This window comes from Cavia porcellus, unplaced genomic scaffold (assembly GCF_034190915.1).
Source record: "Cavia porcellus strain 051 isolate PalLab524CR breed Dunkin Hartley unplaced genomic scaffold, mCavPor4.1 scaffold_6, whole genome shotgun sequence".
Classification (NCBI taxonomy): Eukaryota; Metazoa; Chordata; class Mammalia; order Rodentia; family Caviidae; genus Cavia; species Cavia porcellus.
This window is the reverse complement of record NW_026947489.1, coordinates 41,672,097-41,731,526: the sequence shown is the minus strand read 5'-3', so window position 1 is coordinate 41,731,526 and position 59,430 is coordinate 41,672,097. Positions and strand designations below refer to the sequence as shown.

Here is a 59,430-nt window from a genome sequence, read left to right as displayed (position 1 = left end):
ATAACAAGGAATCAGGAAATAATAATTCAACAACTGCAAAACTAGACTAATAGGTGTCAGTGAAAAAGCAGGAATCAATACCCATGATATTAAAAAACTATATGCAGAAGTAATAGAAAAATATCTAAGCATGGGATAACAATCTGATATACATATAAGATAGGCATATAGAACTCCAATTAAACATGACCAAAATAAATCTATGCCCAGACATATAATAATCAAGATACCACCAGTTGAGCACAAACACACAATATTAAAAGCTGTTAGACACAGCCAGGTCCACCTCTGCAACATCAGAAGGCTTGCTTCCTGTGGGCAGCCAGTGCAGGCAGGAAGATGCAGCATCCTATGCTCCATATGCCCACAGGCCACCATTGGATACCTCTGCTTCCTTTGGGCAGCCAATGCCCACCAGGAGAATCAAAAACACCCCTATGTGCCTGCCACCATTTGGGGAGTCCCAGTGTAGCCACACAGGTTACGAGATGAAACAGCCCTACCACCCCACACTTGGCCAATTTCTTATGCCCACAACATGTACTCTGAATAACTGCTTTGAAGGTGACAATGCATTAACTGTTGGTATTCTCCTAAAGTTTTATTATGAAATTTTGTTGTTTATTCAATAAAATTTTAAAAATTAAAAGAACAGCATACAAGGACTTATAACCATCAAGTGAATAAGATGACCTGTTTTTATCAGCCACCCTGTCATTGCCCAATGGGCTCATGAACAGAGTGGCCGTGGAGGACAGGGATAGAGGTTATGCATGGGCTCAGCAACCCAAACTCCTGCTCATCAAGGCAGCAAGGCTGATCTGCCACACACACTGCTGAATGGTTAATATGCCAGAAACAAAGTTGACACTATGTCTCCAGTATGGCACCATTCCCCAAGGTTGATCAATTTGTGACCTGATGGCACATTGATTATACTGGATCACTTCTGATGTAGACAGGTATTCTGGATATAGATTTGTCTTTCATCTACATTCCGTGGACACAGAATGCCTCATCCTCCATTGTTGAATTCCACACAGCATTGCTTTTGACCAAGTAACAAATTTTATGGCAGTGAAGTATAGCAGTGGACTCATGCTCATGCTCATGGAATTTAGGGGTCTTTACATGTCCCTCATCATCTAGAAGCAACTGGACTGACAGAAAGATGGAATGTTCTTTTGAAGACAAACTTAACAGTACTAGCTAGATGACAATCACTTTTTGGGCTTGGTTCTTCAAAGGCTGTACATAGTTTGAATCAACATCTACTATATGGTACTGTGTCTCCCATAGCCACAATTCACAAGTCCATTACCCCAGTGATCCACTAATATTTTCATTTCCTTTGCCTGTGACCTTATGCTGTACTGGCTTAAAAGTGTTAGTTCTAGAGAGTGGAAAGCTTGTACCAGAAAGCATAATAAAGATTCCATTGAACTGGAAGCTGAGACTTCTCACTGGTCATTTTGATCTCCTCATGCATCTGAGGAAACCAAGTTAAGCGGGAGCCACTGTGTTGGCTTGGGTGAAGGACTGACTCTGTCTCAAAAGGCAATCAATCAATCAATCAAGTCAATGGGAAACTACAACAAACAGATCCAGAAAGAATTACAAATGGTCCAGCAACTTCAGGGATGAAGGTATGGGTCACATTGCTAGGGAAAGAACTAAGATCCGAGGCACTTACTGAATGCCAAGGGAATTCGGAATGGATAGAAGGTAGTTTTAAATACCATCTACAACCCCATGGTCAGCTACAGAAACAAGGATTGAAATTGTAATAGTTTTTTTTCTAATACACTTCCAATGTAATATAATGTTGACAGATTTAATACTGCTCTTTAGTTTTGTTAAACCTGTTATAATGTTCAACTTTGAAATGTTAAGAATAAGCATCATCTAGTATCAAGTTTGGGGGTATAGATAACTACTTTGAAGGCAATAAGATTCACTAAGATGCCCATTCTGGTTTGACTATTGTCTCCTTTGGAAGTCCTGCAATGTTTACAATGTTTTATTGGTCTTGTTCTCTATTGTTTTGTTCAACTCTATAATACCTAATGAGATAGGCAATTCTTTTTAAGGAAACAAGAGACATTATGGTAACCACTGTTGATAACCTTGTACTCTGTTCTTACATCATGTACTATGTCTATCCTTGGTTTTGACTGACAGCTTTGTTTTGCCATATTTAACTTTATTCTCTTCCAAAAAAAAAAAAGTAATAAGAACTAAGGAATAATAAAACCCAAAATGTGTAAATTTTGTTGTAAAAAGGAGAGGGAAAGAAAGTGCTCTAAGGGATACAACTGCAAGTGTGTTTAGGGGTGTTAAATAGCTGACCATATTAATGTTTTTGGTTGGATCATTGAATACAACTGTTTGCAGTCTGTTTGAATGTTCACTTTGTATGCTTTGATACTGTGCCTTGAGCAACTATCTCTAAGATGATAATGTGTAATCTATTAACTGGTGATTTCCTACTTTTTTTTTTTGTAGTTCTGTATTACTTGTACCCTTACACCGCTTTGTTTTGTTTTTTCTTTTTCCTTTTAAATAAAATTAAAAAAAAAAAAGAATAAGCATCGTCCAAAGGAAATATGGCTTCTGGGGAGTGTGTTTCCTTTTCTACATGAATAGTAATAATATGTCAGCTGTAATAATGAATTTCTATTTGTATCTGGAGATTATGGCATAAAAGAATTTGTGATTGACAAGAGGTGGAGCATGACAGTTGAAAGATCGTGTTAACTTGAGTAAGAAACGCCCAGTAAACTGGCTCAGCATTGTCCTCAGAGTGCAAAACCCACTCTAGGAAAGATTGTCACCAGAATGTATCAAAGAGAAGTGAAAAGGGAAGGGTTGTTTCTTTTTCTTGGAGGAGCTCCAGTCTTCACCTTCATTTTGAACATTGTCTTCTTGCTTCTATCAGACTCTTCAGCCTCCAGCACTGAGCATGTAGCCTTTCATCAAAGATCCTCTGGTCTTCTGGTACAGACTCAGATAGGACATTATAATGCATTCCATGATTTTTACTTGATCCTTTGGACCCCAGTACTAGATGGACCTTCTGTGATCTTTCACATCTGACTTTGTGATGATGATATTAAGCTAATCTTGTAAAGTGTTGTATTTTGTATATCTTGTATTAAATCTATTTCTTTAGTAAGCACTGATTGATACATTGAACAAGCATTTAATGTACTCAAGATGATGAGCATGATAGCTAAGCCCCTGGTATATTAATATGCTTATCATCTTTATGCTAACTGGTAGTCAAGAAAAATAATCTAACATAGAGCCTGTCTTATAAGAAAATATAAAATATCACATGCTATGTATCAGAGTACACTGAAGAATATTTGCTGTTGACATTTTGTAACCAGTGACTGACAGCAGGGCTCACTGTTGCTCACCAATAGCAAGAGAATTTCTGCTACAAACAGGAGGATGCATGTATCTCTGAAATATGATATCTTTAACTGCTTGGAGAAAATACAAGACAAATAGCTACACTGAATGGAATTCATATGTATAGGTTTTTTAATACTCTCTACACTGAATAGTAACTGAACTATTTTATACTCCCATAATCAACACTAACTGATCTGTTTTTTCCTGTAGCTTCATGAACTTTTTTTTAGTTTTTTTTTAATTTTTTAAAATTTTATTTAAAGAAAGACTAAACAAAACAGAAAATAGGTAGAAATAATACATACGTTCAGAGAAAAAGATAAAAAGTAAGGGGGCTGGGGATTTAGCTCAGCAGCATAAGCGCCTGCCTTACAAGCAGGCAGTCGTGAGTTCGATCCCCAGTACCGATAAAAAGGAAAAAGACAAAAAAAAAAAAAAAAAAAAAGATAAAAAGTAGGAAATCACTAGTTGATGTTTACATATTGTCATTTTACAAACAGTTGTTCAAGATACAAAAATGGAACATGTAAATTGGGAATTCAAACAGCATGACTGCAAACAGTTCTGTTCAACTGTCCAACAAAAACTCAGTAACATGGTTGGCAATCCTATACACTTAAACATACATGCAGTTATCCATATCTTTATTTTATGTTGAGATTAAACAAACTAAAGAAGGTTAAAATCATTCTGATCAAAGTGTAATAATATTGCTGGATTTCACATCATGACACTCTGTGATCAGCACTGGGTACTGTAGTGTCTTTTTTTTAAAAATTTAATTGAAAGAGACTAAACAAAACAGAAAATGGGTAGAAATAATAAATAATTTCAAAGAAAAAATAAACAGAAATCACTAGTTGATGATTACAGATGGTCTTCTTACAAATAGTTATTCAAGATACTAAAGTGGTGCATATAAAGTGGGGATTCAAACAGTGAGATTGCAACCAGTTCTGTTCAACTATCCAACAAAAACTTAGAAATATAGTTATCAATCCTATACACTTAAACATACATGCAGTTATCCATATCTTCAATTATGTTGAGATTGAACAAACCCAACCAGGCTAATATCACTCAGAACAAAGAATAATACTATTGCTGGGTTTCACATTCACTGATTGCTCACTCCACCAATCCCGTTCGGGAAGAAACAATTGACTGAAGTCACTGTTGCCCCTTTTACTTGCCAGTCCAGCCCGGTCCCAGAATGTCATCCACTGAAGCCGCCCTATTTATGGAATGACTCCACTCCCGTCACTCACCGCAGGTCAATGTAGGCATCCTGCCAACTCAGTTCTCCATTCGGCTCGCCAACCCCCAAACTCAATGAAACTGTGCCTCCAGTGAGTCAAAGTGGCGGGACCTCAAACGGCTTGGTAAGTTGAGGCAGGACCTCAGATGGTCGGCAAGTTGCCGGCTGTGGCAGGAAAACGGAACCTTTAGCTGTTCCAATAATAGCACTGGGACTGTACATTTCGTTGGTTCTTCTCACCTTAATTTCTTCTTAGAAGGAAAGAATTCATCTGTTTGGGGCTCCCCACTCTGTATTATGTTGAATTGTAAGTTGACTATCTCAGGGAACCCCTGTAGCCAGTTGTTATCTATCCACCATCTTTGTTCCTCCTCCCTTTTTTTAGTTTCTGATGATAGATGGTCTTTGTGGAATAAGATGCTGCTTAATTTGTCCTTCTGTAATGCCAAAAACATTGAATATTGTTGAGAGTTTTTTTAGGTTCTCATATATTCCAGATATTCATCTTCTAAGGAGTGGCTGGTAAAATTGTTTCACATACTGAATGTCTTTTCTTCATTCTATAGTTTCTGTATTAAATGCGCAGAAGTTTTAACTTTTTATGTGATCCCATTTGCTGTCATCCACATTATTATTCTTTTTACCAAAAATGCCAGTAAAGTATCAGGAAAACTAGTATTTTATGTCTCTATACCAAGAATATAGAACATTGGGCTTGTTCATGTTCATTGTGATTTGGTCTATCATTCAGGCTTATGTACAATATAAGGCTACAATACAGATACTATCATGAAAAGAGTATTTCCTGAGCAACAAAATCGATTTGCAATAGCAATCTTCTATATTTCAACCTATGTAAACTTAAACTTAAATTCATATCATTCCTTAAATTTAAAATGAGAATATAAAAAGAATTATGAAATGTTTTGCTGAGACAACTACTCAAGTCACCCGCTACAGATTTCAAAGACATTTTGTCTTGTCTTAGCCTCTCCTGATGCTGGGACTACAGAAATGCACCAAAACATCTGACTTAAGACTTTTACATGTAAAGTAAGAAAAGGGCAAACATTGACATATAACATTCATATTAAAATAATGTTGACACTCTAAAATAAAATAAAATAGTACTACACCACTGAGCTACATTTCCAGATATGCATGTGTGTTTTGAGATAATGTCTCACTAATTTTCGCACGCTGGGAGAATTTTTTTGCAATAAGATCTAATTTGTGCATGCTGGCAGTCATTTTTATATTGAAGACAATAAAATCAACCAAAATAAAACAGAATAAACCCAATCAAAACAAAACAGTGTAAAGTGATACAGGACTTCAAAACAATACCTACCATAATGCCTCTTGTTGTCTTCAAAATACCTGCCCGTAACTTCAGACACAGTAAAAATTAAACACAACAGAACAGAAAAGAATAAAAACAAAATAATGAATGCAATAAAGAACTTCAAAACAAACAGTAAACCCAAAATGGCTATCATAATGTATCTTGTTATCTTTGAAATAGCTGCCCAAACCACTGAATATAATAACAAAACAAGACAAAACAGAATAAAACCCAAACAATGCAAATGATACTACAGGACTTCAAAACAAGATAGTAAGGAATTAACAATGGCTACTACATTCAAAAGGAGGTCCCCCATAGATGCTACATTGCATATTGTTATCCTCTGAGTAGATGATCAGAATATCAGCTTTAAGACTGCAAAGTCAGTGAATCACTAAACACTGTAAGCATCAAGCTGTATTTTACCTCATTACTATCATCACAGCCTGTGTTTCTATGGACCAACCAGTCACTTACATGGGAGTTGGACACCTTGATTCATCTTGTCTCCCAGCCCTCAAGTTGGAAGGGGCTGACATCTGGTTCTCACCCCAGGAGCCAATATGTGGTGCCAACTTGCAGGGAGGGCTTGGCTTCTGGTTCTCCTCCTCCAAGTCCATGAATGGTACCAACTCTCAGGAAAACGATGGTTTATGGTTCTTCCCCCAGCGGCCAAGCACATGGCCTGCAATTTCATTTTCCTCTCACCTCTACCTCCTGACTGGGTGGAATTGTAGACATGGATAACCAGAAACAGCAAGAGTCTCTGTTCCTCGTAAAATAATGGAAGAGCAAATGTGCTCAGGATAAAATGCCTTGTATTTTCAACATCCCATCACCAGCTATAGTAAGTAACAATAGAGCTATGTATCTTCCTCGTGATTGTGAGAAGCAGAAGTGAGCCACATGGAAGTTAGGTACACATTCTAGGGTAGTGGTGGTGAAACTATGGCATGTGTGTCACAGGGGGCACGCAAACCTCTCTGCCAGCACAAAAGCCAAGCATTCAGGTTTTTTGTTTTGTTTTTTCTTTTTTCTTTTTATCGGTACCAGGGATTGAACTCACGACTGCCTGCTTGCAAGTCAGGCGCTTATGCCGCTGAGCCCGCCAGCCCCCCAAGCATTCAGGTTTAACTGTGGTGTTGGCATCTTGCCATAAACAATGGGTTTTGGATTGCAGTTTAGGCACTAGATATCTAAGAAGTTCTCCATCCCTGTTTAGGTTGTAAAAAGTTAAGACTCTACAGTATGTTACATTCCATAAATTACATAAGATATTTCAGAGATAAAGTAGACATAATTTTAGATACTACTCAATTGGTAATTTATGTCTAAGCATAATTAAAGGTAGAGAAAGCTATATAATATTCGCCGCATTACGCTTTTTAAATTCCTGCACACTTATTAACATAGGTTTATAACATTCTCCGGTCAGAAATGGCATTTTGCTTTTGCCACTGTATAAAACATTTTACAAAATATTTCAGTTTAATTTTTTTTTATTTTGAGACAATCTCACTGTTTTATACGCTGCCTTTGAACACACTATATAGCTCAGCTTAGCCTTGAAATCTCAGCAATCCTCCTCCCTCAGCCTCTTGAGTCCTTGGATTACAGGTGCACACGCTATGCCCAGTTTCAATATTAAAAAGAAAGGCAAAAGTCTTAGTCAAGGAGATCAGCTGGGCCGCATGCTCATTCCCTGTCTAAGGCTATGGATGTGAAAGTATTTTTCACACACTCAGCGATCAGTCAGTGGTATTCACAGATAGTGAATAAATCTATCGTGAAATTGGTGAAACAAGACACAATCTGAATCATGTATTAGTAAACTTCCCCTTTTTACTAAACGGAATGTTTATTTTCCTTCATTTCACCTTCTTAGATAAAAGCAATACTGATTAACTAAAACAATGGCACTCATGATATCAGGGAATAAATGAATTTGCCTCATTACATCCAATAACAATCATTTTCCCGCTCAAACAACTCTACTGCCAACAAAATTCCTTTCAAAATATTGTTACTGGTAAATCATATCACTATTATGCTTTTTGAAGATCTATTACTACAATTTATAATATCCTTTTAGAGACAAGTTGTGATCTTGATTTGTGGCAATAAGAATTTCACAGCAGTATGGTTTATGTTTTGGTTCAAGTAGTGGAAAATTGCCACAAAATTTAAAGTCATCACAATACAATCAAGAAAGAGAAAACATAACAATTTAGGTAAGTGGTAATATTGCCTTAAACATCAATGGTATATAGTCAAAATTAAGTACTTGATATAATATACAATTATGTTGGGATAATGCAGCTATGTTTTGCTTCTCTACTAGTTATATGAAAACAACTGAACTTTATCAGAAACACATGTTCACAAATCTATGTATATATACAGATATAAATATATATATACATTATTACATGTTTTTGTTACAGAAAATATAAAATGTGTGCACCAACAATTTAAACCAAAGCTAGTAGGAAATCGCAACAGATGAACAAAATTTTTTTATTTCCAATTGTGAAGAGTATATAAAAACAAACTCCACACTTGAACATGAAGTGTGTTTTCATTCCCCTTATTTAATTAAAAGACCCTCTATGTTAACCTCAAAGACACTCATTTACAAAAATACATTATTATGTCAACTCAGTTTTTTATAGCAAAGACTACTGACACATAGTTCAGTTACAAGTGATTTACTAAAAAACACAAAATACGCTCCCATCTGGGAATATATTTTCAGGAACATTTTTTGGTTTCTCCCCAGTTTAATTTCATTCATGTATCTGATACTTTGTCAACTACATATTTTCCCAAATTTCTTACATACATAGTGTGTACGGCGTGACTTCTTTTATGCTTCCAAAATGGAGAGCTTGAAGCAAATCGTTTCCCACACTGCCCACATACATAGGGTTTCTCCCCAGTGTGATTTCTTTCATGTACTTTACAATAAGTATGTGTGGTAAACGTTTTCCCACATTGCTTACAAACATAGGATTTCTCCCCAGTATGAATTCTTTCATGTATTTTACAATAACTGTGTGTACTGAAAGTTTTTCCACACTGCTTACATTCATAACGTTTCTTCTCAGTGTGACTTCTTTCATGCATTTTATAATGACTGTGTGTAGTGAAAGCTTTCCCACATTGCTTACATACATACGGTTTCTCACCAGTATGAATTCTTTCATGTATTTTACAATAACTGTGTGTACTGAAGGCTTTCCCGCACTGCTTACATACATAAGGTTTCTCCCCAGTGTGACTTCTTTCATGTATTTTATAATAACTGTGTGTAGTGAATGCTTTCCCACATTGCTTACATGCATAGGGTTTCTCTCCTGTGTGATTTCTTTCATGTAGCTTGTAAGAACCGTGTGAAGTGAATGCTTTCCCACATTGTTTACATACATAGGGTTTCTCACCAGTGTGGATTCTTCTGTGTCTATGAAATGAGGACTTAGTGGCCAATCCTTTTCCACACTGCTTACATACATAGGGTTTTTCACCTGTGTGAGTTTTTTCATGTATCTGACAGTATTTCTGGGTAGTGAAGGCTTTCCCACATTGCCTGCACACATAAGGTTTCTCCCCAGTGTGACGTCTTTCATGAATTCTACACTCTTTATATGTAGTAAATGCTTTCCCACATTGTTTGCACATGTAAGGTTTCACCCCTGTGTGAATTCTTTCATGTACTTTATAATAACTACGTGTACTGAATGCTTTCCCACATTCACTACATGCATAGGGTTTCTCCCCAGTATGAGTCAGTTTGTGTCTACAAAATGAAGACCGATTAGAAAATCCTTTATCACATTGCTTACATACATAGGATTTCTTACCAATATGACTTCTTTTATGACTATACAAAGAGAACCTAGTGGTGAATCCTTTTCCACATAGCTTACATTTGTAGGGTTTCTCACCTGTGTGAGTACTTTCATGTATTTTACAATAACTGTGTGTACTGAAAGCTTTCCCACATTGCTTACATACATAAGGTTTCTCCCCAGTGTGACTTCTTTCATGTATTTTACAATAACTGTGTGTACTGAAAGCTTTCCCACATTGCTTACATACATAAGGTTTCTCCCCAGTGTGACTTCTTTCATGTACTCTGTAATAAGTGTGTGTGGTAAAGGCTTTCCCACATTGCTTACATACATAGGGTTTCTCCCCAGTGTGAATTCTTTCATGCAGTTTATAGCTACTTTGTGTAGTGAATGATTTCCCACATTGCTTACATACATAAGGTTTCTCACCAGTGTGAATTCTTCCATGTATTTTACAATAACTTTGCGTAGAGAATGCTTTCCCACATTGCTTGCATACATAAGGTTTCTCACCTGTGTGATTTCTTTCATGTATTTTACAATACCTCTGTGTAGTGAATGCTTTTCCACATTGATTACATACATAGGGCTTCTCCACAGTGTTACCTGTTTTATGACTATGAAAGGAAAACTGATGAGCTAATGCTTTTGTATGTTCCTTAGATATGTAAGATTGCTGTCCATCATATCTGCTTTTAGGTACTTCAATATAGTATGAAGAAATAAAAGCTTTTCCACATTGTTTGCCTACATGTAGATTACCCTCACTGTAGTTTCCATCATGGATTCGCGTACCACTGGGTGCACTGGAAGATTTCAGACTCTTCTTATCTACAAAGGTCTTCTCTGCAGGGTGAGTCCTTTCACTAATATCAGAGTATGTTCTCCCGTGTTGTTCATATTGATATTGTTTCTCTCCAGTTTTCCCCTTTGAATGCTTCTGAAAGGACTGGAAATCACTGTCTTTTCCATTTTCACCATACTGATACAGCTTCTCTCCAAATCCCAAATACTCATATGGTTTCAGTCCAGTGTGAGCTCTGATGGGCACAGTCAGTGACAAATGATCAATCTGGGGCTTTCTACCAGAAAGGCTCTCCGCTGGTTTGAAAGCAGCTTGCTGCATGTTCACATTGGCATCTGGAGTCCAAAGGACTATTTCTTCTTGCTGATTCCAAGTTTCATACTGATAGCATTGCCCTACTTCTTCACATCTGTAAAGAAAAAACTATCAATCACAATAAAAAGGGTCTCCATACTAATAATTTACCAGGACAAGTTTAGGGTTTGCCTGCTAAGAAATTCTGACAGTGAATTGACTGAATGCCCTGGAGGGTCCCTTCAAAACATGCATTCCCAGAAGGAAAGTACTCATTTGGGAACTTTTCTTACTGCTATACATTTTCAGTACATGAGTTCGACTTTCATTCTGGGAGACTGGTACATATGTATATCACAGTGATCATTTTTGATACCTTTTTCCTATTGTTCTCCCTCTTCTTTCCACAATCGCATTTCCCACATCACGTTGCCAACTCCAGATAGTCAGCCCTTGTATTTTGTCCCATTTCTCTTTTATTTTACTCCCTAATTTATATTTTAATGGATCACAGAAGAAAAAACGTAATTTGCTTTCTGTCTCTGACTGAAATTCAGACATTACAAAATGCAGTCTCACACTGTAGTTTTTGGCAAATTATATGAGACCATTTTTTATGGCCAAATATTTAGCAATTTTTTTCAAAATGAAATGCAGGTCTGAGCATGAAATTGTATCTCCAGCTTTTCTTTTAATTCCTTATTTTGAGAGAGATTCTCATTGACTATTAATTTGCTCAGGCTGAATGTCAAGTAGTCATCCTGCTGACTCAGCTTTCCAGAAAGCTGGGATTACAAAAACGCATCATCATGTTCAGCAGCATATCACACATTTTTTTTTTTTTAAGACTAGTCAAGTGCAGTAGTGAGAAGGGGGGAAAGAGTAGAACAAGGAGTTCAATCTGTACTGACTGTGAACAATCAATTGAGATAACTCACTACCTTCGGAACAGCCCACACATTTTCTTGATCCATGCATTCAGTGATGTGCATCGAGGCTGTTTCCAAAGCTTCGCAATTGTGAATAATCACACATGACCTGCTTTGAGCATGGGTATTCATGAATCACCAAAATATGATAATTTTTACTTCTTTCAGTATATACCACAGGGCATACACCTGGATCAAATGGATCCTTCTAATTTTAATTTCTGAGAAATTTTTATATTGATTATCATATCATACTGGTACTATTTTACATTCCTACTATATGTAAGGGTGCCTTTTAAGAATTTTAAAGCATGAAAGAACTTAATTATCTGAGGGATGCTTTCAAAATATCTATTAGGGACTGAGGATTTAGCTCAAACGCTTAAGCCCCTCCCAGTCAAGGGCAAGGTCACTGAGTTCAATCCCAGTACCAATAAAAAAAGAAAAAGTGGCAAAACATCATTTATTACACAACTAGCATTCATCTGCATTTTGAATACTGCTTCCAGGTAGGAATTTTTTAGACAATAACTCATACTCGCATATATACATAAATACAGTACATATCCTAATAATGGGTTTCTGTCAAAATTAATTCTTCTCACATATGCCTACATACAATACCTAAATGCAGCTGGGCATGGTGACCCATGCCTATAATCTCATCTTCGACCTGTATGCATCCCTGGAGAGCTTTTGTGGGATTAAGTAAACTTAAACATGGCCTGCTTGTAATATTTCTGCTCACACAATGACTCATCAGGAATTTGCTTTTGTGAGTGCAAATTACCTTAGATTTCTTGAGAAATTTGTGGACTTTTCTTCAATTTTCTGGTTCTCCCGGGTTCTTCCTGAATTATAGACATAAAAATATAAAGAGTCGCTTTATTATTTTATAACACTAGATGTCACTTAGATTCATAGTATAATGCTACCAGGCCCCAGATAGTCTTCAAAATGTTTTTACATTCTATGCAATGAAATTGCACCACTGAATAAGAACCAATGCTCTCTGACTGTATAAATGAGAAAATGATGCCATCCTTACCTATAGCAGTTACATTCATAAATGTTTCCCACATCACATCTCTGTAGAGCTTCTTTTGGGATGAATTCAGCAAAGCCCACTCCTCCATGCTAAAGTTCACAGCCACATCCTCAAAGGCCACTGTTTCCTAAATAATCACATACATGTTTACTGAAGAACACTGAGACTCATAGCCTGAGATACTGCAACTCCTCTCACAAAAAGCTGAACTGAGGTTGAGTCCTTCAAATAGTAACTTCCATGTGTTGCACATATGTATATGTGATACTGTGCAGACATTTCACACAGCAATTCTGACGCTAGATTGCAACTCATTGCTAAAACAACAGCAGAGTAGTAGCACGGATTTGTGTACCATCCCCAAAGCAGCTCAAAGGGAGCTTGTAAATCAACAATCTAAAACAGAGGGGCAGATAAGTATCTAATAGATGGTTTTAATAAATCACACGTAGTATCTCTTTTCAAATCATATTCATTGTGTAATTGAGTCTTGCTTTCTTTGACTGTACTTAAGCATCATTTTGAAACTTGAATCTGGTTACATAGAAAAATATTAAATAAGGTTTATGGAATCCGGGTCACTGAGGGCACACAAGGTGAGTTCCAGCACACCGGCGCGGTCCCAGGGAGAGTTTAAGCTCATCGCTCCCAGTGGATAAGTGCCCACCCAGCTTTCAGCCACACTGGACTAGGCTTGGCAGATTTTGCGGGCCTAACTGAGTCATGTCCAGTGACCTTCTTTCAATCCAGGGACATTGGCCACATGAGGTGAGTTCCAACACACTGGCATGGGCCCAGGGAGATTCTAAGTTCATCACTCGCAGCAGTTAAGGGCCTGTCCAGCTTCCAGACACACTGGACTAGGCTCAGTAGGTCTCATGAGCCTACCTAGACCACCCTCAGTGACCTTCATTCACCCCTTGGAGCTGAGGCTGTGCGAGGTGAGTTCTAGTGCACTGGTACAGCCCAGGGAGCTTAAGACCATCACTCCCAGCGGTTGAGTGCCTCCCCAACTTTCAGACACACTGGACTACGCTCAGGAGGTTTCACGGCCTGACTAGACCACACCTAGCAACCTGCATTCAATCAGGGGACCTGAGAGCACACAAGGTGAGTTCCAGCGTATCAGTAGTTGCCCGGAGAGAGCTTCAGAGCATCATCCATAGTGGTTAGGAGCCCACCCAGCTTCCTGGAATACCAGAGGTGGCACAGGAGGTCCTGTGGGCCTGACTGGATCATGCTCAGCAACCTCGATCTGGTCCCAGGAGCCAAAGGCATAGGAGGCAATTTCCAATATACCCAAAGGAAGCTTTGGAACATCACTCAAAACATGGAAATTAGGAAAATGATAACAAAAAGAAAAACAAAGTGCAATCTCAAACCTCCAGCCTATCCCAAGAAAGCCTAGGAGCCATGTACATAGAAGAAAATATAAACCTTACACCTGAAATACCTAAAGTAATGGCAAGTGAAATAAAGATGCAATTCCAGGATGCTATAAAGGAATTCAAATTAGAAATAATCTCCAAAGTAAAAGAAGAAATGATAAAAGTAATGAAACAGATGCTGAACACATCTAAAGAAGACACAGTCAACAAATTAGAGGGACAAAACAAAAAGATAGAATTCCTGAATGTCAACATAAGAAACATACAGAATACATGCAGTGGATTGAAAGATATATAAAGCAGATCAAAAATTCCATTGAAAGTTGTAAAAACCACTTCAACGAAAGTGAAGATAGAATTTCAGACATCAAAGACAAGATTGCAGCTAGTAAACAGGAAAGAGCTTTTAAAAATAACAAGGAATCAGGAAATAACAATTCAACAGCTGCAAGATGATGCAAAGAAAAACAAACCTAAGACTGATAGAGATAAATGAAAAAGAAGGGGACAACACAAATGATATCAAGAGTCTATTTACAGAAGTAATACCTGAAAATTTCCCAAACATGAGAATGGAAACTGAAATATGGATTAGTGAATCATATAGAACTCCAAATAGACATAACCAGAATAAAACTACACCCAGATATATAACAATCACCATCCCAGAAACATAACATAAAAACAGAATATTAAAAGCTGTTAGAGACAAAAGACAGATCACCTACAAAGCAAAGCCTATGAGAACCACAGCAGACTTCTCAACACAAACAGTGAAGTCAAGAAGACCATGGAGTGAAGTATTGCAGATCCTAAAGGAAAATAACTTCCAACCTAGACTGATGTGCCCTCCAAAACTGTCCTTCAAAATGGATGGAGAAATAAGATACTTCCATGACAAAGAATAGCGGAAGAACTTCATGATCACCAAGCCAACCCTGCAAAGAATACTAAAATACATTTTATATACACATAGGACAAAACCACTAAGCAAGGCAGAAATTAAATACAATAGAAAGGTAAAGATATAACACCAGAAAAACAACATGTCAACAACAAACCAATATATAACTTTAAACCATTAATGTAAATGGTCGTAATTCACCAATTAAAAGAAACAGAGTGGCAGAGTTGATCAAGAAACATCCAAACATATGCCGTCTACAAGAAAACCATCTAATCCAAAAGGATACTCACAGACTGAAAGTCAAAGGATGCAAAACAATTCTTCATGAAATAGGAACCCAAAATAAAGAAGTAGCTATTCTCTTTGCAGGCAATGTGAACTTTTAACCAAGAATGATCTGAGGAGATAAAGAAGGTCACTACACACTAGTTAGGGGAAAACTTCAAGAGGAAGAGATAACAATCTTAAACATATATGCAGCAAATTCCAGACCACCCAGATATACAAAGCAAGTATTAACAGAAAAGAAAAATCAAATAAGCAATAACACAACTATAACAGGAAACTTTAACACAACATTGACACAAAGGGACAGATCAACAAAAAAGAAAATCAGCAAACAAATAACAGAACTGAATCACACCTGTGAACAAACGGACGTGATAGACATATACAGAGTGTTCCATCCAAAAACATCAGAATATACATTCTTCTCAGTAGTGCATGGGACATTCTCTAAAATACACCATATACTAGTCCACAGAATATATTTAAGTAAATGCAAAAGAAATGATTATCCCATGTATGTAATCAGATCATAGACCATGAAACTAGAAATTAATGATAAAAGTAACTGCAAAAACCCCACTAACACATGGAAAGTACATAACACACTCCTGGGCAATCAGTGGGTCACAGAGGATATTAAAGAGGAAATTCTACAATACCTACAAAGCAAAGGAAAATACAAGTATAACTTACCAGAATCTGTGGGTGCAAGTAAGCAGTCCTCAGAGGGAAATTTAGTGCACTGAGTTCCCATATCAGGAAAACAGAACGAACACAAATAAACAACCTGATGATACAGCTCAAACATCTAGAAAAAGAAAAGCAAGTCAAGCCCAAAGCCAAAAGAAGGGAGGACATTATAAAAATCAGAGCAGAAATTAATGCAATAGAGTCTAAGAAAACAATCCAAAGGATCAATGAATCAAAGACTTCTTTCTTTGAAAAGAATAAAAAAATTGATAACCCCTAGCCAACCTTGTTAAAAAAAAAGAAAGAAAAAGCTCAAATTCATGCAATAAGAAATTAAAAAGCTGAAATCACTACAGACTTTGTGAAAATACAGATCATCAACACATATTTCAAAAACCTCTACTCTCAGGTTCAATAACACAGAAGAAATGGACAGATTCCTAGAAACACATGAAGTACCAAAGCTGGGTCAAGAAGATATAAAACTGCTGAATAACCCAATTTCTATTAACCAAATTGAAAATGTAATTAACTCCTTACCTACAAAGAAGAGCCCAGACCCAGACCGATTCACTGTGGAATTCTACAAGAAATACAAAGACTTAATGCCAACACTCCTGAAACTCTTCAATGAAATCAAAAGCAAAATAATTTTCCTCAATCATTCTTGGAAGCAAATATTACTCTAGTACCAAAACTTGAGAAAGACCCAAATAAAAAAGACAACTACAATTTCCCTAATGAATACAGTTGTAAAAATTCTCAATAATATATTGGCAAACAGGATGCAGGATGCAAGGATGGTTCAACATATGCAAATCAATAAATGTAATCCGCCATATCAATAGGGCTAAAAGTAAGAATCACATGACCATGTCTATAGATGCAGAAAAAGTTTTTGAGAAGGTCCAACACTCATTCGTGATAAGAACCTTACAAAACTTGGAATAGATGGTCTTTACCTCAATATGATCCAGGCCATGTAAAACAAAGCAACAGCCAGCATCATATTAAATGGCCCAAAACTAAAGCCTTTAACTTAATATCGGGCACAAGACAAGAATGTCCCTTATCACTGCTCCTATGCAACACAGTACTGGAAATACTAGCCAGAGCAAGTAGACAAGAGAGAGAATTAAAAGGAGTAAAGACAGGAAAAGAGGAAGTTCAATTATCATTGTTTGCAGATGACATGATACTGTACATAGAAGATCCCAAAACTCCACTGAAAGACTCCTAGATATAAACAATAAATTCAGTAATGCAGCTGGATACAAAGTCAATACTCAAAAATCTATAGTATTCCAATACACTAACAACAAAATCACTGGGAGAGAAATAAGAGAAGCCACATCCTTCACACTAGCATCCAAAAAAAAAGAAATACTTAGGAATTAATCTTACAAAGAAATAAAAGATATATACAGGGAAAATTACTACCCTTAAAAAGAAATTGGAGGAGGATCTCATAAAATGGAAAGACATCCCTTGTTCATGGATAGGAAGAATAAATATTGTGAAAATGGCCATTCTCCCAAAACTGTTATATGGATTCAATGCAATCCCAATGAAAATACCATCAACATACCTCAGAGATCTGGAGAAATCACTCCTAACTTCATCTGGAACAAGAGACCTAGAATATCCAAGGCAATTCTAAGCAGCAAAAGTGAGGCAGGAGGCACTACAATCCCTGACTTGAAGTTATAAAGCTACTGTGATAAAATCAGCATGGTACTGGAATAAAAACAGATCTGAAGATCAATGGAATAGATTAGAAGATACAACTACAAACACACTCAACCACTTTATATCTTTGATAATGGGGCCAAACATGTTCACTGGAAGAACGATAGTCTCTTTAATAAATGGTGCTAGAAAAACTGACTTTCCAAATGCCAAAGGCTAAAACTGGACCCATGTCTCTCACCATGAACAAAACTAAAATCAAAACAGAGCAAAGATCTAAGTATTAAAATAGAAACACTACATCTGTTGGAAGAGAGAATAGGGAGAACTCTTGAAGACTTAGGTTTAGCCAAAGACTTCATGAATAAAACTTCAGTGCATGGGAAATGTAGCCAAAGACTTCATGAATAAAACTTCAGTGCATGGGAAATGTTACAATGAATCAACAATGAGGATCTCATCCTATAAAAAGGCTTTCAGGCAACAAACGAAATCACCAAGAGTAAAGAGATAACAAATAGAGTGGAAAAAAATTTAGCCACCTATTCCTAGGACAAAATACTGATATCTAGGATACATAAAGAACTAGAAAATAAATAAATAAATAAACCTCCCAAATGTAAAGACCCAATCCAAAAATGCGCATCTAAGGATAAAATAGCACTTCTCAGATGAAGAAGAACAAACACCAAAGAAATATATGAAAAAAATGTTCGGCCGACTTCCGGGAGAACATGGCGGACAGATAGCAGATACTACGGAGGCTCTCTGAAAGGCTTGGTTCAGAGGTCAGGGATGGTGCGGACTAAGGAGACATAAGCCGGTAGAGATATGCTCTACTGACTCAGGGACGAACTGGGCTGAGAGAAACCAACTTGGAATGCAGTCCTGGTGCTAAAACAGGAATAGAAAAGCCTCGGTGTGGAGGCTGGACCCCGCGCCATTGGAAGCTGTGATTTGGGTTTCCCGCCGCGGCGCGGCTCGGCAAGGAGAGAGACGCACAGAAGCCCTGAGAACGGGAGTCTGCAAACAGAGTCGAAAACAGGACAGGCAGGGAGGCATACACTGACTTGTGGGGAGGTGAGTGAGAGAAACTGACACTCTACCACGGTCTGACTCCAGCAAAGGACTTTCTGGGCTCGGGCAGTCCTGCGGGAGCAGGGCGCGGTGGCGACTCCAGCCACACATTCCCCTCTCGGACGGCATTGGTGAAAAGTGCCTGGCCTGCGTGACGCTGCTGGCGGACTCGGTAGGCTGGCCCAACCCAGATCCCAGAGCCTGACCGTGGCCCGGAGGGGCGACTCCCGCACAGGCTGCCTAGTCCGTAACTCCCTGGTGCGCTGCGGTGGGCGGGAACACCTAGCCAGCGCAATTCGATCAGGCTGTGGCTGACAGGGAGGGAAGCTGGGCCTCCTATGTAAGCTTGCATATATAAGGAACAAAGAATATGGGAAAAGGCAGCAACAAGAAAGGCTCCTCGGCCTCCAATTCTGAGAAAAAGGCAATAGCGGACACCGCACCAATAGACATAAAGCACCATATAGAGAGCCTCATAGACCAATTCAGGAATGAAGTTATCAACGACCTGAAGCTAGAAGTATGCAGAATAGTTAGAGAAATGCTAAGCACCACCCAGGAAAAAACAGATGGTAGAATGGAAGAACAGAAAAAGAGGGGAGAATTGTTTGATGGAGAAAACAGAGAAAGCATAGAGTACGTGAAGCAGGTTCTAAGGGACTACCAAGAAACTAAGAAGTCTATCTAAGACTGGCATTAACAGCTTGAAAGAAACTAAGGACAGACTATCTGAACTGGAGGGCAGACTTGTAATATGGGAGAATGAAATGAAAAACTTCTTAAAAATAACAAAGAAACAAACAGCAATAATACAAAGACAAGAAGATGATAAGAGGATCCATAACTTAAGGATTAAGAACATAAAAGAAGAAGTAGGGACACAAACAAGTGAACTACAAAAGCTACTCACAGAAATAATCCAGGAGAATTTTCCTAATTTAGCAAAAGGTAAAGATACTCAGATGTATGAGGCATACAGGACCCCAGCTACCTACAACCCAAACAGAGCAACACCCAGGCATATAATAATAAAAATCCCAGTAATTCAATACAAGAACAGAATATTAAAAGCTGTCAGAGACAAGAAACAGACCACTTACAAGGGAACACCCATCAGAATTACAGCAGATTTCTCTGCACAAACCATCAAATCACGAAGAGCGTGGGGGGAAATAATTCAAGCTTTGAAAGATAATAATCTCCAGCCAAGATTGAGATATCCTGCACAACTGTCCCTGGAAATTGATGGAAAAACAAGGTGCTTCCAGGATAAAGAGGAACTGGGGGAATTTGCAACCACCAATTCAACTCTACAGAAAGTATTGCAGGATATTCTAAAAAAAGAAAAATACAAAGAACCCAGAAATAGTGGCGGGGAGGCCACAACGAATGGAGCAGAGAACAAAATGAAGAAGACAAACTGACAGCTACTGACAGAAAAAGAGCTCAACAGAAATGAGACAGAGAAGATTGGATGATAGCAGCAGCTATTTTGGAGAAAATGACATCTTAATAGGTAATACTGATTTAGTATCATCTTGTTTTGAAGTCTCATCTAGCTTTTGTTCTTCTGTTTCCAATGGTCTAAATAGATTGTATCTTACTGGATTTTATTATGTACGATAGTATAAGCAAAAACCTTTTAAAGACAAGGAGATTATACAGAAACCATTGTTCATTTTCTGTTAGTCGATTCTAAATACTCTGTAATGCTGTCATTCTCTTAAACGGTTTTACATTGTTTTGATATAGGACTTCAAGGAAAGAGTCAATATGGTAACTACTTTTGGGTCGGAATTATCTGGTGGTGAAACACTATTCTGCTTAAATGGTTATGTTTTGATCTGCGCTGTTTCACTGTTATGCCCTCTTTTATCTCAATCTCCACTCCATTATTTACTTTTTTATTTTTATCTGTTTAATTAAAGGGAAAAAATAGCAGGATATATTATAGTAACCCACTTTGACTTTCTATTATCTCAATTTGAAGCCCTGTATTACTCTCACCATCTTGTTTTTGACTGATGTTCCCCTATTCTGTTTTGCTGGATAGTATCAGGTTCGAAAGTTTAGGCATCAGCTGAGAAGATAATGAGATTCATTATAACGCCCATTCTCGTTGACTTTTATCTACTTTTGAAGACCTACAATGTCTCCAATGGTTTGGTTTTGTCTGTTTTGTTCTTTACTGTTTTGTTCAATTGTATTATAACTAACGATATAGGCAATTCTATTAGAGATAGCGGGAGGCATTATGGTAACCATTGTTGATCACCTTGTATTATGTTTTTACATTATCTATTATGTCCACCCTTTTGACTTGACCGATTCTGTTCTGTTATGTCACATTTGGTTTTACTCTCTTCCAAAAAAGCAATAAGAACCGTGGGAGCAATGAAACCCAAAATGTGTAATAGTCATTGTACAAAAGAGAGGAAAAGAAAGTGCTCTAAACTATATAACTGCATGTATATTTAAGTGTATAAGATAGAAAATGATATCACAGAGTTTTATTGGATCATTGAACAGAACTGTTTGCAGTATCATTGTTGGAATGTCCACACTACAAGCTTTAATTTTGTGACTTGAACAATTATTTCTAAGATGGCAATATGTAATCCATTAACTAGTGATTTCCTACTGTTCATTTTTTTTCTGTAAATCTGTATAACTTGTACCCTTTCACTGTTTTTTTTTCTTTTCTCCTTAAATAAAATTAAAAAAAAAAAGAAAAAAATGTTCAACATCACTGGACATTTGAGAGATGCAAAGTAAAACACTGAAATTCCATCTCACTCCAGAAAGCACGGCTATCAGGAAAAAATCAACCAATAACAAGTACTGGAGGGCTACGGGGGGAGAAGGGGGACTACTGTTGGTGGGAATGTACACTGGTGCAGCCACTGTACAAATTGTGTGATTTCCATTCGACTCAGTTATCCTGCTTCTTGTAATCTTCCCAAACCATTTAAAAACATTATGCCATAGCACTATTTTTGCACACTCATGTACAGCAGCATAGTTTGTAAAAGGTAAATCTTAGAAACACCTCAAAGGTCCATTAACCTATGAATGGATAAAGAAGTGTGTTTTTTAATACAGTGGTGTACTACTGAGCCACAAATACGGAAAAAGACACATTTTTATAAATGGATGCACCTAGAGACCATACTCTTAAGTGAAATAAATCACACACATGTATGTTAATAACACATTGGTTCTCTGAAAGTGTGAAGGACCAAAATGCGTAAGAGTTACCGTAAAATAGGAAGAAAATATTCAAATGGGAAGAGACATACAGAAGATGGAGAGAAACAGGAAGGAAGGAAAGAAGGAAGGAAAAAGAAAAAAATAAAATGGAAACAAACCTCCTGTAAATAAGAAATGGAAGAGTGATAGAAAGGGAGGGGAATGAAAAATAATATGAATCAAGATACATTATTTACAGGTATAAACTCCTTATGTGAATGTGATCATTATGTGAATCTAAATTGTACCAACAAAATTAATGATAAAAATAAAACAGCATAATGTCCGCAAAAAATAATGAATGGCAGAAAGGCAGGGAAAAGGGAGATATTTGAGAGAGTAAAAATAAAAAGCAGTATGAGAGCTATAAGTGAAAGCAAGGAGGAATGAAAGGATAGAAAAAGAAGGAAAAGAGAACAGACATAGGAAGGAATGACAAAAGGAAATAAAAAAGGAAAGAAACAGTATGAAAGGGAAGGAGAGCAGACAGATGGAGGGGAAACAGGAAGAAACATGGCAACCAGTGTGCTGCTGTTTACAGCATCTCAGGCCCAGCATTCCTAAGTGAACATTTCGGGGGAAAAAGCCTTTTTCCTCTTGCTCTGATGCTCGCCCCTGAGATGAAAATGACAGGATGGTTGACCTTGTATGTCAGGCTATGCAAAGTGTCTCCTTAAGATATTTCAGAAGTTGGGCTGGAATACCTGACAGGAAAGGGCAGAGAAGTTGGGTCAAACACAGTGAGATAGATTACATCCATGGAAGAGGCATTCTGCTGCCCCTCAGCAAGGAGACTCTGAAGATGGGTGCCTCATACAAGAAGACACAGACATGAGGACTAAACAGGTTACGAGACCGCATGCATGTTGTGTAGGATTTCTTCTCTGTAAAGGCCCAAGACGGAAAATACATCAGAGAAAATCATGAACTCAAGGCAATCTAGAAAACTACGGTACTATTGTCACAATAATTATCATAACTGAACACATGCCTGGAGAGAGCCCCAAGATAGACACTTTCAGAGAATAACTCAGAGTCACAGAAATACACAAATAGCTCCAACAATTGGGGAGGAAATAAAAAGAAATAGACAAATAGTGGGCATAGACCATAACCATGACAAGAATTGAATGTAGAAAAAGGTGCAGAACACTGCTGGTCAGGACATACAAGTGACACCCAGATATGGGCACAACAGGTTGACAACCATTGATAATGACAACACAATGTTACAGATAAAGAATGTAAGCCAAAAAAAGTATATGAAAACAAGGAAGAGGTATATATATATATATATATTTGGGGGGGGGTCTTTTTCCTTTTTATTGGTACCAGGGATCGAACTCACGACTGCCTGCTTGCAAGGCAGGCGCTTATGCCGCTGAGCTAAATCCCCAGCAAGAAGAGGTATATAAATGTATAACATCTGCCTTTACTCCAAGCAGTACCCTAGTGAGCAGATTCCCCAGCAGTATGAACAGGTTCACCAGCAGTTAGAGCAGTAAGACAGCTGGCGGGAGCTGCCATGAGAAAGCCAAGAAGCCAGAGAAGATAACCTGTAAAAAGGGTCAATATCTCTCAACAAGCACGGCTAATGATTTAGGTGAGATCTAAAACACAGTGAAGACACAACAGTAAAAAGTTAGGTGTGATACAGATCAAATAGCAACTAATAACCAAACAACTTGCCAGAAGTTACTTTTTTCTCATTCACAGTACAATGGCCCTATAATTCACTGTAGTGCAGAAGAAAAATGAGACCAGTATATTAAGTTCTTAAGCCAGGTTTGTGCAATTCATTTGGTTATATTCATACGGACTACAAGAAAAGACATGGAGCACTGCAAACAGGCATGAATAACCAGATTATAATCCTTCTCACAAAGGGCTAATTCTCGGAAACATATATTTGATTTAAGTGTTTTATAAAATGTATTCTCTGAAACTGTTTCTTTTCACTCATTTCTTAGATGTTGTGATTTCTTTTTAATCTGTATATTGAGCTTTAGTCCAGACATTTTAATTCCTATGAATTAAAAAACAAAGAAGGGAGGTAGGAGGGATCCTACATACCTGGAAATCCAGCTTCTAGGGAGACTAAAGCAAGAGGATCATGATTTGAAGGTCAGAATGGGCAAATGAGCAGGAGTTTACACTGCCATGCAATTAGCATAAAATTGTAAATATATACTTTCTTTGAAAACTCTAGTAAACAGCACATCTTCACTCAGAAATAGACCTACAATCTATCAATATACATATGGTTGCAAATTTGGCATGAGTCAAAAATGTAACTAAAACTTGCTAATTCAGCCAGGCATGGTGGAGCACACCAGTAATCCCAGCACTTGGGAGGCTGAGACAAGAAAATCATTTGCAAGTTTGAGACCAGCCCGGGCTACAAAGTGAGCCCAAGGCCAGCCTGAACCACATAGTGAGACCCTGTCTCAAAAAAACAAAAACGTTTTTAAAACCTTGCTAATTCTAATGGTCCTAGAAATATCCAGACAATTGGTATTAGATTTATTTAGACTATTTAAATATTTTTCCAAAAAATAAACACATGTAAAAATTCTGTTATGACATATGAAATTTCCTTCATTTTATATAGACTGCAATATAGAAGCATTTGAAATCATAGACAAGGGAAAAATTTGTAATTCTCAGTTTGCTTTTTTTTTCCTCACTCAACGGAAAAAATACGGACTTCACTCACATTGAGCACACACTCTACCACATTCTCAGTCCACTCATGCTGTTTTCATTCCAAATACAATTTTTTCATGTTTTTAAAGGGGATCTCACACTATCAATTCAAGCTGGCCTTCAAATCACTATGTAGTCTAGGGTGGCCTCAAACTTGTACTGATCTTCCTGCAATGAAGTCCTAAGTGCTAAGATTTCAAGCATGAGCTCCATGCCCTCTACAAAATACAGTGTTTAAATAGTCTCAATAGTGAGTCATAAAATGTATTCAGAAATAGTTAGAATTAAGTGCCAATATTAGGAAATAAGGTCAAAGTTTTTTGTTTCTTTTTAACAAAAAATAGTAAAAATAATGATACAGAACTTCAAAACAAAACTACAAGTGATTAACACTGCTTAATATATTGCATTTTTTTATCTTCAAAGTAGTTCTTCAGATTATAAGATGCAGGCATTATGACCAGTCAAACAATGAAAACACAAATTGTTCTTTTTGACAAATCAACAGTACTAGTTTAGTAGTTATCACACATATATACGATAACTATACCACTAATCTGAAGGGGTGAAAAGGTTTTATATACATCTATCTTTTCTCCTTTCCCCAATCCCAGTTGTTCTTGCCTTTTGAGCAGTTTCTTTACTTTCCACTTTACCATATATTTTGGATCCTATTTACTCTTTCAATTTTTAGCACTAGGGAAATAATGTAATACTTACACATGCGAATATGATTTCATTTATGAGTATGGTCTCAAGGTGCATCCATTTACCTATAAAAGCCTCAAGTTTATCCTTTTATAGCTGAGTAATACTCCAACATATAAAAATACCACACCTTTTTAATGTATTCTGCAACAGATGGGCATTTGGGTTGTTTCCTAGATTTACCGATTACAAACTGTGCTGCTATAAACACGAGTGCACATATATCACTGTGGTATGATGCTTTCAGTTCTTCAGAGAAAATACCCAGCTGTGGAACAGCTGGATTGAACGGCATTTCCAATCTTAGTATTTTAAGGAATTTCCACACTGATTTCCAAGGGGGTTGTAGCAGAGTACACTCCCAGCTAGAGTGGAAAAGAGTTCCTTTTTCTCCACAGCCCTGCCAGCATTTGTTATGGGTTGAGTTCTTGATAATAACCAATTTTTCCGGAGTGAGACAGAATCTCAGTGCTGTCGTAATTTACATTTCTCGAATGAACAGTGATGCTGAATGTCTTTTCATACATTTATTTGTCATTTATATTTCTTCATCAAAAAAGTGCATATTCATCTCAGATGCCCATTTTTGGATTGGGTCTTTGAATTTGGGGAGGCTAATATTTTTCAGTTCTTAATACATTCTACATAGAATTGTTTTCGTCTGAGAAGCAGTTGGTTAAAGTTTTTCCCACAGTGACATATATGCACCCATGTTTATAGCAGCACAGTTTGTAACAGCTAAATTTTAGAAACAACACAAATGTCTGGTCAACTGTAGAATGGATAAAAAAAGATATGGCATTTTTAATCAGTGGAGTACTTCTCAGATATAAAAAAGGATAAACTTGAGGCTTTCGTAGGCAAATGGATGCCCCTTGAGACCATATTCATAAATAAAACACATCAGACTCATACGTGTAAACACTGTACTGTCTCTCTAATCTAAAAAACTCAAAGTAAATAAGATTCAAAATGTTTAATAGATACTGTGAAAGTGAGGAAACTACGTTGAAGATAACAATACACAACATATTAACCATTGTTAATTGCCTATTTATGAAATTCTGTGTCGTTTTTGTTTTTTATTGTTTATTTATTTTTTTATTTTAAAATTTTAAAAAACCATTTTATTTGCATTCATTCACAAGTCCACAGACCTTAAGTACAGGAATTTACCCATACTTCAGTACTTGTTTTATACAAAGTTCATGTCAATTAGTGTCTCAATTTTTGTTTTTGTTTTTTTTTTTTTTTGGTACCAGGGATCGAATTCATGACCATGAGCTTGCAAAGCACCTGCTTAAGCCACTGAGCTAAATCCCCAGCCCTCAATATTTCAGTTTTTAAAACAGTGTCTAGAATTAGACCAAGTATTACAGCAATTATTTCAGAGATGACACTTCTTTCCCTTTCCACTCATAGCAATACCCCATGTATATGTCCCTTGTAGATGTCCTTGTTGAATGCATTTCTCAGCGTGAGCTTATCAGGCAGCCCCTGTAGGAAGTCACTCTTAGCAGGAACATTTTCCCCTCCTTTGGTAATACTTTAACATCCCCTTCATTTTACTCAGCATTTGAAACTCCATTGAAAGCCTCATTTAAACAGTCTAACTAAAAAGAATATTTTATTAGGTATCTAAACTAGGGAAAGAGCTTCAGATAAAAATAGTCATTTTGACAATAATTGACATGCAAATAGATAAATCATCTACGACTTTAGACAACGAAATTTCCGCACAGTAAGAAATACAGCACCCTATGCAGTCAAAGGAGTTAGTCACTCTCTAGTAAGGTCCCAAGTGTCCAGGGACTTAAAATACAGACCCAATGTTTCTCTAAAATTATTTCATTTAAACCCTGCATGCTAAGGAAATGGATTAAAGATCCTGAGTTCACAGTGATTCTCTTAAATCCACAGAGCGACCTGTAATACATGGCAACTAAAAAAATGAGCAATTATTTTGCTCTGCTTACTGTATTTACATTAGCTCTGACTTGAGCAGACACACGTGGCCACTGACTCTGGAAGCTTCCTGAAAACCAGGTAACAATCCTCCCCCCAACCAGCCCGAAAAGTATCTCTAACACCCTTCTTTTGGCTCCGAACCTCATCCCTCAATATTGTGAGACCACGAGTTCCATTTATGCAGTATAATCACTGTGAGTCGACGTCTTGCGTAAATAAAGTGACTTTTTTCTATTGCGAACGTATAGAATTCTGGGTTACTCCAAAGCCCCTGCTCTCCCCAGACTGGCAGAGATACAGCTGTGCCTGAGCTCACCCAAGAAGACAGGAGACAGGATGCAAAGGGAAAGGGGGACAGAGGATGACGCAGCACCAAAGTCTATAAGCCCTGGGAGTCTGGAGCTAAGCAGGGAGAGTGTCAATTTCTACATCGGGTTCTGGCCACTTTCTTCCAAAACTCATCCGACTCCATCCCATTCCCAGTTCCCGTCCCACAACCTCACCATTGCGCGAGTGAGGGTCTCCCAGGATCCTTCAAATGCAGCCTGAAGCCAGTAGAAGTTACAGAAGAAGGTGCTCTAGTCAGCTGGGGACCCGCAATACACAGAGAGTGTACACTGTGGCGCCATGAAACAGGAAGAGCCCGCCTCCCTCAGCGACCTGATTGGATAGTTCCTACAGCCTGCCGCTTCGTCGCTGATTGGTTCCTGTTCCTTGGTAAGGTGTGCTAGTGTTAGTTTGATCAAGAGTGCATTAAATCTGTATTTTGGAAGCATGATCATTTTCACGATGTTGGTTCTTCCTATTTATGAGCAAAGGATATCTTTTCGGTTTCTGATATCCTTTTACATATCCTTTTTCTCAGTACTGCAATTTTTAATCTATCCATCTTTCACTTCCTTTCTTACACTGCTTCCTAAGTATTTCTTTTTCTTTTCATTTTTTTTTTTTTTTTGGATGCTGTTGTGAAGGGTGTGGCCTCCATGATTTCCCAGTGAATTTGTTGTTTGTGAACAGGAATGCTACTAATATTCTGAGTGTTGACTTGTATCCAGCTACACAACTGAATTTTTTAAAATCTAAAAGTCTTTTGGTGGAGTTTTTGGGGTCTTCTATGTAAAATGTCATCTGCAAATAATGACAATTTAACTGCTTCATTTCCTATCCTTATTCATTTTATTTCTATTTCTCGTGTTTAATTGCTGTAGCTAATATTTCCAGAATTACATTGGATAGAAGTGGTAATAGTACACATTCTCGCCTTGCCCCTGATTTTAGAGTGAGAGCTTTCAGTCATTGTCCATTTAGTGTGATGTTGGCTGTTGTTTGTCATAGGTGGCTTTCATCAGGTTGAGAGAAAGATCCCTATATTCCAATTTTCTGCAGGGCTTTTATCATGAGTGTTAGACTTTGTCAAAAACTTTTTCTGCACCTATTAAAATGATCATGTGAATTTGTCTTTGACTCTGATAGCACTGTGTGTTCCATTTATTAATTTGTGTATGTTGAACCTTCCCTGTAGTCCAGGGATGAACCCCACCTGGTCATGATATATAATCTTGATGATTTCTGACATTCTGTTTGCTATTTTTTTTTGAGGATGTTTGCATCTATGTTCATGAGAGAGATTAACTTATAATTCTTTTTGGTTGAGTCTCCCTCTTTTTTTTGGCCTCAGGGTAACACTTGCCTCCAGGACTGAGTTAGCAAGTATTGCTCTAATTTCAATTTAATTAAAGGGTTAGAGGAGTGTTGGCAATAAATCTTCTCTAAATTTCTTAGAGAATTCAGCAATAAATCCACCAGGACCTGGGCTTTCTTTCTTTGTAATTTTTTAATTACATGAAAAAAACAGATTTTGCAAGTATTGGAGTAGGTCAAAGTGAATCATTAGAAAAGAAATAACCTGACTGAATACAGACAGAGCCTCTGTTTTTTTGTTGTTGTTGTTCTAAGTGCTATTGTGCTGAATTGGGCTACTTCTACCACACAAGTCAAAGACAAAATCCCAGAATGGTATGGGTATATTGAACCCTCTGCAGTGCTCAGGTAAATGTATGCAAAATCATTTAGCTGAGCATAAGGTGAGGAGAAACCTCATTTTGCCACTTTTGAACATGTGCTCACACCTTTCTGTTCATCATGCCCAGTAAACACAAAGATTACTTTACGTATCCCTCAGAGAAAGGTACTTAGATACAAAGCCAGCTACTAGTATGATAAATTATAAATTTACATCTCAACAAAAGAGATGGGCTCACTGGCCACAGTCTTACATTCCTAGGGTTTTAATTTTACATTGGTGATTATTGTTGTTGCTTAAGGATCTTGAGGTTCCTCATAAGGTTATATCTCTGAGTGCACTCTGTTTTCTCAATGTGAGCATTGACTGCAACAAATGGCCCTCTTTGGACTACCTTCTTGTGTCCCAGAGGTTTTGTTGACTTGCACCATCATTGTCATTACCTTCCAGAAATTTCTTAAATCTTCAGGAAATTTCTTTCTTGATTTCTCCTATGACATACCAGTTGCTTAGGACAGTGTCACTAATATCCTCTTGCCTCTCAATTTTCTGTGGCTTCGTCTATGGTTACTTTCCATTTTCATTGCACAATGATCTGTTAGTACACATTGAATGGCTTTGATTCTTTTATATTCATTTAGGCAGACTTTGTGGACTGTATGTGAACTGATTTGGGAACAGTACCATGAGCTGTAAAAAGGAACATATACACTATTGTAGTAAGTCAGGATACTCTATAGATAGCTATTAAGTCCATATGCCCATGGTTGTGGTTCAGCTCTGATACTTCTTTATTGAATTTTTGTATAGTTGATGTACTCTTGAAAAAAAATGATGTTTTAAGATCCCTTACTATGATGGTGTTAGTATTATGTTCAACAGTATTTGTTTTATGAAGTTAGGTACTTCAATACTCAGTGCATAAATATTTATAACTAATACCTCTTCTTAACAAAAAGCATTAAAACTATGCAGAATTTCAAAACAAAATAATAGAAGATTAACATTGGTTAATGTACTGTGCATTGTGACTTTCAAACTAGTTGTTCAGACTACAAGATATAGTAATGAAAACAGGATCACACACCAAAAGCACAACCTCGTCTTTTTTATGAACTAACAGATTATTAGCATTACTATATATAATCTTTTGCCTTCTTTCTTTTCTCTGTTTCCCTACCCCAGTTGTTCTTTCCCTTTGAGCAGTTACTTTCCCTTTCCCTTTCACAGTATCTATTGTGTATTTTGGATCTTATTTACTCTTGCAGTCTTTATACTAGTGAGACAATATGATATTTACACAGGCAACTTTGATATATTTCATTTATGAGAATGGTCTCAAGTTGCACCAATTTACCTAGAAAATCCCCAAGTTTATCCTTTTTTATCACTGATTAATACTCTATTGTATGAAAATACCACATCTTGAGCCATGCAGGCAAAGAAGAAAACCAAGAAATCAGCCCACCAGCCAGCAGCAGCCAAGGGCTGGGAAGAGAACCAAAAAGTCACACCACACTTTCCATGAGAATGACAGCTGTGGGCCAGGAGGAGAACCAAATAGTCATCCCATCTATCGCAGGAGCCAGTGGCAGCCATGCAGGCCAGGAGGAGAATCACTAAGTCAGCCCACCCTTCCCATGATCTCCCTAGCATGTTGGCCTGGGAGACAAGAAAAACCTCATCACCAGCCCTGTGTAGGCAACTAGTTGATTCAGAGGAACACAGGCTAACAACTGAGGTAGAAAACAACAGAGTGCTTGTCTTGACTGATTGATTTTGAAGGCCTGGGGCCAGTTGACCAAGTCTCTGTTTAGAGGATAACAATACACAATATAGGAACTATAGAGGATTCCTTTCTGTCTTGTTTTTGAAATTCAATATTGTTTTCACTGTTTGGTTTCATTATATTTTATTGTTTTATTTTATTCCTTTCAAAATAAGTAAATAAATAAAAATACCACATCTTATTTCTGCAGGTGGTGGGCAGCTGGGTTGTTTCCAAGATTTAGATATTACAACTTGTGCTACTATAAACATGAGTGCACATATATCACTGTTCTATGATGTTTTCTTCTGAGATAAATAAATACAAATTGCAAATAAACATAGGAAACAATGTTCAACATCACTGGTCATTCAAGAAATGTAAATTAAAACACAACTGAGATTCCACCTCCCCCTAGAAAGAATGGCTATCATCAATAAATCACACAAATGCTGGAGGGGCTGTGGAGAAAAAGGAAACTTTCTCCAGTATAATTGGGAGTGTAGACTGATACAACCACTGTGGAAATCAGTGTGAAGGTTCCTCAGAAAACTTGGATTGGCTATCTCATCTTGCTGTTCCTCTTCTGCATAATTTCCAAAACCTGTTACCTCTGATCTCAGAAATAATACGCAATGACTATTTGTCCCTTTTGATCAATTCACAATTTATATTGTCTAAGATTAAAATTGCTACCCCTGCTTCTTTTGAGGGTCCCACTGTGTAAAATATTGTTTTCCATCCTTTGATTTTTGCGCTATGAATAGATTTTTTGGATTGGAAGAGTTTCCAAAATGCAACAGACTGTTGGATTCTGTTGTTTGATCTACTCTGCAATCTGTATCTTTTCATTGTAGCGGTGAGGTCATTAATGTTGAGAGATATTACAGAACATTGTTGCTTAGTTCCTATCCTTGTACACTTTCTCTATTAGTGACTTTTTTGCTTTTCTTTTCCTGTCATTCATTGATCTTATGCACCCACTGACCTTGCTTGGTGTTTTCACTCCATCTAGGCTTCTATCTTCATTGGTGTCATCATTTACGTGTAGGATATTCTTGAGTACCTTCTGGAGTGCACAATTTATAATCATAAACCCCTTGAGTCTTTCTTCTCATTTAGTGTCCTTAATTCTCTTTAGTTTTAAAGAAAAAGTTTAACACTTATGTTAATAAGTGAGGAAGTTCTTTGCTCATAGGCTTGAAATACTTCCCTCCAACCTCTTCTGATGTCCTAATGTATCATTTAGTTTTCCATTTCAAGCACGCTGTCTTCATGTTGCTCATTTCTGCAATTTTTGAACTTTACATAGTTTTTTTTTCAGGTATTTGTTTCTGATATCTATTCCTGGATTCTATATCTTGAGTGAATTTGTCATTTCATGTTTGAACCATTTTGGTCAGCTTTTCCAACTTTTTGCTTATGTCCTCTGAATCCATGGTGAGTATTCTGCGTGATAATTTCATAAACTTTGAGATCATTCCTCTTTTAACTAGGCAAGTTGTTTCTCTTCTCTAAAGTTTGCCTAGAGGCTGCTTATGCTCAGCAGCATAAGCATCTACCTGGAAAGTCAAGGTTGTGAGTTGGAATCCCAGCACCAGTAAATTAAAAAAAGTGTAGACATTTTAGGGGCCAGGGATTTTGCTCAGCGGCGTAAGTGCCTACCTTGCAAGTACATGGTCATAAGTTCGATCACTAGTACCAAAAAAAAAAAAAGTTCAATATACTATGTTTCTTTCTATTTGCTTTCCTTTCCATCAGTGTACCTCAGATCGTTAGGGGCTATTGTTACCCTTTCCCCCATGTTTCTGTGAACACTGTATGAAAGATAGATGATAGATAGATACACAGATTCCTGTAGAACTGTGATTTCAGAATGGTTCCTAAAATCCTGCACATGGATTTCTCAAGGGTAAAGTTTTATGATCACCTAGCCCTGGCATCAGACTGAGGAGTAGATGTTATATAAAAGAGAAGGAGAGAGATAAAGAGAGTGTGTGTTGCATGGTAATCTGCTCTCGTGCATTTCCTTTTAACTGGCCCAAACTTGCTCTGCAGAGCCTGTTTTTTCTCCTACATTTAATAAAGCTTCAGTGCTGTGTTAGACTTGACCAACACTTTTTTTCCTTTATTACCAGGGATTGAACTCACAACTTAGTGTTTGCAAGGCAGGCACTTTGCCACTGAGCTAAATTCCAAACTACTTGACCAAGCCTTCCCTCAGGACAGAAAGAACCTAGAAACCACTCAAGGAAACACCAGCATCCCAAAACCTGTTAACAATACTTCATTACAGAGAGAGTAGAAAAACAGTCTGAGGATGTGGCTTCGGTAGCAGAGTGCTTCAGATCATGGGTGTAAATTACAACATAGCAAAGAAATAACTTGCACTATAGGAAATATACCAACTGTCAATAGTTTGATTTTTTCCAATAATTTCTGTGCTAATACACTTGCAACTCAGCCCTAGCATTCTATCACTCTAAGGAATGCACCCTTTCACTTTCTGCCTTCCATTGTTCTCTTGATGCCTCTCTGCTGTTGCCTCGGGTCAAATCTCTTCCAATAGGACTCCCTAGCCCACTCCATAACAACGGACTCCATTTTTATCGGTTTCCTTTCCTCCTCATCCCTAACGTTTGAAACAAAAACTGGAAAGCAGTATCCTTCTATTTCATATCCTCCCTGCTCAACCCCCAATCCTAAAATAAAGCCTGACTAGACACATCTGTTGATTCAATAGATATATCTATATCTACCTATCTCTATCCCTATCTATATATAGTTTATATCTAACCTATCTATATCTGGAGAGAGAAAATATAAGATGAAACCCCTCTCTAAGTTCCAATACTTTTTACGTCTGCCTTACTACATCCTGCTTACTGAAACACAATACCCAAAAACTACAAAATAAGGGAGAAGAGGTTTATATTGGCTCACAGGTTGTAGAGGCTTCATTCCATAGCCCAGTGACTCCAAGGCAGAACAGCATGGCAGGAGGGCATGGCAGAGGAGTGTGGCTCATGGCATGGAGGCAGGAAGAAAAGAGGGTAAAAGGAAGAGTGGGGGGGAGGAGATACACTCTCCCACACCACACCCCAGTGACCCACCTTCTTCAACCAGGCTCCATCTTCCAAAACCACATTTAGCTGTAAACTCACTAGTCAGCAAATCCACTAAAGATTACCAAGATCACATGATCCAATCATCTCAACTCTCTACATAGACGTGCATGAGGTTTGGTGGAACATCTAGATATAAACCTTAACAACATGAGATATAAGTAAACACACACATATTGACACCTCAGGTAGATACAAACAATTGAAATGATATGCTTATTTTGTAAACAAATCAGACCCTTTTCAAGATCAGAATTTTATTTTTGTGAACCGAAATTTTCATTTTTTTAAAATTTTATTTAAAAAGAAAAAGAGAAAAAACAAGACAAAACAAAGTGGTGTAAGGGTACAAGTAATACAGAACTACAAAAAAAAAAAAACAGTAAGAAATCACCAGTTAATAGATTACACATTATCATCTTAGAGATAGTTGCTCAAGTCACAGTATCAAAGCATACACAGTGGACCTTCAAACAGTGAGACTGCAAACAGTTGTGTTCAGTCATCCAACCAAAAACATTAATATGGTCAGCTATTTAACACCCCTAAACACACTTGCAGTTGTATCCCTTAGAGCACTTTCTTTCCCTCTCCTTTTTACAACAAAATTTACACATTTTGGGTTTTATTACTCCTTAGTTCTTATTACTTTTTTTTTGGAAGAGAATAAAGTCAAAAAGTTGTCAGTCAAAACCAAGGATAGACATAGCACATGATGTAAAAACAGAGTACAAGGTTATCAACAATGGTTACCATAATGCCTCTTGCTTCTTTAAAAAGAATTGTCTATCTCATTAGGTATTATAAAGTTGAACTAAACAGTAGACAATAAGACCAATAAAACCTAAACATTGTAAACATTACAGGACTTCCAAAGGAGACAATAGTCAAACCAGAATGGGCATCTTAGTGAATCTTACTGCCTTCTAAGTAGTTGCCTCAAACTTGATACTATCATACAGAATGGAACAGAGTCTAATCAGTCAAAACAAGATAGTGGGAGTATTACAGGACTTCAAATCAAGTTAATAGGAAATAAAAAAAGTTACTATAATATATCCTGCTAATTTTTTAAATTTTTTCCCCTTAATTAAAAAATCTTAAAAAATAACTAATTTTTTTAATGAATAAGGGAGAGATTGAGATAAAAGAGGACATAACAACATAACAATACAGGTCAAAGCATGACTGTTTCAGCAACCAAGTGCTTCACCACCAAATAATGTGACTTAATAGTAGTTACCAGAGTGTCTGTCTTTTTCCTTGAAATATTTGAATATCACTTCATATACTATGGCTTCAAATATTTCCTTATCAAGCAGCCCACAATAAAGCCATTCCAATTAATAAGTGAAAACTTTACAAGGCTCCAAGGCCACATAATGGGGAATCATGATTACCACATACTTTTATATATTTGAATCATTACTTACATTAGGGAAACTATTCGGTATTCACACATGCAAGATTGATTTATTTCACTTATGAATACGGTCTCAAGCTGCGCCCATTTATTGATAAATATCTCAATATGGTTCTTCTTTATAGCTGAGTAATACTCCATTGTATAGAAATACCACAACTTTGTTTATCCATTCCTCAATTGATGGACACTTAGGTTGTTTCCAAGATCTGGCAATTACAAATTGTGCTGCTATAAACATAGGTGCACATATATCACTGTGGTATGATGCTTTCAGTTCTTCTGGGAATATGCCTAGAAGTGGAATAGCTGGAACAAATGGGACTTCCACTCCCAGCTTTTTGAGAAATCTCCAGACTGACCTCCACAAAGGTTGTACCAATCTACACTCCCACCAATAGTGCAGGAGAGTTCCTTTTTCCCCACAGCCTCTCCAGCATTTGTTGTTGTTGGTTTTCTTGATCCTGGCCATTCTTTCAGGAGTGAGATGGAATCTCAGTGTGGTTTTAATTTGCATTTCTCTAATGACCAATGATGGTGAACATTTTTTCATGTATTTATTTGCCATTTTTATTTCTTCATCTGAGAAGTGTGTATTCATCTCAGATGCCCATTTTTGGATTGGATCTTTGAATTTTGGGGGTCTGAGTTTTTTTAATTCTTTATATGTTTTAGACAAAAGTCCCTTGTCTAAGGGGGAGTTCACTAAGATATTTTCCCAGTTTGTGGGTTTTTCTTTTCACTATGCTGGAGATTTCTTTTGACATGCAGAAACTTTTTAATAAGAAGTGGTCCCAGTTATTGATTCTGGGAAGTACTTCCCATGCAGTTTGAGTCCTGTTCATGAATTCACTACCTACCCTATGTCTTCAAGGTTTCTACCCAATGTGTCTTCCAATAGATTTAGTGTTTCTGTTTTAATATTCAGATCTTTGATCCATTTAGATTTTAATTTAGTACATGGTGATAGGCTTGGGTTTAGCTTTAGTTTTCGGCAAATGGAGAGCCAGTTTTTCCAGCACCATTTATTAAAGAGACTGTCGTTCTTCCAGTGAACCTGCTTGGCTCCTTTATCAAAGATAAGGTGGTTGAGTGTGTTTGTAGTTGTGGTTGTATCTTCTAATCTATTCCATTGATCTTCGTCTCTGTTTTGATTCCAGTACCATGTTGATTTTACTACTGTTGCTTTGTAGTATAACTTCAAGTCAGGGATTGTGATGCCTCCTGCCTTGCCTTTGCTGCTTAGAATTGCCTTTGCGATTCTAGGTCTCTTCTGGTTCCAGATGAATTTTAGGAGTGATTTCTCTAGATGTATAAGGTATGTTGATGGTATTTTTATTGGGATTGCATTGAAGCTGTATAACAGTTTTGGGAGAATGGCCATTTTCACAATGTTTTTCTTCCTATCCATGAGCAAGGGATGTCTTTCCATTTTCTGAGATCATCTTCAATTTCTTTTTTTAGTGTATTATAATTTTCCCTGTATAGGTCTTTCACTTCTTTCGTAAGAGTAATTACTAAATATTTCTTTTTTTTTTTTTTGCTTGCTAGTTTTAAGAATATGGTTTCTCTTATTTTTCTCTCAGTGATTTTGTTGTTAGTGTATAGGAATGCTATTGATTTCTGGGTATTGATTTTGTATCCAGCTACATAACTGAATTTATTTATTGTATCTAAGAGTCTTTCAATGGAGTTTAGGGAGTCTTCTATGTAGAGTATCATGTCATCTGCAAACAATGATAATTTAACTTCTTCTTTTCCTATATTTACCCCTTTTATTTCTCTCTCTTGTCTAATTGCTCTGGCTAGTACTTCCAGTACTATATTAAATGGGAGTGGTGATAAAGGACATCCTTGTCTTGTGCCTGATTTTAAAGTAAAGGCTTTCAATTTTTGGCCATTTAGTATGATGCTGGCTATTGGTTTGTCATAAATAGCCTTTATTATATTGAGGTAAAGACCATCTATTGCAATTTTCTGTAAAGCTCTTATTATGAATGAATGTTGGACCTTATCAAAGGCTTTTTCTGCATCTATAGAAATGATCATGTGATTCTTACTTTTGGCTTTATTAATGTGGTGGATTACATTTATTGATTTACATATGTTGAACCATCCCTGCATTCCTAGGATGAATCCCACTTGGTCATGGTGTATAATCTTCTTGATGATTTGCTGCATCCTATTTGCCAAAATTTTATTGAGGATTTTTGCATCTGTGTTCATTAGGGAGATCGGTCTACAGTTCTCTTTTTTAGTTGGGTCTTTCTCAGGTTTTTGTATTAGAGTAGTATTTGCTTCCAGGAATGACTTAGGAAGGATTGCTTCCCTTTCACTTTCATTCAATAGTTTAAGGAGCGTAGGCATTAGGTCTTCTTTGTATTTCTTGTAGAATTCTGCAGTGAATCCATCTGGGCCTGGGCTCTTCTTTGTAGGTAAGGACTTACATTTTCAATTTCATTAACAGAGATTGGGTTATTCAGCAGTTTTACATCCTCTTGATCTAGCTTTAGTACTTCATATATTTCTAAGAATCTGTCTATTTCTTCTGTGTTATCAAACCTTTGAGAGTAGAGGTTTTCAAAATAGGTGTTGATGATCTTCTGTATTTCTGTAGAGTCTGTAGTGATTTCACCTTTCTCATTTCTTATTGCATGAATTTGAGCTTTTTCTTCCCTTTTTTAAATAAGGTTGGCTAGGGGCTTATCGATTTTATTTATTCTTTCAAAGAACCAACTCTTTGATTCATTGATTCTTTGGATTGTCTTCTTAGTCTCTATTGCATTGATTTCTGCTCTGATTTTTATAATTTCCTCTCTTCTTTTGGGTTTGGTCTTGACTTGCTCTTCTTTTTCTAGATGTTTGAGGTGTAGCATCAGGTTATTTATTTGTGTTCGTTCCGTTTTCCTGATGTGGGAACTCAGTGCAATAAATTTTCCTCTGAGGACGGCTTTCATTGCATCCCATAGATTCCGGTAAGTTTTATCTGCATTTTCATTTTCTTGTAGGTATTGTTTAATTTCTTCTTTAGTTTCTTCTGTGACCCACTGATTACTCAAGAGTGTGTTATTAAGCTTCCATGGTTTGTGGGATTTTTGCAATATCTTTTATCATTAATTTCTAATTTCAGAGCGCTGTGATCTGACAACATGCAAGGGATGATTTCAACTCTTTTGCATTTGTTTAAATATGTTCTGTGAGCTCATATATGATCTATTTTAGATAATGACCCATGTACTGCTGAGAAGAATGTGTATTCTGATGTTGATGGGTGGAACATTCTGTATATGTCTATCAAGTCCATTTGTTCGCAGGTGTGATTCAGTTCTGTTATTTCTTTCTTTTTTTTTTTTTTTTTTTTTTTTTGTCTTTTTGGTTTTTATCGGTACCAGGGATCGAACTCATGACTGCCTGCTTGCAAGGCAGGTGCTTATGCTGCTGAGCTAAATCCCCAGCCCCCTAGTTCTGTTATTTCTTTGCTCATTTTCTGTCTGCTTGATCTATCCCTTGGTGTCAACGGTGTATAAAAGTCTCCTGTTACAATTGTGTTACTGATAATTTAAGTTTTCATTTCTGTTAATAGTTGTTTTATATAACTGGGTGCTCTGGAGTTTGGTGCATATATATTTAAGATAGTTATCTCTTCCTCTTGCAATTTTCCCCTAACGAGTATGTAGTGACCTTCTTTGTCCTTTATGGTCATTGTTGGTTTAAAGTTCACGTTGTCTGCAAACAGAATGGCTACTCCTGCTTTTTTTTGGATTCCTACTGCATGAAGTATTGTTTTCCATCCTTTGACTCTCAGTCTGTGAGTATCCTTCTGGGTTAGATGGGTTTCCTGTAAACAGCATATGGTTGGATTTTGTTTCTTGATCCATTCTGCTAGTCTGTTTCTTTTGATTGGTGCATTGAGACCATTTACATTAATGGTTATAACTGTTATATATTCGTTTATTGTTGACATATTATCTCTCTGTTGTTGCATCTTTATCTTTCTGTTCTGTTTAATTATCTGCTTTGCTTAGTGATTTTTTCCTTTGTATATCTAAACTGTCTCTCAATATTTTTTGCAGGGTTGGCTTGGTGTTCATGAAGTTCTTCAGCTGTTCTTTGTCATGGAAGTATCATATTTCACCATCAATTTTGAATGATAGTTTTGCAGCTTACATCAGCCTAGGTTGGAAATCATTTGCTTTAGGATCTGGAATACTTCACTCCATGCTCTTCTTGATTTTATTATTTGTGCTGAGAAGTCAGCTGTGATTCTGATAGGTTTTCCTTTATAAGTGATCTGTCTTTTTTCTCTGACAGCTTTTAATAATCTATTCTTATGTTGGATTTCTGGGATGGTGATTATTATATGTCTGGGTGTAGTTTTATTTTGGTTATGACTATGGAGTTCTACAGGCTTTACTGAACCTGATGTCAGTTTCTGATCTCATGCTTGGGAAATTTTCAGCTATTACTTCTCTAAATATCCTCTTGACATCCTTTATGTTGTCCCCTTCTTTTTCAGTAATCCCTGTCAATCTTATGTTATTTTTCTTTGCATCATCTTGCAGTTGTTGAATTGTTGTTTCCTGATTCCTTGTTATTTTTTTTTTATTTAAAGAAAAGGAAACAAAAAATACATGGAGATAAAAAAGGGTAGAAATAATACAAAATTACAGAAAAACAAACAGTAAGAAATCGCTGGTTGATAAGTTACATATTGTCATCTTAGAAATAGCTGTTCAGGTTACAAAATTAAAGTATTTAGAATGACATTCAAAAAGTGACACTACAAACAGTTCTGCTCAATGATCGAACAAAAACTCAGTAATATGGTTAACAGTCCTACACACTTGTTTTACATCTCAAAGAGGGTAAGATTAAACATATCAAAACAGAAAAAAACAGATAAAAAAACAATTTAAAGAAATACAGATTTCAAAGCAAGTCCACTGGAGATCTTCACTGTCTATCTAACTGTCTCTAGTTTCTTACAAATAGTTGTCCCCATCTTCACCCACTTTATATACTTATTGCATATTATAGAACTAATCAAATCATTACAGGATGATGAAGGCTTTTTAGGTATTCAAGATCCAACATTAGGGAAGACAATAACAACTACCATCGCATCTTCATTCTCTTCGTGGTAGCCGTCCCCATCTCTATGTATGCTGAAATTGAACTCAAGAGACCAGACCAATGTCATTCTAATCAGTGAACAATAGAATTGCTAGAATTTATATCATAATGCTACAAAATTAGCATTGGGTTTCTTAGCATCTCTTCTTCAGAGTATCTGTTCATTACATCTTGCATTATATAATCTGTTCCTGTAAATAATTTTTTTTAAAAAAACTCATGTGTGAATTTCTGCATCTATTGTCACTTTTGTTATCTGTATTACAAACAACATTCTGAGAAACCACTAAGAGGGCGGTGCACAAGTCTTCAGTTATTCTACATGGAAGAATGCATATTGGATCAAATCACTGTGAATGTGTAAAATTCTCAATTATAGCATATAATTTGAAAATTTCTCACATAGTGAAAAGCAAATCATAAAAAATCATTTACAAGCAAATCATTAAAATATGATGTCAACACTGAGAGGATATCAGCAGCTCTCAGGGGCATCAACCATCCCTCCTCCCACCTGCACTACCTTGGTGGGTGGGGATGATTCCTGGTGACCCTTTTCCCCACCTGGAGGAACTCAGCATCCAGTGGAAGCATTGTAAACCCCAACCGCATACTGCAGTAGCTCAGTGGACTGGAAAGAACATCAGCAAGCCATCCCCCACCCAGAGGACCTCAGTGGGCAGGCAACACTGTGGATGAGTTCCCCCCCATAACAAGAGGACCTCAGTGGGTCAGTAGGACTCTCAGTGACCCCTCATCCCACCCAGAGGGCTTCAGTGGCAAGCAAAGGCACAAGTGAGTGCACTCCCATCCAAAGGATGTTGGTGGGCTGGTGAGAGCATCGGTGAGTCCTCTTCCACACAGAGGACCTAAGGTGGGCTCATGAGGGCACTACTGAGGCCACCATCCTCCTGGAGGAGCACAGCTGAGCCTGGGAGACCCTCAGTGGCACAGCTAGGGCCAATATCATGGTGGGAGTGGTGATCAATAATTCTGAAACTGCAGTAGCAATATGAGGCAAGGGTTGGCTCATATCTATTATGTTCTTAAGACAAAAAAGAACAGAGTCCATCAAAACAAAACAATGAGCATGGTACATAACTTTAAAACAAAATATAAGGAAAATAAAATATAAGGAAATTAATAATGGCTATCATAATGCCCCTAGTTACAATCAAAAGAATTGCCCACACCATCAGGCATAATACTGCAAAATAAAACCAACAAAACAAAACAATGGAAAAAATACAGGACTTCAAATCAAAATAATAGTAAAACCACAGTGGGGGCCATAATGCATCTTGTTATCTTCAAAGTACTTGTCTATACCACCAGACATGCTACACTTAAGAATAAGGTCTCAAGTTGCATCCATGTATTTATAAATATCTCAATGTGATCATTCTTTATAACTGAGTACTACTCCGTTGTATAAAAACACCACATCTTTTTTTATCCATTCCTCAAGTTCGTGGGCATATAGGTTCTTTGTGAGATCTGGCTATTAAAAATTATGCTGCTATAAACATGGGTGCACATATATCACTGTGATGTGATGTTTTCAGTTCTTCTGGGAATATGCTCAGAAGTGGAACAGCTAGGTCAAATGGAATCTCTAATCTGAACTTTTTGAGGAACCTCCCCAGGGGTTGCATCAGTCTGCTCTCAAACCAACAAGGCAGAAGAGTTCCTTTTTATTGCACCCTCTCCAGCATTAGTTCTTGGTAGTTTTCATTATCCTGGCTATTCTTTCTGGACTCAGATGGAATCTCAGTGTGGTTTTAATTTGCATTTCTCTAATGACCAATGAAGCTGAAAATTTTCTCATATCATTATTTTCCAATTGTATTTCTTCATGTGAGAACTGTGTTTTCATCTCAGATGTCCATTTTCGATTGGGTCTTTGAATTTTGGGAGTCTGATTTTCTTTTAATTCTCTATATGTTGTAGACTGAAGTTCTTTTATAAGGGACTGTTCATGAAGGCTTTTTCCCAATTTGTGGGACTTTTTTTCACTATGCTGAAGATTTCTTTTCACATGCAAAACTTTTTACGATCCCAGTTATTGATTCTAGAAAGTATGTCCCATGCAGTTTTATTTTTGTGCCTGAATTCTCTACCTACCCCACATCTTCAAGATTTGTACTTACTTCATCTTGCAGCAGATTTAGTGTTTGTGTTTTAATATATAGATCTTTGATCCATTTTGACTTTAGTTTAGTACATGGTGATATGCATGTTCTAATTTTAGTTTTGGACATATGGAGAGCCAAATTTTCCAGCACCATTTATTGAAGAGACTAACTTTCTTCCAGTGAATATGTTTGGCTCCTTTATCAAAGATAAGGCGCCTGAGTATGAAACTGTGTATTTTTGACGAGCCAGAATAGGCTCACAAGATACAAGTAAGTTACATTGACAAGTTGCCCAGATGCCCATGGCTCCTACTCCTGCTATACTGTCTTCTGATTCCCAGCATACATGTGTGGCTTTATAGGGTGTACCCCATGATCAGCTGTCAGAGGAAAAGAAGTGTGGGTCCTGGTTTATGGATGATTCCACACATTATACAGGCACCACCTGCAAGTGGACAGCTTCTGCATTACTGTTCCTTTCTGTGACTTCCCTAAAGGACAATAGAGAAAGGAAATGTTCACAGTAGGTACAACTTTGAGCAGTGTACTTGAGAGTACATTTTGCCTGGAAGGAGAAATTTTTATATCAGTATACAGACAGGCAACTGTATACTGATATAAAAATATTTGTATCTCATGTAAACACTCACCAGAAAGGGAATTCAGACACTATGGGACTGGCAACTGACCCAGCTGGAGGAATCCAGGTGACTGGCTCTTCACCCTACACACTGCAGGACCTAGAAAATGGCCCAGGAAGATCCCAGGTGATGGACTGCTCCGTGCTACATTGCTGCAATCAGGTGACTGGGGAAATGCCAGCCACACAAGTGAACCAGACTGGGGCACACACAATGGACAGACAGGACTAACAGCATGGAAAAATCTCAAGCAACATTAACAATATGAGCCCACAGGTGGTAAAACAGGTGAACCAGCATTGTTCTTGGGAACAAAGAAACATGGAACAGAAGGAGGTGTGTGGGGCTGTCCCTTTTCTTTCTTTTTATTTTGTTTCATTTTAATTTTTATCCTTCATTCATTTCCTTTTCTTTTCTCTTCTCCATTTATTTGTTTTGAGGCATGGTCTAACTATGCACTTCAGGCTGGCCTTGGGGTCACTCTGTAGCCCAGGCTGGTCTCAAACTTGCAAACAGTTCTCCTGTCTCAGCCTCTCAAGATCTGAGATCACTGGAGCGTACCACCATGATGCGATCCTTTTCCATTTTTCTTATCTATTTCCCTCTTTGCTAAACTTCTTGGAATAATTACAGCTACAGAAATCTGACCTCATACCCAAAACCCAAAGACCAAGTTCAGATAATCCCTTCCTCACACTTCATTTTTTCTATTCTGCCCTCTTCTCTAGGTCCCATAGCTTATGAGATCATCCTGTGTTCTACAGCCTTGCTTCTACTTCCTTTTCAGTTATCTTTTTTATCACCTATCTTTCTTAAATTTCCCCACCACAGGGTAAAAACCACGCTACCAAGGGGAAACTTTGCACAAAAGCTTCTAATTTATGATTGGTTCTGCTATATAACTGTAGATTTTCATCTATGGTTTAACGTACAAAAGTAATTTTTGCCACAGTTTATCAGTTTCTAAACTCTGCTTGATTCCATCGTTATTGTCAATTATATTACTTGAGTTAGGATACTACATTTATTATAATCAGTTATTCTCCCTTCTGTAACAATACTGGGAAATTCTGGGTAATAACCTCATCACAGTGCAACATCAAAGGACTGGGGACCATACTAAACAGATCCCAACATCTAATTCTTAATCAATTAGGAAGGTAGGATCTTGGGACAGACACAAGCCAAGAACGTTCTACACACCAAAGGCATCCCTGAAGAACAGAAGTTTCTGTGAGTGACTGAGTGATGTAGATACCTATTACAAAACTTCCAAGGATCAACACAGAAAACAAAATAAAAATTTTTTGAAATAAAACATGACACAACACAGAAGCAAAATACAATGTCAAATCTCCAGCCCACCCAAAATAAGAGCCGAGAGACAACAACATAGAGGAAAATTGAAGACACTCACCTGAAATTCTAAGATGATAGCAGCAGAAATAAAGAAACAAATCAATGAGGCAGTAGAGAAAATCAGATAAATAATCCCTTAGATAAAAAAGAGATGAGGACTATAATGAAGGAATTGCTCAGCAAATCTAAAATACATATATATTCAAAAATGGAAAAGTATAGAACAATGATGGAGATCTTGAATAGCTACTATAGAAAAAAAATAGAATGAATAGAATCTGCATGAAACAGATTCAGAGAGATATCCAGGAAGTTAAAATTTGCACTGGAAGCTGGCAAAAGCACTTGAGTGAAACTGAAGAGAGACTTTCAGACCTTGAAACAGAATTGTGGCTAGCAATCTTGAAAAGGAAGATCTCTTTAAAATAACAAGGAATCAGGAAATAATAACTCAACAATTGTAATAGTAGACTAGTAGGTGTCAGTGAAAAAGCAGCAATGAAGATTTATGACATTGAAAAACTATATGCAGAAGTTTCCAAGCATGGAAAAACCATCTGACATACATATAGGAGAAATATATAGAACTCCAATTAAACATGACCAAAATAAATCTATGCCCAGGCATATAATAGTCAAGATACCACAAGTTCAGCACAAAAAGAGAATATTAGAGAGACACATCCAGATTCACCTCTGCAAGCCCTCTGCCTACGTCAGAAGGCAGGGAGATGCAGCCACATACTCCCTCATGTCCCCACAGGCCACCATTGGAGACCTTTGCTTCCTATGGGCAGCCAGGGCCCACCAGGAAAATCAAACGCACCCTTATGTCCCTGCCAATATTGGGGGAGTCCAAGTATAGCCACACAGGCTAAGAGATGAAATAGTCCCACCACCACACATTCCTGGCCAATTTCTTGTGCCCACAGCATGTAATCTGAGTAACTGCTTTGAAGGTGACAATGCATTAACTATTGTTATTCTCCTAATATTTTATTGTGAAATTCTGTTTTATGTTTGTTCAATAAAATTTTAAAAATTAAAAGAAATCTCCATACAAGGACTTTTAACAGTTAAGTGAATAAGATGACCTGTTCCATAGATAGCAATCTGCTTTTATCAGCTACCCTGTCATTGCCCAACAGACTCATGAACAGAGTGGCCATTATGGCAGGGATAAAGATTATGTGTGAGCTCAGCAATCCAAACTCCAACTCACCCAGGCAGCAAGGCTGATCTGGCTACAAACACTGCTGAATGGTCAATATGCCAGAAGCAAAGACAACACTGAGTCTCCAATATGGCACCATTCCCCAAAGTTGATCAGTCTGTGACCTGCCAGGTTGATTACACTGGATCATTTCTGACATAGACATGTATTCTGTATATAGATTTGTCTTTCCTGTACATTCTTTGGACTCAGAATGTCTTATCCTCCATTGTTGAATTCCACACAGCATTGCTTCTGACCAAGAAACAAATTTTATGGCCAAAGAAGTGAGGCAGTGCACTCATGCTCATGGAATTTAATGGTCTTATCATGTTCCTCACCATCCAGAAGCAGCTGCATTGATACAAAGGTGGAATGGTCTTTTGAACACAAATGTACAGTACCAGCTATATGGCAATAGCTTTTGAGACTTGGCTCTTCAAAGGCTGTACACACTTTGAATCAACATATACTATATGGCACTGTGTCTCCCATAGCCACAATTCACAAGTCCAGCAACCATGGGGTGGAAGTGGGCATTGTACCAATCACCATTACCCCAGGGATCCACTAACAAAATTTTTATTTTCTGTGCCTGTGATCTTATGCTATACTGACTTAGAAGTGTAGTTCTAGAGAAACGAAAACTTGTACCAGGAAGCACAATAATGATTCTATTGAACTGGAAGCTGAGGCTTCCCACTGGTCATTTTCAGCTCCTCATGCCTTTGAGTAAACAAAGTTAAAAGGGTGCCACTGTGTTGGCATGGGTGAAGGACTAACAAGGGGAAATTGAACTATTACCCCTCAGTGGAGGCAAGGAAAAATATAATTGGTGTGCAAAATATCTCTTAAGAGACCACCTGGTGTTATCATGCTGTGCTATTAAAGTCAATTGGGCCACATCTGGTGGTGCATGCCTGTAATATCAGCACTTCAGATGCTGAGGCAAGAGGATCATTGCAAGTTTGAAACCAGCCTGGGCTACAAAGTGAGCCCAAGGCCAGCTTGAATACATAGTGAGACTCTGTCTCAAACAGGCAATCAACCAATCAATCAATCAAGTCAATGGGAAATTACAACAAGCCAATCCAGGAGGAATTACAAATGGTCCAGCAACTTCAGGAATGAAGGCATGGGCCACACCACCAGGGAAAAGACTAAGACCTGAGACACTTACTGAATGCCTAGGGAATTCCAAATGGGGGGAAGAAGGTAGTTTTGTATACCAGCCACAACCCTGTGGTCAGCTACAGAAACAAGGATTGTAATTGTTTTTTTATTTTATTTGAAAGAGGGTAAAATTAGACAGAACAAAACCAGATCATAAGAACACAACGTGAGACACAGATTTCAAAGCAGGAGAATCGGAGATATTCAATGTCTATCACATGGTCTTTTGTTTTCTTCCAAATAGTTTCCCCTATCTTCACATACAAAGAATTCATACAAAACAAAATAGGGGGGGCCTGGGGATTTAGCTCAGCGGCATAAGCACCTGTCTTGCAAGCAGGCGGTTGTGAGTTCGATCCCCGGTACCGATAAAAATGAAAAAGACAAAAAAAAAATTTATAAAAAAAAATAGGATAAAATTGATCAGAACAGGATGACCAAGGCATTTTAGGTCTTCAAGACTAGACAATAGGGGGGAAGAGTGAGTTGGGCCCAGCCGCGGTATGCCATTCCAGCCTGGCGGACCACCCTCTCTCACCTGGATAGCACACCGCAGCTGCCTGCTGGGAAGAGTGAGCTGGGTCGAGCTGCGGGACCCTGTTCCATCCTGGCAGACCGCCCTCTCTCACTTGAAGGCCACACTGCAGCTGCCTGCCGGGAAGAGTGAGTTGGGCCAAGTGCAGGACCCCGTTCCAGCCTGGCAGACCACCCTCTCTCACCTGAAGGCCACATCATAGCTGCCTGCCAGGAAGAGTGAGTTTGGGCCAAGCCACGGGACCCCGTCCCAGCCTGGAGGACCACCCGCTCTCACCCGAAGGCCACACTGCAGCTGCCTCACCTGAATGAGTGAACTGGGCCAAGCTGTGGCAAACTGCTCCAACCTTGTCTGTGACGTTCTTTTGGCCTAGAGAGCACCAGCACTACTGCCACTGCCTGGAAGAGGGAGCAGCCCTGCTGAGGAGGTTTGAGGCCTACCTAGGCGATAGCGGGACCCTCTATCAGTCTAGGGAGCTTTGCCATCTAAGGAGCTGGATGGTTACACAACATACAATCCCCAGCAGAGTATGAGACCCTTGCTTTAGGGGGTTGGGGGCCCGCTGGGCTTGCAGCCACACTAGATTGGGCTTAGTAGGATTTGTGAATGCCTGACCATACCAGGTGGCCTTCTTTCCATCAGGGAAGCTTTGTTGCCACAGTGTGGAGCTCTGTAGCTTGAGAAGGCTTTAGGTCTACCTGAGAGGAGCCTGGCAACCTTCTCTTAATCTGGGGGCTTCACTGCCCAAGGAGGGAGCTACACTACCAGAGGAGTCCCAGGAATCCAGGACATAAGAGACAATTTCCAACACACCCAGGGGAAGCTTGGAACAACCCTTGAAGCTTGTAAATATAGGAAAATGACAAAATGAAAGACCAAAGTGCAATCTCAAACATCCAGCCCAACCCAAGAAAGCCTAGGAGCCATGTACATAGAAGAAAATACATGCCATATGCCTAAAATACCTGAAATAATAGTAACTAAAATAAAGAAGCAACTCCAGGAAGCCTTAAAGGAATTCAAATTAGAAATAATCTCTCAGGTAAAAGAAGAAATGAAGGACATACTGAACATATCTAAAGAAGGCACAGTTAAAAAATTGGAGGAACTAAACAAAAAGATAGAATTCCTGGATGAACAATATAAGAAACAAACAGAATATATAAAGCAGATGTAAACAGATATACAGGAAATCAAAAATTCCACTGAAAGTTATAAAAACCACCTCAATGAATGTGAAGATAGAATTTCAGACCTTGAAGACAAGATTGTAGCCAGTGAACAGGAAACGAAAGATCTTTTAAAAATAACAAGAAATCAGCAAATAACAACTCAACACCTGCAAGGTGACGCAAAGAAAAACAACATAAGTTTGATAGGGAAATATGAAAAAGAAGGGGACAACATAAAGGATGACAAGAGGATATTTAGAGAACAAATGGCTGAAAATTTCCCAAACATGAAATTGGAAACTGATATCAAGATCAATGAAGCATATAGAACTCCAAATAGCCATAACCAAAATAAAACTACACCCAGGCATAGAATAATCGCCAGCTCAGAAATCGAACAAAAGAATAGAATATTAAAAGCTGTCAGAGAGAAAAGACAGATCACCTATTAACAAAAGCCTATCAGAATGACAGCAGACTTCTCAGCACAAACAATAAAATCAAGAAGAACATGGAGTGAAGTATTTCAGATCCTAAAGGAAAATGATTTCCAACCTAGACTGATGTACCCTGTAAAACTGTCCTTCAAGATCGATGAAGAAATAAGATACTTCCATGACAAAGAATAGCTGAAGAACTTCATGATCACCAAGCCAACCCTGCAAAGAATACTGAAAGACAGCCTAGATACATTTAGGGGAAAACCACTAAACAAAGCAGACAAACAAAACAGAAAGATAAAGATGCAACAGCAGAAAGATAACATGTCAAGAATAAACCAATATATAACAGTTATAACCATTAATGTAAATGGTCTCAATGCACCAATTAAAAGAAGCAGACTGGCAGAATGGATCAAGAAACAAAATCCAACCAGATGCTGTCTACAAAAAACCCATCTAACCCGAAAGGATACTCACAGACTGAAAGTCAAAGGATGGAAAACAGTACTTCATGCAACACAAAAAAAAAAGAAGGGGTAGCTATTCTGTTTGCAGACAATGTGAACTTCAAACCAATAATAATCAGAAGAGATAAAGAAGGTCCCTACATACTGGGTAGGGGGAAAATTCAAGTAAATTTAACTATCTTAAATATACATGCACCAAATTTTAGAGCACCCAGTTATATAAAACAAGTATTAACAGAAATGAAAACCAAATTAGCAGTAATACAATTATATCAGGAGATCTTAACACACCATTGCCATCAATGGACAGATCAACCAGACAGAAAATCAGCAAAGAAATAAAAGAACTGAATCACACCTGTGAACAAATGGAATTGATAGACATATACAGAGTATTCCACCCAACAACAACTGAATACACATTCTTTTCAGCAGTACATGGGTCATTCTCTAAAATAGACCATATATTAACTCATAGAACATATTTAAATAAATGCAAAAGAGTTGAGATTATCTCTTGCATACTATCAGATCATAGCACTATGAAATCAGAAGTTAATGATAAAAGAAACTGCAAAAATCCCACAAACACATAGAAACTGAATACACACTCTTGAGTAATCAGTGGGGCACAGCGAAAATTATAGAAGAAATTAAACAATACCTACAAACAAATGAAAACACAAATACAACTTACCGGAATCTGTGGTATGCAATGAAAGCTGTCCTCAGAGGAAACTTTATTGCACTGAGTTCCCACATCAGGAAAACAGAACGAATACAAATAAATAACCTGATGATACACCTCAAACATCTAGAAAAAGAAGAGCAAGTCAAGCCCAAACCCAAAAGAAGAAAGGAAATTATAAAAATCAGAGCAGAAATCAATGCAATAGAGACTAAGAAAACAATCCAAAAAATCAATGAGTCAAAGAGTTGGTTCTATGAAAGAATAAATAAAATTGATAAGGCCCTAGCCAACCTTATTTAAAAAGGGAAGAAAAAGCTCAAATTCATGCCATAAGGAATTAAAAAGGTGAAATCACTACAGATCCTATAGAAATACAGAAGATCATCAACACCTATTTCGAAAACCTCTACTCTCAAAGGTTTGATAATACAGAGGAAATAAACGGATTCCTAGAAGCATATGAAGTACCAAAGCTAGGTCAAGAAGATGTAAAACTGCTGAATAACCCAATTTCTATTAATGAAATGGAAAATGTAATTAAGTCCTTACCTAAAAAGAAGAGCCCAGGCACAGACGGATTCACTGCAGAATTCTACAAGAAATACAAAGAAGACCTAATGCCGACATTCCTCAAACTCTTCAATTAAATTGAAAGGGATGCAGTCCTTCCCAAGTCATTCCTGGAAGCAAATATTACTCTAGTACCAAAACCTGAGAAAGACCCACCTGAAAAAGAGAACTACAGACCAATCTCCCTAATGAACACATATGCAAAAATCCTCAATAAAATATTGGCAAATAGGATGCAGCAAATCATCAAGTTCATACACCATGACCAAGTGGGATTCATCCCAGGCATGCAGGGATGGTTCAACATATGTAAATCAAAAAATAATCCACCATATCAATAGAGCCAAAAGTAAGAATCACATGATCATTTCAGTTCTTCTGGGAATCATAGATGCAGAAAAAGCTTTTGATAAGGTCCAACATTCATTTATGATAAGAACTTTACAGAAAATTGGAATAGATCGTCTTTACCTCAATATAATAAAGGCTGTCTATGACAAACCAACAGCCAGTATCATAGTAAATAGCCAAAAATTGAAGGCCTTTACTTTAAAATCAGGCACAAGACAAGGATGTCCCTTATCACCACTCCTATTTAATATAGTACTGGAAATACTAGCCAGAGCAATTAGACAAGAGAGAAAATAAAAGGCATAAAGATAGGAAAAGAAGAAGTTAAATTATCATTATTTGCAGATGACATGATACTCTACATAGAAGACCCCCAAAACTCCACTGAAAGACTTCTAGACATAATAAATAAATTCAGCAATGTGGCTGGATACAAAATCAGTACTCAAAAATCAATAGCATTCCTATACACTAACAAAATCACAGAGAGAGAAATAAGAGAAGCCACACCCGTCACACTAGCAACCAAAAAAATGAAATATTTAGGAATTACTCTCATGAAAGAAGTGAAAGAACTAAAGGTCTTCTGTCTAAAACATATAAAGAATTAAAAAAAATCAGACCCCCAAAATTCAAAGACCTAATCCAAAAATGGGCATCTGAGATGAATACACAATTCTCAGATGAAGAAATGCAAATGGCAAATAAATACATGAAAAAATGTTCATCATCATTAGTCATCAGAGAAATGCAAATTAAAACCACACTGAGATTTCATCTCACTCCTGAAAGAATGGCCGAGATCAAGAAAACCAACAACCACAAATGCTGGAGAGGCTGTGGGGAAAAAGGAACTCTCCTGCACTGTTGGTGGGAGTGTAGACTGGTGCAACCATTGTGGAGGTCAGTCTGGAGATTTCTCAGAAAGCTGGGACTGGAAGCCTCATTTGACCCAGGTATTCCACATCTAGGCATATTCCCAGAAGAACTGAAAGCATCATACCACAGTGATATATGTACATCCATGTTTATAGCAGCACAATTTGTAATAGCCAGATCTCACAAAGAACCTATATGCCCATGAACTGAGGAATGGATAAAAAAAGTTGTGGTATTTTTATACAATGGAGTACTACTCAGCTTTAAAGAATGATCACATTGAGATATTTATAAATAAATGGACGCTGCTTGAGACCATACTCATAAGTGAAATAAATCAAACTCACATGTATAAATACCAAATAGTTTCCCTAGTGTAAGAAATAATAAGAATACATAAAAGTATGTGGTAATCATGATTCCCAATCATATTGGTTTGAAACCATATAATGTTTTCACTCATTAATTGGAATGGTTTTAACCTGGGTTGTTCGATTTTATTGTCTGTGATAGTACGAATAGCTATTTTGAAGAAAACAAGACACCATAAAAACTAGTGCTGATTTAATATCATCTTGTTTTGAAGTCCCATCAAGCTGTTGTACATCTGTTTCCATTGGTTTTAACATGTTGTATCTTACTATATGCGATAGTATAAACAAAATTTTTTATAAGCAAAGAGATAATATAGAAACCGTTGTTTGTTTTCTGTTAGCTGGTTCTAAACACCTTGTAATTCTTTTATTCTCTTGAATGGCTTCACACTGTCTTGATATGCTTGATGCTATAGTATATGAAGTTATACTCAAATACTTCAAGGAAAGATGCACTATGGTGACTACTATTATGTTAGGTTATCTGGTGGTGAAACACAATGATGCTTAAATTGTTACGTTCTGACCTGTGTTGTTCTGTTACTATGTCCTCTTTTATCTCCACCTCCCCTTTTTTTTCCTTTTTTTTAAAAATTAATTTATTTTTTAATTAAGGGAAAACTAAATTTAAAAATCCGTGATAGGGGCTGGAGATTTAGCTCAGTGGCATAAACCCCTGCCTTGTAAGCAGGCAGTCATGAGTTCGATCCCTGGTACCGATGAAAAGGGAAAAGACAAAATAAATAAATAAAAATCCGTGATATATTATAGTAACTTTTTTGTTTTCCTATTAACCTGATTTGAACCCCTGTATTGCTCTCCCCATCTTGTTCTGATTGATTTTACTAAGTGTATAGGATAGAAAACCATATTACTGAATCTTTGTTGAATCACTGAACAGAACTCTCTGTAATCTCACTGTATGAATGTCCACTTTGTATCCTTTAATTTTGTAATTTGGACAACTGTTTTTAAGATGACAATATGTAATGTATTAACTAGTGATTTTGTACTGTATTTTTTTTCTTGAAATTCTGTATTACTTGTACCCTTTTACTGCTTTGGTTTTTTTGTCTCTTTAAATAAAAAAAAAATTTTAAAAGACTAGACAATAGGGAAGTCAACAATGGCTACCATAGTGTCTCTCATTGTCTTCAAAATAGCTGTCCATACCTTCACATATGTTGAAATTGAACAAAACAAAACAGACTAAAATCACTCTGAACAAATAATAGTGCTATTGCTGGGCTTCACAACATGACACTACAGTATTAGCATTGGGCACCTTAGTTTCCCTTTTTCTTCAAAGTAGCTGTTCATTTCATTGTGCATTATATAATCGATTCTCATAAACTGTTCCAACGTCCTACACACGCATGAGTCTCTACATGTATACCTATTCTTTCTGTATTAGAAGTAAAAAAAAAACAAATTTCTTGAAAAACAGGAAATGAAAAAGACATATAAACAACAAAGAGACCAGAACCAGACAATATAGGCCTTCAAAACAAGGTGGTACTAGCGTAACTAGGGTTGTTATTCTACATAATGATATTCAAGAGTTCCTCAAATCACCACAGAATAATAGGCACAATTATTGCAATCCTATGAATGTTAACCGTTTTGTTCCAAGAAATCATACAATTTGTAGCACAATCATCTGAGCTATATTGTGTTTACATAATTTTATATTTTTTTCTTCTCCCTTCTTTGTTCTTTTTCCTCATTTTCCCTGATATATTATTTTTCCCATTTATTCTTGTCCTTTCACTGTGTTTATTGAGTTTTTTGTATCTTATGTACTCTTAGCATTTCTTACACTAGGGAGACTATATGGTATTTACACATGTGACTTTGATTTACTTCACTTATGAGTATGGTCTCAAATTACATCCATTTACTTATGAATATCTCAATGTGATCATTTTTTATAGCAGTGTAATACTTCACCATATAAAAATACCACATCTTTTGTATCTTTTCCACAGTTCATGGGCATTTAGGTTGTTCCCAAGATCTGGCTATTACAATGCTGCTGCTATAAGCATGGGTGTACATATCACTGTGGTATGATGTTTTCAGTTCTTCCGGAATATGGCCCGAAGTGGAATACCTGGGTCAAATGGGATCTCCAATCCCAGTTTTTTGAGGAATCACCAGACTGACCTCCTCAGTGGTTGCACCAGTCTACACTCCCACTAATGGTGCAGAAGAGTTCGATTTTCACTACAGCCTCTCCAGCATTTATTTTGGTAGTTTTGTTTATTCTGGCCATTCTTTCTGGAGTGAGATGGAAACTCAGTGCTGTTTTAAATTACATTTCTCTAATGACCAATGAAGCTGAACATTTTTTCATGTATTTATTTGCCATTTGTATTTCTTCATCTGAGAACTGTGTATCTATGTCAGATATTCATTTTTGGAATGGGTCTTTGAGTTCAGAGGATCTGATTTTTAAAAATTATTTATGTTCTGAACAGAAGTCCTTTGTCTGAGGGACTGTTCAATAAGATATTTTCCCAATTTGTGGGTTTTCTTTTCACTATGCAGGAGATTTCTTTTGACATGCAAAAACACCTTAATAGGATGCAATCCCAGATGTTGATTTTCTGAGGTATTTCACGTGCAGTTTGATTCTTTTTCATGAATTCTCTACCTACCCCTATGTCAAGATTTGTACATACTTTGCCTTCCAAAAAATTTAATGTTTGTGTTTTTAATATGTAGATCTTTAATCCATTTAGACTTGAGTTAGTACAGGGTGGTAGGTGGTCTGGTTTTAGTTTTCAGCATACAGACAGCCAATTTTTCCAGCACCATTTATTAAAGAGATGTTTTTGGTCATTTTACCAAAGATAACGTAGCTGAGTGTGTTTGTAGTTGTATCTTTTAATCATTACATTGATCTTCGGCTCTGTTTTGATTCCAGTACCATGCTCATTTTATTACAGTAGCTTAGTAGTATAACATCAAGTCAGGGATTGTGATGCCTCCTGCCTTGCCTTTGTTGCTTAGAATTGCCTTTGCTATTCTAGGTCTCTTCTGGTTCCAGATTAATTATAGGAATGATTTCTCTAGACTTGTGAGGTATGCTAGTGGCATTTTGATTGGGGTTGCATTAAATCGGAATAACAATTTTGAGAGAATGGCCATTTTCACAATGTTTGTTCTTGCTATCCATGAAAAAGGGACATCTTTCCATTTTCTGAGGTTCTCATCAATTTCCTTTTTCATGGTACTATAATTTTCCCTGCACAGATCTTTTACTTCTTTTGTTAGATTGATTCCTAAGTATTTCATTTTCTTGGATGCTATTATAAAGAGTAGCTTCTCTTATTTTTCTCTGTGATTTTGTTGTTAGTGTATAGGAATGCTATTGATACTTTGAGTGTTGGATTTGTATCTGGCTACATTATAAAATTTGTTGATTATGCCTAGGAGTCTTTCAATGCAGTTTTGGGGGTCTTATATGTAGAGTATCATGTCATCTGCAAATAATGATAATTTATCTTTTTTTTCCCTATCCTTACTCCTTTATTTCTCTCTTGTCTAATTGCTTTGGATAGTATTTCTAGAAATATATTGAAAAGCAGTGGTTATAATGAATATTCTTGTTTTCTTACTGATTTTAGGCCAAAGGCTTTCATTTTTTTGGCCATTTAATATGATACTGGCTGTTGGTTTGTCATAGATGGCTTTTATCATATTGAAGTAAAGACCATTTGTTCCAATTTTCTGTAAGGTTTTTTATCATAAATAAGTGACCTTATCAAAGGCTTTTTCTGCATCTATAGAAATGATCACATGGTTCTTCTTTCTGGCTCTATTGATAATGATGGATTACATTTATTGATTTGTGTATGTTGAACCATCCCTGCATTCCTGGGATGAATTCCATTTGGTTGGGTATAATCTTCTTGATGATTTGCTGCATTCTGGCTGCCAAAATTTTATTGAGAATTTTTGCATCTATGTTCATTAGGGAGATTACCCTGAATTTCTCTTTTTTAGTTGGGTCTTTCCCAAGTTTTGGTATTAGAGTAATGCTTGCTACAAGAGTAATGCTGGTTTCCATCTCAGTTTCACTGAAGAGTTTCAGGAGTGTCAGCATTAAATCTTCTTGAATCACTTGTAGAATTCCCCAGTGAATCCATCTGTACCTGGGCTTTTCTTGGTTGGTAGGGATTTAATTATATTTTCAAGTTAATTAATTGAAATTGGGTTATTCAACAGTTTTACGTCTTCGTGACCCAGCTTTGGAATTTCATGTTTCTAGGAATCTATTTCTTCTGTGTAATCAAGCCTATAAGAGTAGAGGTTTTCAAAATAGGTATTGATGATCTTCTGTATTTCAACAGTAGTGAAATAGTGATCTCACCCTTTTCATTCCTTATTGCATGAATTTGAGTTTTTTCTTTCCTTTTTAAAATAACATTGGCTCGAGGCCTGTGAATTTATTCTTTCAAAGAACTAATTTTTTGACTCACTGATTCTTTGTGTTGTTTTCTTAATCTCTATTGCATTGATTTCTGCCCTGACCATTATAATTCCCTCCCTCCCTTCTTTTGGCTTTGGGCTTGACTTGATCTTCTTTTGCTAGATGTTTGATGTGTAGCATCAGGTTGTTTATTTCTGTTCATTCTGTTTTCCTGATGTGGGAGTACACCACAATAAATTTTCCTCGGAGGACTGCTTTCATTGCATCCCAACGGTTCTGGGAAGATATATTTGTATTTTCATTTGCCTGTAAATATTGTTTCATTTCTTCTTTCATTTCCTCTGTGACCCACTAATTGCTCAAGAGTGTATTATTCAATTTCCATGTGTTTGTGGGGGTTTTTGTAGTTTGTCATTAATTTCTAGTTTCATAGCACTATGACCCGATGACAAGCATGGGATAATTTCACTTCTTTTGCATTTACTTAAGCATGTTCTATGGGCTAGTATACAGTCTATTTTAGAGAACGTTCTATGTGCTGCTGAGAAGAATGTATATTCTGATGTTGTGGGCTGGAACACTCTGTATTCATCTGCCAACCTCATTTGTTCACAGCTGTGATTCACTTGTTATTCTTTGCTGCTTTTCTGTCTGGTTGATTTATCCCTTTGTGTCAATGGTGTGTTATGTTCTCCTGTTACAATTATGTTATTGCTTATTTGATTTTTTATTTCTATTAATATTTGCTTTGTATAGCTGGTTGCTCTGGAATTTGGTTCATATATATTTAAGATAGTTATCTCTTCCTCTTGAAGTTTTCCCGTAACTAATATGTAGTGACCTTCTTTATCTCTTCAGATAATTGTTGGTTTGAAATTCATATTGTCTGCAAGCAGAAGAGCTACCTCGACTTTTTTTTGGTGGGGGGGTCCTGTTGCATGGAGTATTGTTTTCCATCCTTTGACATTCAGTCTGTTTCCTTTTGGGTTAGAAGGGTTTCCTCTATACAGTATATGGTTGGATGCTGTTTCTTGGTCCATTCTGCCAGTCTGTTTCTTTACATTGGTGAATTGAGACCATTTACATTAATGGTTGTAACTGATATATATTGATTTACTTTTGACATGTTATCTATCTGGTATTGATTCTCTACCTTTCCACGCTGTTTAATTGTTTGCCTTGCTTAGTGGTTGTCTATCTAGAATGTCTTTCAATATTCTTTGCAGTTTTAGTTTGGTAGTCATGAAGTTCTTTAGCTGTTCTTTGTCATGGAAGTATCTTATTTCTTCATCCATTTTGAAGGTCAGTTTTGCAGGGTATATCAGTCTGGATTGGAAGTCATTTTCCTTTAGGATCTGAAATACTTCACTCCATGCTCTTCTTGACTTCATTGTTTCTGTTGAGAAGTCTGATATTATTCAGATAGGCATTCCTTTATAGGTGATCTATCTGTCTCTTCTCTCTAGCAGCTTTTAATATGCTGGGTTTTTTTTTTTTTTTTATTTGTACTGGGGACAGTACAAATTTGTACTCACAACTGCGCACTTGCAAGGCAGGTGCTTATGCCACTGAGTTAAATCCCCTGCCCCTATATTCTGTTCTTACATTGGATTTCTGGGATCCTGCTTATTGTGTCTGGGTGTAGTTATCTTTGGGTTATGGTCATTTGGAGTTTTAGATGCTTCACTGATCTCTATGTCGGTTTCCATTCTTTTTTTGGAGATATTTTCAGCTATTACTTCTGAAAATAGCCTCTTGATATTGTGTTGTCACCTTCCTTTTTCTTTATCCCTATCAATCTTATGTTGTTTTCCTTTGCATCATCTTGAAATGGATGAATGTTATTATTTCCTGGTTCCTTGTTACTGTTAAAACATCTTTCCTTTCCTATTCA

General features: G+C 37.2%; 1 protein-coding gene across 3 annotated transcripts; it reads right to left on the bottom strand.

Annotated features, from left to right (window-relative positions):
- Nucleotides 1-7,848: 7,848 nt before the first annotated feature.
- On the bottom strand, nucleotides 7,849-28,271 carry LOC100726864 (zinc finger protein 14-like). Of its 3 annotated transcripts, XM_063250515.1 has the most exons (5): nucleotides 28,127-28,271; nucleotides 16,230-16,344; nucleotides 12,954-13,080; nucleotides 12,696-12,756; nucleotides 7,849-11,091 (listed from the first exon to the last, which is right to left on the bottom strand). In XM_063250515.1, exons 3-5 carry the CDS (start codon nucleotides 13,039-13,041, stop codon nucleotides 8,817-8,819), a joined length of 2,424 nt encoding a protein of 807 aa, XP_063106585.1. In that variant the 5' UTR covers nucleotides 13,042-13,080; nucleotides 16,230-16,344; nucleotides 28,127-28,271; the 3' UTR covers nucleotides 7,849-8,816. The 3 variants fall into 3 exon arrangements, with proteins under 3 accessions (XP_063106585.1, XP_003475409.2, XP_063106586.1); XM_003475361.5 differs by lacking the exon at nucleotides 16,230-16,344; XM_063250516.1 differs by lacking the exons at nucleotides 12,954-13,080; nucleotides 16,230-16,344; nucleotides 28,127-28,271 and having other exon boundaries at nucleotides 7,849-11,105; nucleotides 12,696-12,741.
- Nucleotides 28,272-59,430: the final 31,159 nt, after the last annotated feature.

Excerpts from the sequence above, each read along its gene's own strand:
- LOC100726864 (XM_003475361.5), bottom strand. Across the intron at positions 12,757-12,953 it reads TATGAATGTAACTGCTATAG|GAAGAACCCGGGAGAACCAG; the intron begins GTAAGGATGGCA and ends TCTATAATTCAG. Across the intron at positions 11,092-12,695 it reads AATTTCTCAAGAAATCTAAG|ATGTGAAGAAGTAGGGCAAT; the intron begins GTAATTTGCACT and ends TTTTCTTTACAG.